The sequence below is a fragment of the Chinchilla lanigera genome, unplaced genomic scaffold (genome assembly GCF_000276665.1).
Source record: "Chinchilla lanigera isolate Chin_1 unplaced genomic scaffold, ChiLan1.0 scaffold00022, whole genome shotgun sequence".
In the NCBI taxonomy this organism is placed as follows: domain Eukaryota; kingdom Metazoa; phylum Chordata; class Mammalia; order Rodentia; family Chinchillidae; genus Chinchilla; species Chinchilla lanigera.
In genome coordinates this window covers 1,567,694-1,635,743 of record NW_004955423.1, presented here as the reverse complement: position 1 = coordinate 1,635,743, position 68,050 = coordinate 1,567,694, and the positions used below count along the sequence as shown (strand labels likewise).

At 39.5% G+C, this 68,050-nt stretch overlaps 1 protein-coding gene across 1 annotated transcript; it reads left to right on the top strand.

Annotated features, from left to right (window-relative positions):
• The first annotated feature begins 24,222 nt into the window (after positions 1 to 24,222).
• On the top strand, positions 24,223 to 38,513 carry LOC102020261. The gene is made up of 4 exons (XM_005385350.1): positions 24,223 to 24,448; positions 28,544 to 28,655; positions 36,221 to 36,353; positions 38,055 to 38,513. The coding sequence occupies exons 1-4, from the start codon at positions 24,223 to 24,225 to the stop codon at positions 38,274 to 38,276; spliced, it is 693 nt and encodes a 230-aa protein (XP_005385407.1). The 3' UTR covers positions 38,277 to 38,513.
• The last annotated feature ends 29,537 nt before the right edge of the window (positions 38,514 to 68,050 follow it).

Genomic DNA, 68,050 nt, shown 5'->3' with positions numbered 1-68,050 from the left:
TTAGCTCAGCGGCAAAAGCGCCTGCCTGGCAAGCGCAAGGTCGTGAGTTCGGTTCCCGGTACCGGAGAAAAACCAAAAAAAAAAAAAAAGAACAGTACAAGTAAAAGGTTTGAGGAAAAAAGATCAGGAATTCAGTTTTCTAAATTACATTTGAGAGGTTTATTAGAAACTGAAGTAAAGATCTGGGTGTGGTGCTGCAGGCCTGTAATCCCAGCCCTTGAGAAGCAGAGGCAGGAGAATTGCAGCGAGTTTGAGGCCAGCCTGGGCTACATAGCGAGTTCAAGGACAGGCGGAACTGCTTAGCAAAACCCTGTCTCAAAAAACAGAAAACAAACCAAAAAATATATATGGAGATCTTGAATAGACAGATTTATATATGAGATGGAGTTAAGGACAATGGTCCAAGCTAGAGCTATATGAGCGATATCAGCATTTCGATAGTATTTAAAGCCATAAGATTGGATAAGATCACCAAAGAAGGGAGTGTAAGTAAAAGGAAGGAAACCAAAGATTAAGCCCCCGGGGATAATGCAAATTTAAGGGAGAAATAGCCTAGCCCGCAGAGGACACTGAGAAGCAGCAGCTATGAAGTAGAACAAGGGGTTGAGGAGGTAGTGCAGGGCTGAGGCATTTGCCTGGCATGCTGAGGCCTTGGGTATAATTCCAAGAACTGCAGTTCCCTGCAAAGGGAAGCCCTAAGATGGGACAATAACTAGCAGTTGATGTGGAGTGAAAAGTAGATTGAAAAAAAAAAATGATATTCTTGCTGAGAGTCATTAAGGACCCACTTGAGTTCACGGACTTTCGTTTAAGTAGGACAAGACAATGTGACTATATTTTTTCTCCAGCAATAATCAGTTGCTAGGATGCAGACACAGAGTAGCTGAGAATTTTATTTAATCAAATTTAACCAAGGGAATAAGAGTAAGGAGAGGGGAGCAAGACATAAGCAAGGGAGTAATTGCTATTCCCTATAGAACTTACGGTAAATGAAGAGTGGCTGTGATGAGGTTCGGGACAATGAAAAGTTGGCAGGATCAATAAACTGAAAGTTTGTATGGGCAGGAGGGGTTATAGGAGTACAGGGACAAGAGGAAATGACCTGGAAAGAAGAGGCGCATAATAAAGAGCCTGGCTGTTTGTTTTATTTGCTGACGGTTTTCACCCACTACCACTCACTTCCTTTTGTGTCCCACAGCTGGACGAGGTGGTAAGGAAACCCAGGTGCCTTCGGTGCAAGCAGGAAGTTCCATCCCCCAGACACCGTGAAACCCTAAAATGGTTTCCTTTCTGTGCCCCTTAAACTATTTATGGACCAGTTGGAGACCTGCTATCCCCAGAGAGCTTCATGATCTGCGTAATAAACCTTTTCTGTCTGGGTGCATGGGTAGTGTCATCAGCCTTGACATCCAAGCTGAAACTGACATGGAGGAGTCCATCCCACTTTTGCAGAATGGCCACAGTGTCATTAGAGTGGAATGCATGAAATTGAAATCTTAAAAGAGTGACTAAACTCTAGGTTGGGGTGGCAGTGAGTGATGGAGGATACGGAACACAGGATCACGGGAAGAAAGCCAAGGTCAGGATTATAAATTTATATATGAAAATCAGGACAAGAGAACTGCTGGGAAGGATGCCAGTAGCAAAAGCTAAAGTCACTGAGAAATAAGACACAGTGATCTCTGTGCATGATCAGGTGACTACAATAAGGAATGTGGGTGACAATATTAGAGAACCTGAGCTAAACAAGAAATATCAGGCAGGGGAGGAAGTAGGGAGGAGCAGCCTGGGGGAGAAGCAATGCAGGGCAAGGAGGAGCCCTGTCCCACCCCCAGGCCTCGGGGTAAGAAGCTCTCTGGGAAGCCTGAAGGGACATCAGCACCCACAGAGCTGGGTCAGGTTGGCGTTAGAACGAGAAGGTAAAGGAAATATTCAAAGAGATTGCCCGATGCTATACTGAGGGCACCATAGAAGAGTCTCACAAGTTGGGGATGGTGAGGGAAAGGCTTCACAATAGATGATGTGAAGGGTCTTGAGACCTGGGAGCCTGTGATTTCTCGTAGTGATGGATGTAAGTTAGAATAACAAGGACAAAGATTGAACCAAATGAGAAGAATGGTTATTCAGTTTACGTTTAGAATCAATAAAGACTAAATACAGGACCGGGGATGTAGCTCAGCAGTAGAATGCTTGCCTGGCACGTGCAAGGAGGCCTTGGGTTCCATTCCCAGAATACACACCAACTAAATGTAATTAATACTTTATCTGAAAGGAGAAAATAGCTTATATCATTTTTATTTTACTTTAGGGTTCACTCCCTTGTCTTCACATGCCCCAGGATCCTGAGAGAGACCCTGGGGCTAGAGCAGCACCCCATGGTGGATACTTTGTACCTAGATACGTATGATGAGCCCTTGTACCCCTGAGTTGCACTTTAGCTTTAAATCTAGGTACCTGGAGGAGTCCTGAGATAGATCCAAGCAGATTGGCTTGTAGCAAATTTGGATAGGACATTTTCTGCCTCTGGTTTTGCTAACCTCTGCACTACTTTTGCAGTGGACTTGTCAGTCTTCATGGCATACACCAGACCTACTGGATTTACCTGTTCCTGTACCCATTCTTCCGAAAACTAAAAGTTTCTACTTTTCTAAAGAAAAGACAATTCATCCAAAACTAATTCATATGATTATATTCAGAGGTGCTAATTTATGGTATCTTGGTCACCATGTGCAATGTTACTTTGGCCTGACACAGATAGCAGTACTTATACTGGTTTCAAACATAAGAAAGTCAAGATCAGTGATCTTGTCCCATTTCTTTCATCATGCACCAAAATAAAATAAAAATAGATCAGACCTAGATAGTAGAACCAAAACAGTCTTCTAGAAGATGAAATTAAATTCTTGGAAGCATAAGCATAGGCAAGGATGGAAACTCTTGAAGACAGAAGCATAGGCAAGGGTTTTCTGAACAGAAGATCAGTTGCCCAAGAAATAACACAAAGAATCGACAAATGGGATTATATATTGAATAAAGAAGGTTTTTTTTTGTTGTGTTTTTTTCCACTACCAGGAATTGAACTCACGACCTTGCACTTGCCAGGCAGGCGCTGTGCTGCTGAGCTAAATCCCCAGCCCCCTGAATAAAGAAGTTTTTATACAGCAAAAGAAACAAGCAACAGTGTGAAGAGACAACTCACAGAATGGGAAAAATTTTTTGCTAGCTACTTCTCAGATAGGAATAATGTTTAGAATATATAAATAACTCAAAAAAGTTAGACCCCTCAAAGATAAAAGATATAACGAAGAAATGGGCAAGTGAAATGAATAATCACTTCACAGAAGAAATACAAGTGGATAATAAATACATGAAGAAATACTCAACATGGCTGGCCATTTGACAAATGCAAAGTAAAACAATGATAAGATTTCGTCTTACTCTAGAAAGAATGATTGTCATCAAGAACTCAAAAACACAGATGTTGGCAAACAACTGTTGGCATGGGGAGGGGAAGAACCCTTCTACATTGTTGGTGGGAGTGTAAACTTGTACAACCACTATAGAAATTAGTGTCGAGATTCCTCAAAAAATTAAAAACAAAAGTTCCATCCCACTCAGGTATTCTCCTTCTATATATCTTTCCAAAACAGTTAAAGACACCATATTACAGTGATATATAAATACTCATCTTTCTAGCAGTACAACTTACGGTAGCTAAATCTTGGAAACAGCCTATATTTCCATCAACAGATCAATGGATAATGAAAATGTGATATTTACACAAAATGGAGTGCTACTCTGCCATAAAAAATGATAAAATTAAATCATCTATAGCAACATAGATGCACTCTGAGACCATAATGTCAAATGAAATAAATTAAACACACGAGGTAAAATATCACATGATTTCTTTTATATGAGAAACCCAAAGTATAAATAATTTAAATAATTAATTAAAAGATAGATATTAGGAGACAGACCTATAGCAAATGGGAAGGAGGTGTAGAGATGGAGCAGCAGAGTAGGAAGGAAAAAGAAGGTAAAGTAAAAAGAAATAAGATGTGATTAGACAATAAGAAATAAGATGTGCTTTAAAATTAAAAAAAAAAAAAAAAAGAAATAAGATGTGATTAGGCAATAAGAAAGAAGATGTGATGAGGTTCTGTTCCTTCTGTTCATTACCCATGCATTCATTATGTATCACAAATGTGTGCTTATTTATTTATTTATTTATTTATTTATACCAGGAATTAAACTCAGGACCTTGCACTTACCAGGAAGGTACTGTGTCACTGAACTATATCTCCAGCCCCATGTGCTAATTTTAAAAATCTTTGGTCTTTTTTATTTGCACATCCCAAAGGAATTTTGAAAAATACATGCATCCATTTCCCAGTATTTTATATAGACATTTAAATTTTTTTCATAAAATCAAACAGTTGTAAAAGGAACTAATTTCCAGCTTTGTGCTATGAATATTGGCATCTAAAATTAAAGCTGTCAGCCAAGTGTGGTGGCACATGGCTATAACCCCAATTCACTAGGAGGAGAAAGCAGGAAGATCACAAGTTCAAGCCCAGCCTAGACAATATAGTAACTTAGTGAACACTGTCTCAAAAAATTAAAAAAGGGCTGAGGATGTAGCTCCATGCAAAGTCCCTGAGTTTGGTTCCCAGTACCAGAACTAAAACAAAAATAAAATGCACACACACATGCATAAACTGTTGCACATCTTTCAACTTTTTTATTTTGTACTGGGAATCAAAACATCTAACTATGTTATATTCTAATGGAATCTAACTATGTTATCTTCTAACAGAATATGAACACTATGGCAATTTGATACCATTTAAAGTGCATCATTCATTTAAAAAGCAATAACAAAATTATTTCTTTAGCTATCAGAAATGTAATATTTTCCCTTTTTCTTGAGCTTTTATAATTCTACTATCCTCATCAAATTTTATGCTATTAGTCGGGTGTGGTGGCGCACGCCTGTTATCCTAGCATTTGGGAGGCTGAGGCAAGAGGATCGTTGCGAGTTCGAGACCAGCCTGGGCTACAAAGTGAGCTCAAGGCCAGCCTGAACTGCATAGGGACACCCTGTCTCAAAAAGACCAAGAAAAAAAGAAGTGTTATTCCCTCATCCATGTCTTTTGAGTTTGTCCCATCCCTCTAAAGGTAATCACTTTTATTAATTTGGCCAGTGTTTCCTTATACAAACAAAAGCAAAATTGAATATATATTTACAACAGTTGAACATATATTTTCTTAATATTTTTCTTAACTGTTTATTAATTTAGGGCCAGTGTTTCTTTATATAAATAAAAGCAAAATTGAATATATATTTACAACAGTTGAACATATATTTTCTTCCCCTTTACATAAAGATGAATTACCTTTTTTATTTTAAATATAAAAGAACAAAAACATATCAACAGACATGAATAAAACAACACAAAAACAATAAAAGCAATACAGAATTTCAGACAAGGTGATAAGAAGTTAACAATGGTTGCTGTATTACATATTGTTATCTTCAAATTGGTTACTCAGTTAAGCAAATATAGGCATGTAAGATTGATCAAACAATTAAACATTAGCTATTCCTTTCCCTAAAACAACAGAAATTAGTAGTGCATCTTGTGTATACATATACACATATTTTCCCCTTCTTTCTTTCTTTTCTCTTTTCCCTCATCCCAGTTGTTCTATCCTTTTGAGCAGTTTCTCTCCCTTTCACAGTATCTATTATACCTTTGAGATTTTATTTACTCTTTCAGGTTCTTACACTAGTGAGACAATATGGTATTTACACATGTGGGTCTGATTTATTTCACTTCTGAGTATGGTCTGTAGTTGCATCCATTTACCTATAAAAGCCTCAAGTTTAAAAGATGAATTACTTTATTGTACTTTTAAAACTGCAGAATGAAAATCTAAGTAATGAAAATGTACTAATTAGACCAATATTATATCACATTCTCCATAAGAACCTCTCCTTCCCCTTTTCCTTTGACAGCAGGATTAACTCACAGAGCACAACTTGCATTCTTCAAGAATATTTCAGAAACACATGGTGCTCTTAGTTCTTGAATTTAGTAACCGCACAGGTTGTTGCTAATAGCAAGCCTGGGCAGATATGTTTTGTCTGGCTAGTACAACAATTACAAATTGGGACATTTTACATAAACATCAGATTTCTGGCTCTTTTAAAAGCTAGACCCCTTACCGGAGAAAAAAACAAAAAATAAATAAATAAATAAAAATAAAAACTAGACCTGATACCGGAAAGAAACCAAAACCAAAGTAAAACAAAACGAAACAAATCTAGAAGCTTGGCTGATCAAGCTTTTCCTTCACACACCAAACAAGCAGTAGGTACATCCTCTGTGTGGCACCTGTGCTCTGCGGTTTGTCACAGTCCCTCTCATCCATGGTGTTGCTGTTTCAGCTCCCAACATTTATTTTTCTGTGCTGTCTGTTCTCTGCAGACGCTTGGCTTTGTGACCCCCAAGTTGAAGTTTTAGCAAGTGATTTGGGAAAGTGGACTCCAACAGAAGCTTCTTGGAATCTTCAGATTAGGAAACAAGAAAGGGACTAGTTAAAAGGAGGAAAGTAAGTTCTGAAGCAATGATTCCATTAAAAGAGACACAAAGGAGTAGGAGTGTTGCTCAGTGGCAGAGCACGTACCTAGCAAGACCAAGGCTCTCAGTTGTATGCCAGTACCACAATAAACAAACACACAAAATTAAAACCCTTTAACGGAAATAATTCCCCAGGTAACAGAATCAACAAATGAATACTTTTTTTTGAGATAGGGTTTGAGATATAATTCAGGCTGTCCTTGAATTCACGTTGTATCCCAGTCTGGCCTTGAACTCATGGTGGTCCTCCTGCCTCAGCCCCCAAAGTGCTCACATTACATGTGTGTACCACCATACCCAGATTAAACGAATCCTTTCAGTATGTTGTGAAGCCTATAGTTTAGTGCAGGGGATTTGTAAGGTGAGGTAGTCATTGAGTTTGCACCCAAGGAGAGGTAAGATCTATTGTGATTTAGTCATGAGAATCTAGACTGAAATGAGAGACAGGGCTCTTTAAAAGTCTTCTGTGGAAAGGTACATTGGAACAAAAAATACAATGGCTCTAATTTTCCACTGACAGCACTACTAAATATTACAAATCTTTTGCATCCAAAATTTTATAAAATGCTGTTCCAAATGTGGAATACAAGATATTTATCATGAAATAGGGCAAATACTTTATGTATCTGGTTTCAATATGGAATGTGGTGCTTTAAGAAGTCATTAGAATGTGAAGGCAAATTCTAATTCATTGTCATGTCCCTAGTACCTAGCATAGCACCTGGCATATAAAGGACAATCTGAAACATGTATTGAAAGAATGAAAGAATAAATGAATAAATGAGTTTGCCAGGAGAATAAACAGTATAAAAATAAAATAGGTTTTAAAGATTTTATTTATTTATTTATTTTGAGATGGAATCCTGCCAGTTTAGACTCACTTTGAACTCATTGTGCAGTGCAATCTGGCCTTGAACTCAAGGGACCCTCCTGCCCCAGCCTCCTGAGTGCTGGGATTTCAGGCGTGCAGCACTGTAGTGGATTAACAACAGGTGATCAACTTGTGACACTCAGCTAAACTGGGTAAGCATGGTGCAGGGTGTGGGAGGCCCACCTGAAGACTGTTGCCAGCAGCATAAGAGGCAAAACTGGAGAAGAAGTTGAGGCTGTTGGGAGCTGGGAGAAGCTGTAAGGGGCTGTTGGCTCTCTTGAAGGGGCTCGTCATGCTGGCTTTCCTGATGAACTGTTGTTCTCATTGTCCGAGGAGCTCGGGACCTTGTTGTTGCTGAGAATGGCCTCCGTTCACTTTGGGGGAGCTCCGGTCCTCACTTTGAGCGTCGCTTCCTGACTCCAGAGGGGAAGATGTTGCACTGCTCAGTGTACTGGAGAAGCTTGTTGGTTGGCTTTCCTGATGGGAACTCGGCCATCCTCATCATCGGAGGAGCTCGGGACCTCACTGTTGCTGAGGATGGCTGTGGTACTTTTCAGGGGTGCTCTGGTTCTTACTTTGAGTGTCACGTCCTGGCTCCAGTGCAGATCCCTCAGCCTACTAGTGCAGATCCTTCATCCCGCTAGCATAGAATTTCTAGCTTCCACCACTGACCTCTGGACCTTCCCAGCCCAGATCCATGAAACAGGCCTGCGTGAGACATTATCCTGGGCTCAAGGCCTCCAGCTGGACTCATGGGAGGCATTGTTATGGGCTCTAGGTCTTCAGCTGGACTCATGCAAGACATTATCATGGGATCCAGGCACTCAGCTGGATTCTTTGGTCTTTAGTGTGTGGACAGATTTCCTGCACTCTCTTGTGTATGATTCTTTGGGTGACTATTACAAATAATATAAAATATGTGTCCTGTATTATTGCTTCTCCTTGCAGTAATCTGAAGCTCTGACAAGCACCATGCCTGGCCTCAAAGATGTTTTAAACTTGAAACTAACATTTAAAATGTGAAACAGAATCATGAATGTTAATCTTTCTTTCTTTTGTTTGTTTGGTTTTTAAAATGGGATCTTGGTATATTTCCCAGGCTGGCCTTAAACAATCAATCCTCCTGCCTTAGCCTTCTGAGTAGCTGGCATTATAAGCACAGGACACCATGCCTGGTTTGTCCATTCTTTTTATTGGGGCATTCTCTGGAAAATGCTGGGATTTCTTGGAATAGTTTTCTAAGAAATTTCAGCCTATAATAATTTGGTACTTGAATATTGTCTGACTTGAAGCATAACAATAGAAATCAAATTTCCCTAATCAAAATATTGCACCAGAGGACTTGTATTGAGAATTCACAATGACTAAGGCAAGTGCATCAGAAACAAATAGCACATGAAACCTGCCACGTTGAAGTTACTGAAAGGATGACCTTATTATGGAACGTTATCATCTTTAGAAGGATATGAACCTATCCTGAGACGGAATACTTTCTGCGTCTGGCAATAGTTTCAGGGTGTTTGTGAGGAATGTCAGTGTCACACTAGTAAAACAGCACCTCACAGTGTGGTCTCCCTAGTCTTTTAACTTTGTATATCAAGACCTGCCAGTTTCTCTCCAGAAAAAAAATTGCATAGACACAGAAGGCAGTGAGAGATGACCTGGTAGCACTGTTAGAACACTGGTTTGGGTGATTTGTAGTATTTTCTTCCTTAGGACCACTCTAAGCACTTTTTTAATTCTCTTTCACAAAGGAATAGCCATCCAAAGCCAGGAAACATCCAGTTCTCTCAGATGACAGCCAAGATCTTAGAGGACCCAGATGTTTCCTTGTTGATTGCTTCCAGGAAAATCCAGGGAGAGCCAACCAAGTCAGAAAATGTAGTAAGGGTTCCAGACGTCTTGTGGGGCAGGTTCCTCGGCTTTTCTTGAGTATTTTCTGTTCCTTTTTGCATGTAGTGATTAGAGCTTTAGATGAAACCACTGAAGATAGAGACTCTACATTCTGCCATGTGCTAGCTGTGTGACCTTAAAATCTCTATGCCTCAGTTTTATTTTCAGTAATGGCTTAGTTAATCTGTGTGCGGATTAAATGAATTTATAAATTATAAGGCACCTAGCAGAATGCATAGCACAGAGTAAGCACTGAACACAAATGGATGTCTAAAATGCCATAGTAAGTCCACATATAATTATTATGGTTATTGAAGAAATTCATGATGAGTCAGCATTTTAATAATAGCTTCTCCCTGAGTGTGATGGTGTGTGCTTATAATCCCAGACCTCAAGAGGCTGAGGCAGGAGGATCGCTCTGAGTTTGGGGCCAGCCTGGGCTATAAAGTGAGTTCAACCCCAGACTGAATTGCATAGTAAAGCCCTGTCTCAAAAAAACAAAAATAAAGTAAAGTAAAATAAAATAAAATAAAATAAATAAAATCTTCCCACAGGAACCAAGAGACATGGGAGTGGGAGGGAAGGGAGGGAAAGAAGAGAAAAAAAGAATTTGTACAGATATCAGCTCCATACAGTGAATGTAATCATTATGTGCTGCAAACATGTACTAATTAAAAAAAAAAAAAAAGCAGGGCTGGGCATGGTGGTGCATGCGTGTAATCCCAGCACTCAGGAGGCTGAGGCAGGAGGATCGTTGCCAATTCGAGACCAGCCTGGGCTACAAAGTGAGTTCAAAGCCAGCCTGAACTGTATAGCAAGAGCCTGTCTCAAAAAGACAAAAAAAAAAAGCTAAAACTATTCTTCCCAAAAGCTTTAGGTAGAAGCTCATTTTCTTGTGAAGGGGAATGAACTTTTCCACATAAATTAATGTTCCTTTTTAAGTATTTATTTTCTTTTTTTCTCCCCCCCACCCCAGTACCAGGAATTGAACTCATGACCTTGCACTTGCCAGGCAGGTGGTGTGCTGCTGAGCTAAATCCCCAGTCCCAAGTATTTATTTTCTGATTAGACTTTGTTTTAATGAATATCTCAAGAGTCCATGACAGATTTTTGGTCATTAAAAAGTTCTAGCCAGGCATAGTGGCACATGCTTGCAGTCCCAGCTACTTGGATGGCTGAGGCAGGAGAAACAGCACAAATTTATGACCATCTGGGCAACATAGCAGGATTGTTTCCAGAAAAAAAAAGATAAAGCACTGATTATGAAAAACTAATACTTTAAAACTGCCACATATTTTTAAAAAGTTATGAAACGTTCTTTCCTTTTGAAATTTTATGATACATTGTAATCATTAATCAGCCTTCTAGTATTAAACTTAAATAGCCAATTGAAACAAATAGTTCCAAGACCATTCTTCACCACTGATTAAGACTGGGTTGGCAGTTGGGCATGGTGGTGCCCACCTGCAATACCTGTACTTGGGAGGCTGAGGCAGGAGAATCACTGCAAGTTCAAGTCCACCCTAGGTTACATAGTGAGTTCAAGGCCAGCCTGAACTACATAGAAAGACTCTAAGAAAAAAAAAAAAAAAAGATAAGGACAGAGACAACAGGGATAATATTCATTTAACCTTCTGATCTGTCTGGGAAGTCTTGGTAACCTTGCCAGCTTCAGGAACTTCCTTATCCGCAGCTTTTATGTTTGTCTTACGTCATGAATAGCAAGGTGATCCAGAGGAGGTGTCTCAGGTACTTTCCCGTTGCTGGGATGAAACACTCAGCACTCACAGTTTGAAGGAGGAAATATTTATTTTCACAGGCTTCCTTCTTGTTCCCCTTTCTATTCCATCCGGGCCACAAGCTTCTTGGTTGGAGCCACCCACACCCAGGGTAGGTCTTCTGTCTTCAGTAAATCCATCATCCACACCCAGAACTGTGCTAAACCAATCAGTGGACTGATCCAGTACTACATACTCATGATCTGGTCATTCCTCAAAGCTCTACTTATGAGCACATGAGGCTCTAGGGGGGATATCTAGATATGAATCATATTAGAAGGGTACTCAGGGAAGCCTGAATTTAAGGCCATTTCTCTCCCCCCCCCCGTTCCCCCCTCCCTCCTCCTCCTCTCCCCATCTCTTCTTCCTCTCCCTTTCTCTTCTCTCTCTCTCTCCTGGAGAATGAACTCAGGGCCTTCACAGTAAGCTAAACTTCTAGCCTTTAAATTTTTTATTTTTATTTTGCGACAGGGTCTTGCTAAGTCACTAAGTTGCTCAAAGTGGACTGGAACTTGTGACCCTCTGCCTCAACCTTCCAGAGTGCTGAGCTCACAGGTGTGCACTATGTCTGCCAAGGCATTTCCATCTTTATGGATGATTGCATCCTTGAACCAAAGCACGTTGGCACTTGGCTCCAGCTTGTTGTCACCGTTCCAACCAGAAATTGCCACAAATGTTACTGTGCCAGGATTACAGCCATTTTTCTTAATGTTAGTGGTGATTTCCTTAATAATTCCCTTGCATCTCTCCCAGCTGAAGGTGGCTCAGTGGAATCCATTGTGGTCACACCAAAAATTAGTTGTTTCACTCCCAGTGTGTAAATCAGAAGTACATACTCACGGGTCTGCTATTCTTGGAAAGATTAGCTTCACATTCATCAATAATGATAGTAACAATCAGGGGAGCACAATCAGTCTGAGATATGCTAGTAATTATGTATTTTTTAAAATAAAGTCTCTGTGTCCTGGCGCATTGGTGATAGTCACATATTTGCTGATGGCGAATTTCCGCAGGAACATGTTAATAGCGATATCAACTCATTCACAAAGAACTACTTCCTTCTCAAATTTTTCAGTGGTTGCTTTGGCTGATTCCACCGCATCTGTAGATCAGACGGGTTGTAGTGGCAGACTTCTTCAAATCTACAATGATGTGGAGGTATCTTTTCTTTCCCATTTTGACTTTGATTTAGTGATGGTTTTCATGACATCTATGTTCTGGCAGCAAACTCTGTGAAAAGTTATTAATTTTCCTATTAAACAAAACTTGATCCGTTAGGTACCAAGTCTTATAAAACTGTTGGCCATTGTTACATTAATATTTTGCATGTCTGTGTGTATGAGTATCCCAAGAGGAACTGAACTAAAGGCCTCACACATGCTCTACAACTGAGCAACAGCTCCATGATTAAAAACAGATCTTATTGAACTGTATCACCCATGCCCATCTTATTAAGCAGATCACAGTGAAAATAATCTAATAATTTCTTGATGCTATAGGATCATACATTACAAAATCACACATCTGACATCTTGGGAGTACACTGAGCACAGCTTGCTAATACCAGAGAGTGGACGAGAACTAGTCCTGAACACACCCACTGGAATAATGTGAATGTGCTGACATACCAGCACGTGTGTCAGAATATTTCAGGATATCAGGCTATGGTTCATGAAGCAGTTGCCAGTGGGTGGCACAAGGGGAATAGGGGACAAAGTCAGGCTTACACAGAAGCAAGTATTCAGAGAAAAATGCTACCCTGGAATTCAGCAGGTTGGAGATGGTAACTGGATGCCTGTTTAAAACTTGTCAGGGTCTGTAACCACCACCTGTGTGCAAGGCAGGCTCAGGATCTGGAGATCAACTGTGATATGCAGGCAACTGGAAGTGAAATTTTGGAGCAGAGACCAACACAAAGTTGTAGTTATAGGGACAGGGACTCGTGGAGAGAGCTGGAGGCTAGAATCTCATCTAGGTAAAACCAGTACCAAAGATGACTTGACCTTGTGTCATGGACTGTGAGGGCTAATATTGACTAAAAGTCTTTCTCAGATAGGAAAAGGTTGGACAATTTGCCCAGGGGCAGGCTGTCAAGGTGCACAACCAGGATTCTACCACAGGATGCCTAACTATATATTTCTGCTTCCTTGCTCTAGTTAGTTTAAAATAAAACAAATGTTATACTATTCTGGAAAATATAGAAATGAATATATCTAAATTTCTGATACCAAGGAAAATTCCAACTGTGTAATTCTAGTATGATACAATTTGTAACTTTTTTTGTTTTGTTTTGGTTTGGGTTTTTGAGACAGAGTCAAAGTTCAGATTGGCCTTGAACTCACTAGTTAGCCCAGGGTGGCCTCGAACTTGTAGTGATCCTCCTTCTTCAGCCTCCCGACTGCTGGGACTGCAAGTGTGTGCCACCATGCCTGGCTGATTTGTAACTTTTGAAGGGACAGGGATGAATTACATATTTATAAAACGTGTTGTCAGTATGAAACTGCTTGCTATATGTGTACCTTAAAATTAACTGTCATAAATTCCTACTACCTAAAATTGAGCTTTTCAGAAGAAGCCAGTGTATTCCTATGAAAATAATACAATTCAATTAGATTATAAATTAAACACTGGTCTCAAATTATTATTAGTGTTTGTGAATGTTAAATTATTTTACCCACTTCAAAAAAATCTAAATTCAGGAAAAAAAAAAAATCTAAGCTCAGGGATGGGACTGGTTATAACTTCCTGGTAGCATACTTGTCTAGCTTGGGTACAGCCCTGCATTCAATCCCCAGCACTGCAATTAATAATAATGAGCACTTAAAATCCAAATTTATATATTCAAAACTTGATAGTAAGCACAAGACATTTAGTTCAAAGGCAATACATTTTCATGATATGAAAACTGAAATGCTAATAAGAATCAATGACCTACCAGGGTTCTTAATTTAAACTCTTTTTGATGACTATAATTTTATTACCTGTATTACCTACAAAAAAAGCTTTCTATGTGAATTTACATTTTTTCTTTTGTATTTTCTAATATTGCTTTCCTGAGATTCACCTCTAAAGAAGGCTAAACTGTATTTTCTCTTTCCAAAAAAGCATTTCCTCCTAATTGCTCCCTGTTAAGCTCTAAATATATATATATATATATATCAGTCCTGGGATTTTGAACAATGGTGATGCTTTGCAAAGACAAGTAATACAGATGAAAGAAAAAAAATGGAAATAAAGTATTGGTTAGGCAGTGGGCCAGGATGGAAAAACAGGAATGAAGAAGTACAGATGAGGGCTGGGGATGTGACTTAGTAGTACAGCACTTACCTAGTATGCATGAGGCCTGGGCTCAATTCCCAGCAGGAAAGGAAGAAAGGAGAGGAGGGAGAGAGGAGGAGGAAGGAAAGAAGGAAGGAAGGATGGAAGGAAGGGATGGATGGAAAGGAGGAAGGGAGGAAGGGAGGGAGGTAGGGAGGAAAGAAGGGAGGGAGGGAGGGAGAGAGGAGAAGGAGAAACAGAAAGAGAAAAGAAAAAAAGGAAGAGAAAGAGAAAGAACACTAGAACCAAGGACAAGAAAAATCACTGATCCAGAAGCCAAAGACAGGCAGAATTCAGAGTGTGTTCGAAATTATGCATGCAGATGGCAACCAAAGAAACCCGAAATCTCAAAGGAGTGCTCTAGGAGATCAGGCGTGCCAAAAGCCAGGCGAATGATTAGGAACCCAGTGAGAAAAAGGGTGGTCAGAGCTAAGAGCACAGACTCGGCAGGGTTTGGGCAGCAAAGGTCAAACATCCAAGGAAGAAGTCTACTAGGAGCATTGATTCTCAGGTCGAAGGATATCCAGTTTAACCCTGGCAGAAGTAGCAACAGACACCTAGCTTTCTCCCCCAGAGAAGTGGAGCTGGGTGGACCAGGCAGCCTGGCTTTTTCCTACTGTTAACAAATAATCTCACTCCACAAGCAGACAGTTACCCAGTGTACTTCATTTTTGGGCACTCAGATGCTCTCCTCCTAGGTAAGATCTTAATCGGTATCCACAGATGCTGTGCTGATTCAATTTGGCAAGAGACTTAGAGTGTCCGGGGACAAGCTGAGGACTGAAAATAGATTCTGCTCATTGACTGAAGGAAATTGAAAGGCTTTCTTCTTTTTTCTCCTTCTCCTTCTCCTTCTCCTTCTCCTTCTCCTTCTCTTTCTCCTTCTCCTTCTCCTCCTCCTCCTCCCCCTCCTCCTCTTCCTCCTCCTCCTCCTCTTCCCCTCCCAGCTCTTCCCCTCCTCCTTCCCCTCCCTGTCTTTCCTTCCTTTTCTTCTTCTTCTTTTTTAGCACTTACTTCTTAATTCCACACCAAATTAGAACTTGTCATGTCTAGGACATTCTATTCCATCCCAGTTCCTATTGTGGGTCTGATTTTGTTCCAAAGGTGGCTTTCATATTAAAACAGAAGTATTGACAGCTGGTACAATGTTCTATTTTCCCTCTTTGCAGACTTTAACAAAGTTCTACAGATATACATATCGGGTGACATTTCCCTTCTCTTTATGAAGTACAGATCTCAAAGAACCTATCTCCTATCAAGGCCATCTGGGGAAACAGATCTTATCTCTCTAGGTAGAAGAATGTATGGTTCATTTTCTTCTTTGAAGCTGGGAACCTTTTAATTTTAGCCATCAAGGAATCTACAATTATTTGGTAGGTAAGTTGCTTTCTGTCCCTGACTTACGTGACTGAGTTAGTAGCAGAAATCATGTTAACCCATCTTTTTTTTTTTTTTTAAAGTGGTTCTAGCCAATACAGCTAAAACAGGTAGAAGGAAAAGATTTCCTTCCTCCACCACAATAATATTGTCTATAACCATAACATTGGAAAAGTTAGTTTTCTTTTTTTAATCTTAAAAATTAAAAAAACTAACAAAACAACAATGAAGACAAAATCAAAACAACACAAAAACAACAAAAATGATACATGACCTCAAAACAAAATGGTAGGAATTAACAATGGTTGCTACATTACATACTGTTGTCTTCAGCAAAGTTGCTCAGTCCACCAGACATAAGAATGTAAGATTGATCAAACAATCAAAGACAATAACAAGTAATAATAATAAAAAAACAACATTGGAAATGATGCAGAGCTTCACCATACAAGATGGGAGAAGTTCAGCAATGGTGCATATTGTGGTTTTAAGGTTAGTTTTCTGAGGGGGATCTGTTCCTCTTTTAATGTATGGGCACTGTGAATCTTGTAAGAGTTTTGTTTTTCCCTGTCCAGTGGGAAACTGAATTCTTAGGTGATGAGATTCTGTTACCTGGGGTCATGAATGAGCATCGGTGGATCTAGTCTCTCATCACCACCACTCCCATGCCTACAGTCAGGACAGGATCTGACAGGCATTTCGGGGCCACACTCAGTCTTCTTGAGATCCCTCTCATGAGGGCTATTTCTATGGATTTATATAAGGCTACCTAAATTTGAATCCCAGCTCTATAATTTCCTGGCTGTATCACCTTGGGTAAGTTACCTAATTTCTCTGATCTTTACTATTCTGGCCTCTAAAATAGTAGACAACAACAACAACAAAACAGAAAACAAAACAAAACTGCATTTACATCCCAAGTTTGTTGTATGGATTAAAGAAAATAATATACAGTATCTGAAAGTGTCTTACAGGCTGTGGATTTAGCTCAGTGGTAGGGCGCTTGCTTAGCATGCACAAGGCCCTGGGTTTAATCCTCAGCACAGCAAAGGAAAAGGAAAAAAAATGCATCTCACATATCATAAGTACTCTGTGGATGCTACCTAGCCAAACTGGCCCCCCAAAATCCATCCCTGAACTCCTATATACACAGTAAGAAGAACACAATCAACTCAAAGTTTCCTAGTAGACAGGGAAAAACAAAACTCTTATAAGATTCACGGTGCCCATATAATAAAAGATGACTCCCCCACACAAAAAACTACTCTTTCCAGTGTTATGGCTATACACATATTATTGTAGTGGAGGAAAAAAATCTTTTCCTTCTACCTATTTTAGCTTTATTGGCTAGAACCACTGTAAAAAAAAAAAGGGTTAATAAGAGAAAAACATACCTATTTATTTAATACAAGTTTCACATAACATGAGTCTTCATAAGGAAATGAGGATCTGAAGGTGCCGTTAAATCGGAGGGGTTTTGTGCTAAGTTTGATGAAGTGTAGAAGAAATGTGCTAAGACAAGCAGAAGTACGAACTAAGAGTAATAAACTGAGCAATGAGGCCTGTTTGCCTGGATTCCTTTTGGTATCTCGGTGTCTGTGGAGATAAGGAGTTCCTTCCTGGGATGGAGAGAGTGCAAAGCTCACGTAATGGTCTCATCACCTGTTTCAGGAGAAGGCCAGAAAAATCTGTCCTACATAGGCTGTTTCTCAGATTTCTTCAGTTTAAAATACTTTTCTGTCATATCTTAGAGTAGTATGTCCTGAACCCCCATTATTTTCAACAATAAACGTACACTATGCACAATAGTGAATGTATGACCTTCCTTAAAACATTCCTTTGTGTAGATTCAAAGCAAAAGGCTAAATGGAAATCAGAAAAAAGGCTATGGGTGAGAAAGGCATTGAGACCATGTGGTCCAAAAAATACCTTCAAGTATCTGTCTCCAAACCTGACAAAATTTGCGATGACTAGAGAATAGATCCATTCCCATCAGGCAGTTCTTGTTCTACTGAATTAGCTTTTTTTGTGTGTCTTTTTGAGACAAGGTCTCCCTATGTAGTTCAGGATGGCCATGAGCTCACTTTGTAATTCAGGCTGTCCTCGAATTCCCAACGATCCTCCTGAATGCTGAGATTACAGGCATGCGCTACCATGCCCAGCTCTGAACATGCTTTTTACAACTAAACTTTTGCTGATAATTCAATACTAAGTAATTCAAGATGATATTTTCTGAGAAGTACTTGAAATGAGGAAGTTCTATGGTCTAATTAAGCACAATTAACCCAGACTTGATACCCTTCATGAAAGAAAAGTGCCTAAACAAATGCATATTTAAATAGCTACCAAAATTTTCCAGGGGGTGGGCTGGGAAAAGCAAGGTCAAGATTTTCCTTGGATTATATTTTTGGGTTTACTCCAACATACACACAATGGGCACAGAGCATAAATTCTCAGCAGGAAAGATTTTAATTGTGAGAAATAATAAACATTTGGGAAATATTCAGATTGCACAGGAAGCTTTCCTGTCCCCATATTTCCTAGTCTTTCTACCTGTGAGTAACCACCAAGGGTGATTTCTTGGGTCTTCTTCCAGACCTTTGTCTACGTACATATTTAAGGAACTTCCCTGGCAAGGAGGCCTGATATCACTAATACTGTTTTTTTGTTTTGTTTTGTTTTGTTTTCCCTGGTACCAGGAATTGAACTCACAACCTTGCGCTTGCCAGGCAGGCGCTATGCCGCTGAGCTAAATCCTCAGCCCCGATCCCTAATACTGGTAAGTGACGGTTCTCTTTTTTTCATGGGGAACGGATGAGGTGAGCCAGCTGTAACTATAGTCTGTTAGTCTTAGGCAGAGTACACCAAGATCTCTATGGTGTTTCCAAGGAGCTAGGACTCTTATCTGCAATAAAGGAGAATTTCTGAAGCTTCATAAATATCCTACTTTAAGTTTCTTAGTATAGGAAGCAAGGTTTGCTTTTTATGTTTTTACAAAAGACTGGGGAGTCTTTTGTTTGTCCTCCCTGGTTCCAAAATGAAGTAAGCCAAGGCTGGTCATCTCCATGGGGTCACAGTTTATACCCCTAGGAAACTAATAGGCACCAGGAAAGCGTCTTGCTTAGGAACATTTGCCTGTTCTGTTTGGCAGTTGAGAAGTACAGGATATCCCTCTGTTGTTATCACCAATTGCCTCTCAAGCACAACCCGCTGTGGGGCCTGACACCCCCGAGGTCATTGAGCAGTTCACTTATAGGCGGAGGGGCAAGGGTAGTGTGGTTGTTACCAAGCCATTGGTTGCCTGGTTGAACTACAAACCAATTTGTCTTTCACTTCAGAGAGATTATTGTAAGATGAGTCTACCACTGCACTCCTAAAAACTTCACCAAAGCGGTTCCCTGAATCTTCCTGGAGTTCATTTTGCAATTCCATCCACATCTACGTGACCAATATGATGTGAGCTGCTCATCTAAACAGAGAGCTCCCTGAGGCACACCACCATCAGTGTGGGGAGCCTGGAGCATCCCAACGTCACTGGGAAGTGGCATGCACAGAGTCAGGTTTAATGAGCTTTTGAGAGTGCTGTGGATGTAGCTCAGAGTTAGAGCATTTGCCTAACATGTGCAAGGTCCTGGTTTAATCCCTAGGAATGGAAAAGAAGAAGGACTAGGAGGGAGAAGAGAAGAAGGGAAAGCTTCTGAAGATCTAAGTAGGTCCATGAGCAGGTGGTGCTCACTTTCAGTATGCTTACTCCTTTCACCTTCAATCCATAGCTGTGGAAATTTTTCTATGACTAGGTGACAAAAGAAGAAATTTAAGCCAAGGTTACAGATGACTCCACAATATGACATGATCAGTAAAAATGAACTGTAACAGTCATCTAATTTAGTGGTCTCCTGAAATACAGTGAAGATGGAAAGTTTCCAACTGAACATAACTTTGATTAGTACATCTCATGGTACATTTGAAAAAAAAAGGTGGGCTTGAGCTGCAGATCATACAATTTCAAGGGCAAGAGCTAAGCGTATAGTTGTTTTTTTGTCTGTTTTTGTTTTTTTTTTTCCAGTACTGGGAATCGAACTCACGACCCCGTGCTTGCCAGGCAGGCGCTGTGCCGCTGAGCTAAATCCCCAGCCCTTAAGTGTATAGTTGTATGTTTAAAAACTTGGAAGCAAGAACAGAACTCTAAGGAAATGGTAGCTGGAGATCTAGGGAGAAATATATAAATGTAGATGAATAAGTATCTTGAAACGATCCCAGAAGATGAGAATTTTAGCGTCCCTTGTGAATGAGTATCAAATAGCCTTTGATATTGAGATATTTTGAATAAGTAGTGGACACGATTATCCATCTTAGAACTCCCTGATTTCCCCAAATGCTTTAGTACTTGCAGTTATTCATAAACTTAACACGAGCTTGCCCTCTTCAAAACTGATCTGGCTACTGCTAATGCTGAATGACACCTTGACCTTGAGTAGTCAAGTACACAGGCCTTGTACCCTAATTCGGGACTATATACTCAGCAAGAAAAGACTGCCACCTCGTGGCAGTTGGTTACATTGCCCTTTTCTATTACCGTCACTATGGCAAGAGCAACTCAGTAATTTGTCCTCACTGGAATAAAAATTTATTCCAGATAATCTTCCATTCTACCAGAAATGTATCGTTGGAATTACTCATTGATAATAAGTCTTCATTCACCAGCACGGTGTACTATAAGGCATTTCTTCTGCTTAAGGAATTTATTTTACAGTAAAAGAAGTAAGGCTGTATTTATAAGAAGTCCGTGGTCTTAACACGCATTTCACACACACCCCGAAACTCTAAGCAAAGCACTGTCATTCAAGTAACCTGTTCAAAATTTAGGGCTTTAGAGGGAATGGGGATCCAGCTCTTAGGAAAGTGGGTGGCAGGAATGAGTTGAGAAAGCAGGACATGGCTCTATGTGAGCCTCAAGATGGACCTTCTGCAGTGGGCCAAGCAAGGACAGCAGAAGAGAAGGACCCAGCTTCGAGTTCAGAGTAGCCTTGTAGCATGTAGAATCACTCTCAGCTGGGAGAGCTAAACCAGCTTTGTCATATGCCTGTCCCATTGACAAGCCTTTTAATGCAAGGACTGTGTGCCTTTTCTTACACTATTTCTGGAGGCCCTTTTCCATTTATTTGACTGCTACTCAAGCCGGACATGTTCAGGGTGTCTTACTTTACTCACCACATTAACCCTCACGCTGCAGCACTTTCTGTCTGTATCATTTTTTTGGCATTTACCATTCATTCCTCAGTGACACATGGCTATATCTTGTCTTCCCCAGTTGATTCCCAGGAGCAGTTTTATAGACTACAGAGCAGGAGCACAGTAACTGACACGGTTAGATATCTACAAAAGCATATTGAATGATTGATTGTCTGAAGTAACCAAGTATGACAAGGAGAAAGTCCCATGGGCATCTGTGGAAGGAAATCATAGCACAGTGCGGAGCGGGCACTCAATCATCATTTGAATGGATACGTGAAGGATTAAATTGAAGAATGGGTTGGGAAGAAGGGGGAGGTTGAATGAAGGAGATAGGGTTTCACTTTGCTTAAGGGCAGAGAGAGTGTGTTTGGAGAAAACGAGGTTAAGACCGAGAGATTCACTGAGTAGAGCATCTCCTTTCTCAGCTGTCTCCTGCTGCGCGTCTGTCTCCTACAATCTCCATGTCCCCATCACTACTCTATGGTTAATACTGCTCAGTAAGAAGAAATTAAGAAATTTCAGATTAAACAAGCTACGGAATATACAGGAAAGTAAACTACATTGTTACTAATATAGCCTCCCCTGCCTTTGGTCTCCAGTACCATGACAAAGCCAAATACTCTGGCGGGTGGTGCCCAAACCCAGGATTTGGTATTAGGCCAGTCCCAGTGGCACAATCACAACTTGGACAGCCTGTGGACTCTACTATCATCTGGACCATGCCACTTTTGACCCCTTTCTTAACTCCATGGCACTCTGGGAGGTTAGGCCAGGTCCACAGACAATGATACCGTGGGTTAAAATCAGTTCAGGTGGAATGAAAGCTTGAGACAAACCAAAGTCCGTGACCCTCTATGAGGCAATCTTAAGTAAACACACGTTTTGCAGAATTTCTTGACCCTGCCTTATTGGGAGCTGGCTAAAGTTCTATATCCTTTATTTAGCTATTTGTTATGTCTCAGGAATAAAGGTTAGGATTTCTGTGGAAGGGAGGAGGTGCATACTGGCTTAATTATTCCAAGTCTCAGAAACTGGAAGGATCTGGATGGATGTTAACAAACTTAGCCGAGTGACTCCTAGATCCTCTGCCTGAAATAAAATCATTGCATAAAAGCCTCAGAGATGCCAGGCTGTGGCAATCACAAGTGACAGGTACCTGTTTTATATCACTCGCCTCTCTGCTCTCCTCCGTCTGTCACCCAGCATATCTCTCTGTATATCAGCTCCATTGCTTCTAAATCACTGAGTGTTTTCCTGCCTCAGGACTCTTTTGTGTGGGCTACATATTTCCTTTAATATTAACCCATTAACTATTTTCATTATTTATTATTAATTCTTTGCCTGGGTCTGCCTCCTTTCCTTCCTTATCTTTCTTTTTTCTTTTTTCTTTTTTTTCAATACTTCTGAGCTACGTCCCCAGCCCTAGGCTTTCTTTATTTCTTTTTTTTTACTTTGCATATCTGAATTAGATTTATTCTAATTAGTTATTTGTGATTCTGCTGCTGTCACCCTCATTGTATTAATAACAACCCCCAAAATTAAGCCCTCCTCCTTTTCCTTCGTTTCTTTGAGACAGGCTCTCACCAGGTAGTTCAGGCTAGCCCCTCTGAGACTAGTCAAGGCTGGCCTCAGACTCATGACAATCCTCTGCTTCAGCCACCTACATGCTGGGTTGCAGATGCATGCTGCTGCGCCTGGTGCCACCACACCCGGCTCTTCTCCCACTTCTTTTTTAAAGGGGCATAGTCTCACTATGTTGGCCAAGCTGGTCTCAGGCTCTTGGATTCATGTGATTCTTCTGCCTCAGCCTCCCAGTTAGCTGGCACTATAAGCTCACACCACAGTGCTCAGCTAAAAATTACTTCTTTAGAGGAACATTATGCCAACCTACACTGTTGTTTCCTTTTTAGAATTCTTTTTCTCTTATGAAAGAGTTTTTTAAAATTTATTTTTCTTTTATATCACCTACTTTCTTTTTTATTTTATGGAAAAAAAAAGGTCACATAAAATTTCATAACAAAAATTTTTAATGAATTTATTTCATCAGTGAGTGTTAATTTGGCTTACTATTTATAAACTTGGGTACTAATTCAGGGTTTTCTTCCTTTCATCCAAGTCCCTTTCTAAAAATTAGGCCATGACAATTTGCCAAGTGAAAAAAGAAAAGGGCTACTGCAAAAAAGTCACTACTGAGATTTCACTGAAAAGTTCCAATAGTATTGAATAACACCACCGATACTGCAGATACCACTGCTTTTCTTAAGATTCTTAATCTTGGGACTGAGCCATTAGAAGACTCATCTATGGTCAGGTTCTTGAGTTATTAGATGCCTCATAAGCCCAGAGAATCCCATTTCTCTTCTTGCGTGGATAATAAACAGAACTTCATACATCTATTTTGTCACATCTTCTACCCTCACTCTTCTCCTATGGGGTGGTTTTAGAAAGAAAACAGAATGAAAAACACCTGCTCGGCCAAGTGTTACGCTGTCCCTGAGTGAAACCTCAAGTCATCCTCACAATGACCTCATTCCCTGCATTTGATAAATGGGATAACCGAGGCTCAGGGTAGTTAGATAATAACTAAAATCACTGACAAACTGATTAGGTGGTAAGTTGGCAGAATGGGCTCCTATTTTAGATCTGGCTAACTTAAAAGGCCGGGGCTATTCTACTAGGTGCACTGCTCAGGAAAACAAAGGGTTCCTTATCTAAGCTGGCAAAGAGTCAACAGCAAATGTTTTTGCCCATACGGATTGGAGCCAATGTAAAACAAGGAATCATAAATTAATTATAAACTAGACCAACAGAAGCCGCAGTGATGTAGATTTCGTAGGTCAGGTCCTAATCTAAGCCAATTTGGGGCATAGAGGTGGAGTTTGCACAGGCCAGAGAGGAGAGTATGGACGAAGAGGGCCTACGGAGATACAGTCCATCTGCCGCTTTCAAGTGGGTGGTGCCTGCCTGTGCAAGACCTTGCAGGGAAAGTGTGTGAACATCTCTGAGGCACTGATTTTGTGAAATCCACCCCGTCACCTTCTGCAGCTCCATTCATTTTCAGTACCCAAACCTCCCTCCTCTCACTCCATCCGGCTTGGCCAGCATGGAGCCCCTTTCGCCCTTTGGTCCGGATGCACTTCACTGGTTCGGACAGGATGTCAGTTTTGGACACAGTTCTAGAGTTCGCCCTCTAGTTGCTTCTGGGCGTGTGAAGAGATATCTATGCCTCTGCCTCTGCTATCCATTTACCAAGCCCGTCTCCTGCTCGGGAGGGGAGTCTGACCCAAATCTGATGGAGATAACAGAAGTCCAGAAATCAGACAAGGAGTGTGAGCTGGAAAAGCTTGTTGCAAAAGCAGCTCCAAAGGCAGATAAACAGTTCAATACCATCCCAGAGTCCCAATATTATGATTAACCCTGGGGAAAAGTTTTTGAGGAGTCATGTGGATTTTGAAACCATATTATTTTACTGTTATATTAGTTTTAATCTAAAAATTGTTTTGTGGTTGTTTTGTTTTGTTTTGTTTTGAGACAGGGTCTCCCAGTGTAGTCTAGGCTGGCCTAGATCTTGCAATCTTCCTGCCTCAGGTTCCTAAGTAATGGGATTGTAGGTATGTGTTACCATACCCAGCCCAAAAATTGGTTTTAGAAGAACTTTTTCCCTACAGCTTGCCTGATTTGCTTTGCGGTGGGAGGAACTAATATGTATATTGAGATTTCCAGAGAGAGATTTTCTCTGATTCCTAATAGAAGTTTAAGGCTAAACAAAGGAAAAGAATACTCAAACCTTTTCTGCTGCGGCCATCTCTGACACATGGCATAAAATAAAGTTAGCTGTGGTCTGTGTAATCCAGTGGGACCCACTGGCCCCTTGTATGTATGGCCCTGACAAATTCTTGAAAGACATATACCCAGGGGATGAAGTCAGGTCAAATAGCCCTGGCTTTGGTCCAGAATGTAATCCCAAATCTACTTGATCTCGTACTCTAATGAGCTGCTCTAGAAATCAGGAAACCACAAACATTCTTTGTTCTCCTGCTGTAAAAGGAGAGCAAGCCCCAGTCCGCTCCCTGTAGGGCTCCTCTTCACCGGGCCTTACCTCACCCTTGCGCCACCACTCTGACCCTCTCTTTACTCCTGGGCTTCCCAGTGGCAGAGGAACCCAAATGGCTCCTAGGCCAATCATTTACCTCACCGCCTAGAGTTCTGAAAAAACATCCCAGGAGTGGAAAACTTCCTGCAAGGTAGCCACAGACCAAACTGAGTTCCTTTGCTCTTCCAAATGACATGGACATTCCCACAGAAATCTGCAGAGGCCAGAATTTGGGATTTATTCCTGAGTACGTATGAAATGCTCCCTAGAGACTTGTGTGGAGTTGGGAGGGAGAACATTGCAGGAAGGTGAAGTCATGAATGGTCAAGGATCATGAGCTCACAAAATGTGCATAAAAATACAGTGATATGATTTCATTTGCACTTACAGGCTAGAGGCCTTGGGCTATTCAGATTTCATGAGGGATGCTGAAAATATTTTCAGGCTCTTCAACTTTTTGACATTGATTTCACATATGGAAGGACAGGGGGACTCTTTTGGTTTAATTTTGTCAAATCCACAGTATAATTCCACATGTGAAGCTTTTTGAAAAGTAAAAATTTTAAAATATCATGTCTATACCTCATGTGACAATATTCCATAATCTTGAAGTGGAGATGTCAAACCACAAAACTTGACCTATTTCTTGATAATTTGATGTAACCCTCCATGCTTTTCACATCAGGAAGAGCTTTTCTAATTTAAAATAATAAAAGTTGGGGCTGGGTGTAGTAGCTCATGCCTATAATCCCAGCACTCGGGAGCCTGAAGCAGGAAGATCCTTGGAGTTTAAGACCAGCCTGGGCTACAAAGTAAGCTCGAGACCAGCCTAAACTGCATAGAGAGACCCCGTCTCAAAAAAAATTAAAAAAAAAAAAAATTGGGCTGGGAACAGTGCCTGCCCGGCAAGTATGAGGTCGTGAATTTGATTCCCGAATTCCCGATACAAAAAAAAAAAAGGAAAAAGAAGAAAGTAAATGCTGGGGATCTAGCTCAGTGGTGTAAGCACCTGCCTGGCAAGCATAAGATCCTGTGTTCGATTCCGGGTACCAAAAAAAAAAATAATAATAATAATAATAATAATAATAATAATGGAGGATTTTGTAAGTGTTTAGTCATCTAAATTCTAGGTAGAAACTTCTTAAAGCAAAAACAAAAACAAAACAAAACAGGAACCAAGCATGATTACAGCACATGTCTATAATCCCAGTTATTTGGAAGGCTGAGGCAGGGGGATTGCAGGTTCAAGACCAACTTGGGAAATTTAGCCAGATCTTATTTCAAAATTTAAAAAAAGAGCTGAGGGTGTATCTCTGTGGTAGATCATATTTTTAGCATGTGTGAGGTCCTGGGTTCAACCCCCAGCACCAAAATAAATAAATTCCAATGATATTTACCAGTATTTCTTAATCTAAAGGATTGTACTTTCAAAAGAATCACAATATGTTACTACTAATAGGAATACATTAGATCTATGCTTCTCAGGAATCTAACAATCGTTGAGATTATTTTTAAAGTTTCTCTTTCCCCTTCCTTGTTTTCCTTTCTTTTGCCATTATCTTGCTTTCCCTTGAATGATTATGCTTAGAACAGAATCTTTAAAAATAATTTTTATTTTTGTTAAATAAAATTTTTTTGTTTTCTACTTTCTTTTTTTTTTTTTTTTTTTTTTTTTTGGTCTTTTTCAGATAGGGTCTTGCTATGGAGTTCAGACTGGGCTTGAGCTCACTTTGTAGCCCAGGCTGGTCCTGCACTCTCAATGATCTTCCTGTCTCAGCCTCCCAAATGCTGGGATTACAGTCGTGCATCACCACAACCGGCTCTAATCTTAATTTTGAAAACTAGTCATTAATTTGCTTTTAGCTTTGCTTCTAAAGCTTTTGAGTGAAAGTTCTTTGTTGCTATTAAAGTTTGATAGAGTATTCCAAAGCCAAGCTTTCCCACATTCTGCATACAGCCTTCCCCTCCTTCTCCTCTGTTTTTTCACCTTTCTCAAGGGGAGAACTGTTCTGTGGAGCTAGAGCAGCAGGATTAAGGAAAAAGAGGAGTAGCACTCTACCTTCTTTGTGTCCAACTCACAACCTGCTAGTGATCTCTCCACACTTCTGATCTATCCCAAGACAATATTTGATCATCAACTTTTTTTTTTTAAAGAGCAGAATGTATTGATTGAGGGAAAGAAAGCTTCTGTCCAAGAGAGGGACAGAAGGGGGCCTGAATGGGTTGCCCAATCATCAACTTTCTAAGTAGAGAAAAAGTACTTGATTTCTTTTAACTTGGAGTCTCAGTTAAAAGCAAGATTCTACTTAAGAAAGATTGACATTTATACTGACTTGAAAATGCTGTGACATTTTTGGGAATTGCTGGGCTCAAATGGCTTTCTGGAGTTAGGAAACCGAAAGAACCTGCCAGATGACATTTTTGCTTAAGTGAAGGAGGTATAGAGACGAGAGGAAATCCAGATTCTCAGCTGAATGTCTGGCTTAGACATTAAGCCTGTCTGGCTGAGAATGTGCTTTCTTGCTCCTGTTTTTGGTGCAGTGCCAAGGGAGCTGTCAGACCACAAGTAATCATTAACTTGTGGTGGAAACCAGGGCCATTAAGACAAATATTAAAAGCCTGTTTCAGGATCATAACATTTTAGAGCAAAGAAATAAGATACCCATCTAACCTGTCTTACTAGGTCACAAATGGAAAGTGCTGGCTAGCTGAATTTTAAGCAAGAACAACAATTGTCCTGTATTATTTCTCATGGACCTTAAAGAGACAATGTGCCTAGAAAACTACAGTTAGTGTGTGCTGGATACTGGGGAAGAAAGAGGCAGAAAGTCTGGGAAAGTCAGAGTCGTGATACAGCAGAATAATCTTGTCATCTGGCCAACATTCCCTGTCCCGATGTGGTTAAGCTCCAGGGAGTTGCCTTGGCTGTCTTCACAGAAAACACCCCACATTCGTGCAGGCTGCTGACTGAACTCCTTTGAATTTCTGTGCAAAATCTTTTCTTCTCAAAAATATGCTTTAGAAAATTTTGCTAGAAGTTTGGCAAGAGCGTTAGATTTCAAAATGTTTATTTTCATTTCCAACTAAATCTCCTGAGTAACAGATAAGGATAAGTAAAGGACTCACAAGGAAAAATGATAAACATGTGATGTGATAGATATGTTAACCAGCTTGGTTTAACCATATACATATATTTGATTTGTCAGATATACCTTAATTTTTTAAAAAAAAGTAATGGTGGGGTGGAGGGACTTTTTTCAATAGATGAGAACATCCTCCTGCTTTCATTTTATTTCCAAATTAAAGTGTTTGAAACCTTACTCCCATGCAGACCACCGAACATTTTTACCCTTCTACCGCTTCTTCCCTGTGAATTCCTTGATCAAGGATTACGGCTTCTTTCAGCGTGGTCTTTTCCACCGGACCATTTCCTTCTGGGTCTGGTAACTGCTCCCTCCCCTCATCACTTCTCCTTAGAGTGCAGGGTTATCCTTTGTGGTTCTTTTACACTGAACCAGATTTTTATAAGCAACTCTTTGTAAATAAGTCCATTTAGAATTATTCCAAGCTAAGCATGTTATCTGGTTCCTGCTAGTTGCTCTGCAAGTTTTGTCACAGGCCTCTAAGGATATTCTAGGACACTAAGAATAGGAAGCAAGGAACTGACAAGTTACACCGCCCTGGGATCTAATGTAATGTCCCAGTGCGTGGCTGAATGCCATCTACCAAGGTCGACTTGCAGTGCTTGATCTCAGAGCTTCTCTCTCTGTTCCCCTAGCTGGCCAATCACCATATGTCTTTATTTCCACTGCCGCTTCTCTGGCCCCAACCACCCCCATCTGCAGCTCTCTTGTGGGCCCTGCAGCCCATCCACTAGTCCTCCACACTGGTCTTGCTCCTTCTCACCTGCATCCCATGCTGTGAAGTACTCTTTCTAAACTGTGCATCTGGTCTTGTCATGGAGATATTACTTTCTAAACGTGTTGAATGAGGGAACAAGCTTGCTCAAGATCCACACTTACAATCCCTCCATGATTTTTCGACTGTTCGACCCAGCTCTCTCACAAGGCTCACAGAGCTTACAAGAGCCTATGAGATCTGGCTTCTGCTGAATTCTCCAGCATGCTCATCTCTTATAACCCCTCCTCGTGCTCTCTGCCGCAGCCACACTGGCCTCCTTTTAGGTCCTGGAATGAGATGTGCTTTTCCTGGCCTCAAAGCAGCTCCCCTGCTGTCTTTCTCTCCCTCCCTTCCTCCTTCTCTTTCTCTGTCTCACAGAACATTTAAACATAGGTCTACCCTTTTAAGAAAATGTTCAATATACAATACACTATCGCAGTACTCTCCCCAGCCCTGGTAACTGCTATTCTAGTCTTGCTTCAATGAGTTTGACAACTTTTAATTCCTACTTCAAACTTAATACATACTGCCTCTCACTTCCCTAGTGGGCATATAACCCAAGTCTGACAAGTCTAGTCTTCCATCCCCTGGTGTTTTATTATGCATATAAGTAGTCTCCTACCCAGAAAGAAGTGAGCCAAATCTTAAATTAAGCAATAATCAAGGGTTTTCCTTTCTTTCCTTTTCTCCTCCTACTCCTTCCTCCTCTCCCCTTCCTCTTTCAAGTCTATGACTTCACATGAGCTAGGTAAGGTTCTACCACGAGCTACATCCCCAGCACAAGAACTTCTTCAGTGCTGCAAACCCATTTCTTTATTTAAAAAAAATTCATTGAGAACTTTCTATGCTACATGCCTATTGTGCTAGGAATGAGGGAAACACAGCAACTGACTCAACAGACAAAAAAGTTTCTGTCCTAGACAGTTGTGCGGCTCAGCCATCGCCAGCTATTGTGATTGTTAAAATTTCAAGCGCTAAGAAAGGAGCGTAGGGGCTGGAGATGTAACCCAGTGGGAGAGTGCGTGTTTGATCCCCAGCAACATAGCACAAAAACAAACTCTAAAAAGGAGTACAGAGCATTTACTAGAACCATTAAAGACTTTTATGATCAAGTAAGTTTTACCATAGATTTCAGGGAATATACTCTACGAAGCATATTAAAATGCAAGACATTAATAGAAACAGATATTAAAATTGTATTCTTCCAAAAAGCAGAATCACTGCTGATTAGAGATAATGTGCTATCTGTTCTGAATCTAAAATGACTACAGGAAATGGAGATGTGGCACAAGGTCATGCTCACATCTTTGCTCTCCAGAGATGTTCAGAATATCCGTACTCTATTAAAAGAAAATGGTCTAAAAAAGAGAAAGAGGAATTCTGGGTTTGGTGTGGCAGGAAGAAAAATGGTTAAGCTATTCGTCAATTTAGTACAACAAAACCCTTCTTAACAATAGTTTAAATATTCCATTTTTATGATTTTGTTTTCACATTGTATTTCATTTAGTGAAAGAGCATTAAAAAGTAAGAGAATAAAGAGGAAAGTAATTGGTCATATCCCTACCACCCCAAATTAACTAGTAATATTTTTGAATATTTGATTCCAGTCTTTTTCATGTTCATACTATTTTTACAAAAAAAATCAGTGTTTCACTGTCTCTGTCTCTCCACCTATCTATCCTTCTTTTAAAAATAGTAAAACATTAACCTAATGCTAAATTCCCTTTTGAACCTTATTCTTCTTCGTTCCCGAGGATGACCACTATTTCAAACATGATTGTCCTTCTATTTTATGTACATACTTTTATGTACATATACAGATAAAATGGAGTCTTTGGTCACTTATTCAAAGCTGATCTTGATCATGGAAAGATCCACATGTCCATCTTGATGTCTGAATTACAGTTTAAATCAGACTGAAAGCCCCACTAAAAGTAGATGTATACAGCCATTTTTCTGCAAGAAAATATTCCTTTCTCATAAGGTGAAATTAAATATATTATTACCCCTGGTATTTCACCCCGAATGAGTATGAGAACCACTGTTCTAGCGGAGAGGCTGAGAAACCCTTTTTCTGTCATGTTATGTGACAGATGTTGCCTTACACGTTGTGCTTAGCAATAAACGAACTCCTTGCCTTCATGGAGCCTGTATTCTATTGGGATATAGACAGTAAACAGAGACCAGTAGTGTCTTAGTTACTTTTCTCATTGCCAGGACAAAATAACTGGTCCCCAAAGTTAAAGGAGGAAAGATTTATTTCAGCTCTCAGTTTGCGGAGGTTTCAGTCCATAGTTGGTTGGCTCCAAGACAGGGCGGCATGGCAGAGGGGCATCGGAGAGAAACATTTCATGGCATGACAGACACAAAGCATTTAGCAGCAAGCTGCAAGCATGGCTTTTTTCTGTCCCTTTATATTTCACCCAAACTACAAGTCTATTTATTGTTGCCATCCATACCAGGGTAAGGCTTCCATTATCCACACCCTTAATCCCAGTATCAAAACCTTTATCCACATTCACAAACTTTAAATCCAATCACTTCTGAAATGCCCCTCCTATGAGTACATGAAGCTTTGGAGGGACATCCAGATACAAGCATAATAAGTAGATATCTGGTGATGAAATATGTGAAAAAGAAAAAGGAAATCCCAAGCGAGAATGAGGGTGAGGATGTGTGGGTGGGTGAGGGAGACCTATCTGAGAAGATGATCTTTGGGGCTGGGGATTTAGCTCAGTGGCAAAAGTGCCTGCCTGGCAAGTGCAAGGTCATGAGTTCGATTCCTGGTACTGGGAGAAAAACAAAAAAACAAATAAACAAACAAAAAGAGAGAAGATGATTTTTGATGTAAACACACTAAATACTATGAACTCAGTGCAGGAAGGAGCTAGAAAAGATCACAGGGACACAGCAAGTTGGTGCAATGTGATATTTTATATGATGTACCACTTCAGGACCTTGTGGTTCATGTTATGACCTAATCCTCTGGGGAGGAAATACTGATGGACAAAATTAGATGCATTTCCTTCCCCATCTATCTGAATAATAGAAGTTAAGAGGCCTCTAGGGAAGACGGCTCAGTAAATACATGGTTTGCGATATCAGAAACATAAATATATTTGTCACTTTCCAGTTGCTGGGTAAAACAGCCCAACACCCACAACTTAAAGGAGAAGGGGTTTATTTTGACACCCAACCCATGTGTGGTTAGCAGGCTCCAACACAGAAACGGCACGGTGGAAAGGCCTAGTAGGGGAAAGCTGCCCACCGCATGGCGGCTAGGAAGCAGAGGACCCTGGGACAGGATTGCATCCTTCCCCATCAGCCCCAGTGACCCAACTCTGACCAGGCCCCACTTCCTAACAGCACATTTAGTACTGAATCATCGATGGATGAATCCACTGGTGAGTATAGGTCTCCATGGTCCAATCACCTTCCAAATACACGAGACTTTTGGGGATCTCTTAGATCCAAGCACAGCCACACACCATGGGTGATGGGGTGGGACAAGTTTGCTGTACAGGGATGTCCGGACTTCTAGAGCCCAGAAACCAACTGCAACTATTAGGAGTTTATCTTTTCTACATTGAAAACTCTCTCTGAACCTTCTTCCCTTCCCCTAAATTCAGTGTTGTCACTGCCCAACGTTGTGACAGCCTATGTAGAGCTTGTCTCCCATTTCCAGGGAACGTGCTTTCTTTCTAGAGCATGCTATTTTTCCCACTACAATCATGTGGTTCAAAAGAAGTTTCCAAATTACTCCAAATCCTGTTCTTTAGTCACAGTTGACCAATTTGAGTATTTCCTACACTGACCACAGTGTGTTTCATAGCCTGATCAAGGTTAGGTCAAATCATAAGCCAAGTTAACGAGCATCTAGCTCCAGGAATGTTTGAGTTGGAGCTTAGGAAAACCCTGTCTAGTGGCAAAGCTATAAGAGTTGAGGCAGGAAGCTGTAGATAGTCCTGCTCCTTGCTATGAAGAAGCTGTGCTGAGAGAAGCAGAGATGATAAAGAGGTTTGATTTTGTTGGCTCTCCTGGTTCCAGATATTCTTGAGTTCCAGCTATACCCTTGCTGAAGTTATGAGAAGTTGCCAAACAAGTCCTCCTTTTTGCAAATCTAATTGTGGAGTTTCCGTTGCAAGAAGAGTTCTAGTACTAATACTTTCCACTACATTGCTCCAAGTTCTTTAGAACTTTATGCTCCTTATCTCCTGATCCCTTACTAAATAAATTTCTTCTGACAAGCTAGGTAATCTGATTGTCTATTTGAAGTAATTTACACTGAGATACGGATAACTCAAAAGCTTCCCTATGTTCCCGGAAGTGGTGGCGCACGCCTGTAATCCCAGCACTCGGGAGGCTGAGGCAGGAGGATCTTGTGAGTTCAAGACCAGCCCGGGCTATAAAGTGAGCTCAAGGCCTGCCTGAACTGCACAGTGAGACCCTGTCTCAAAAAGACAAAAAACAAAAGCAAACAAACAAACAGAAAACTTCCCTATGTTGATAATTGGGGAAGCTATGCATGTGAAGGAGTAGTGGGTATATGGAAAAGCTCTATATCTTCCAAATTTTGCTGTAAACTGAAAATTGTTCTAAAACGGGAAAAGGGTTTAGTTCAGTTGTGGAGTGCTTGGCTGGAAGTACAAGGCTCTAGGTTCCATATGAAGTGCCACATAAAAAATTAAAAGTTAAAAATTTTAAACTCCTCTTTAAAAATAGAGCCTATTAAAAGAAAAACTTCCTTAGACCCTTGGCCTTAAGACCGATTCATTTTATGATCAAGCAAGTCTATTTCTGGCTATAACCAAGATAATTAAATATATACACAATTTTTACACACTTACACAAATGTTCATAGTAGCATTATTTGTAATAGCCACATGCGAAAACAAATCAAATGTCTGTTACTGTGGTTTGGATATGGTTTGAGCATATCCCCCAAAGATTCGTAATTGGAAGCTTGGTTACCAGTATGGTGATGTTAAGAGGTGGTGTGGAACTTTGAAGAGATGGAAGCCAGTAGGTCTTAGGTCACAGGGGCACTACTCACAGAAGGGATTAAATGGTTATGTGGGAGTTCGGTTAGTTTCCTCAAGAGGGTTGGTATAAAATAGTAAGCATGGGCCTTGAATTACTCTCTGGCTTTCTGTTTCAACATGTGACTACCTCTCTCTCTCTCTCTCTCTCTCTCTCACTCGCTCTCGCTCTCCCTCCCTCCCTTCTTCCTTCCCCTGCTACATTTCCCTCTGTGATGTTATTCATCATGATATGATGTGACTAAAGGGACCCTCACTAAAGCAAAGACAACTTGGCATCATACCCCTAAACTTTCAGAACTGTGAGCTAATAAAACTCTTTTCTTTACACATTACTCACCCTCATGCATTTCGTAGCAATGGGAAAGAGAATGCCATATCCATCAACAGATGAGTGCTATGCCCGGTGCTGTGTTTTGATGCAACGAAAAGGCCCTTCCTTAGTAGATGCCCGCACCGTGTTCTTGGACTTCCCAGCCTCCAGAACCATGAGCCAAAAGAAACTTCTTTCCTTTATATACTGCTCATTCTGTGGTATTCTGTTATTGCAACATAAAATGGACCAAGACACCCAGTTTGGAGGTTATGAACAGAACTGCCATTAGACAAAGTTAGGACGCAGGTGAAGTTTGCCTTAAGAGCCTTGCCACCTTCTCTTTCTACTTTTTTTTCACTTGGGAGCTCAGCACTGTCTCATGTATCCCTCATCTCCTTAGGATACCGGGATCCCTTGCTATTGGTGACTCACACTTGAAACTAGTTTATTATTGTCCCCATTTTAAAACTTAACTCTGCTAGAAATACTCACCCTAAGTAAACAAATGCACACAAATATAAGGACGTTCACTATCATTTTAATAATAATTTTCAGCTTGGAATGGTGGTGCACACCTATAATCCCAGCACTCTGGGTGGCTGAGGCCAGAGGATTCAAAGTTCAAACCCACCCTGGTCAATTTAGTGACTTAACGAGATCCTGTCTCAAAATTTAAAAGAAATAAATAAAAAGATTTGGAAGTATGGCCCAGTGCAGAAGCCCTGGGCTCAGTCTCCTGTACAGTAATAATAATAATAATAGTAGTCATTTCTGATCAAAAACAATCTAGATCATTGCCAGTGGGAGAAATAGTGTGATCAATTAAAAAAAGAAAAGTCAATGCAACCAAAAAGATCTTCCCATGGAGGGTTTTACGTTCTAGAGCTCACTGAGGGAGAAATCCACTTCCAAAGCGATGTCTACAGGGAGTGGTTATGGACTGGGCTTCGGGTCGCGGAGAGAAAAACCACGTGGAGGCTGATGAGATACACGCTTATTTGGTGCTGAGTATTTGCTTAGGGTTTTTCTTTCCGTGGAACTAGGCACCCCAACTGCCCTCAGGCCCACATCTGACCTTTGAAAGGACTGTGCACAACTTCAATATTATATCTCTCCAAAGCCTCTTCTCAGTATATGTCTCTCTTCTGCACTGAGCTAAGGACTTGTTGGTCTCATTAATTTTTGAATCTCCAGCATTTAGCAGACTAGCAATATAGCAGAGTGGCAATATTTTTAAGCAAAATAATGAATGACTGAAATCACTTTTCAATTGAAACCACTTTTTAAAACAATACTAATTATTCCATTCCCTGTGAACCCATAAGACTTTGCTTATATATGTTTTATGGTGTTATGGCTTTCTAACTTTTATTGTGATTTGTCTGTGTGACTGCTTCCCCCTGGAATGAAAGCCTTCAATGGGCAGGAACCAAACAATAAGCATAGTGCTCTGCAAACAGTTAGCATGCCATTAACATTTAGTGCAGCTGGGCAAAATTTTTTTTGAGAGACAAAATTATCTATTATGATTTAATTAATATGAGAAATACATGTATGTATGCTAATAGATACAGAACATAAATAGATCTTTGCTTCCACAGTACTGTCACTGCAGAGCTGAGAGGGATATTCTGAGGTTTAGACTTGATGATTTATGTGCACAAGGCTTGGGAGCCAGAGCAGCTCAATCAACTTGCTTTCCTTTTTTTCCCTCAGGCCTCCCCTTCAGCTAATGGTAATTTTGACTTATAAGCTATAAGAAAAACGATGCCTGCAAAAATCAGAGGGTTACTCCAGTTCAGACAGCAGCCCAACTGCAGAATCCAGAACACAAGTCTCCTCTCAGCTCTCTCTGGCATGGGTCTCTGCCCAAGCCCCAGCCTTGGGTATGTGGGGGTGATTCCTGCACTAGGACTCAGCTGGCACACATAGAAAGGGCAGCTGCATGTCAATGCCACTGCCCTCTCCATGTTCAGAAAGGGAGCTTCTCTATCTGACACCTCAAGTCTGCACTGTACATCTATTTTATATCCAAGACTCATCCTGTTGGCTTGCGAACTTTTTACCCTTTGAAAGGCTACAATTATCTTCACGTTGTGGGAGGAACTCTGGGGAACAAGCTTTTCAATATTCACAGAGCAATTTGCAGGTACTCAGTTTAGTCATGAAGTCTGCTCAATGATGCTGATCATAAAAGTCTGGATGGTCTCTTTCCAAGCTGTTATCCAGGCTGGCTCAATGATCCATTTTACTTCTGGCCTGAACTCCAAGAAGTGTTGGAATTTGGGTCCACACCATATGGCTACAGTCAGCTAGACTAGGGTTTCTTTGCCTCAGCACTACCAACTCTTGGTCAGGTAATTTTTGCTGCAGGGTTTCTCGCATGCATGGTAGGGTGTTTAGCAACATCCTTAGCCTCTGCATACTGTTTGATCACAGCACCACTCATCTTTCAACCAGTTGTGGCAACTTAAATGTCTCCAGATAGCATCCGTGTCCCTTGAGGCACAGAACTGATCCTATTTGAGAACCACTGACCAGGTGAGCTGCTGGTTCATTATCATCTCAACCAGAAATGGATGTTCCCCAACTCTTCTGACTTCTGGTTCCCCACTGTAAGTAGTATCTTGTTCCTTTCAGCCTTACCCTGGACCATTCATACCTTACATGCTTAACAACTGCTGGTCTCCTGGTTGCTTGAGCAGCTTGATTTCACTTCCCCCTGGCCTTGGGTTACCTCACTGTTATCCTGCTTTAGCCCATGAACTTTTGGATCAATAAAAATAATGTACATTCTCAAAGCCCAAACTTATTCAATAAAAATTTATGACTATATATTCTGCTAGAATATACTAATAGATATCCTAAGATATGTTGGAAATTGTGAGATTTATTGGTTAGAATTATGTTTTGTTGCAAGCAACAGTGGCTTCAACAAGGTATAAATTTTTTTGTTTGTTAGTTTGTTTGTTTTTCTGGTACCCAGAATCGAACTCATGACCTCCTGCTTGCTTGGCAGGCACTCTGCCACTGAGCTAAATCCCCAGACCCAACAAGGTATAAATTTATTTTTCATAAAAGTTCAAAAGACCACAAAATGTGGTGATTGTGTTTTATGAAATTGGTCTGCTATGCCAGGCCTCTCTTCTAAGATCACTTCATGGTCCAAGATAGCTTCTCACCTCTAGCCATCAAATCCACTGTCCATTCATCAGGAAGAAGAAAAAGATGGAAAGGAAAACTAAATTAAGAAACATTTCTGATGGAAACATGGATGCTTTTTATATTACCTGCTTTATGCCCTTATAGATTTAATGAACCAAATGAAAACTGAATCCTCAGCCGGGCATGGTGGCGCATACTTATAATCCCAGCACTAGGGAGGCTGAGGCAGGAGGATCATTGTGAGTTTGAGACCAGCCTGGGCTACAAAGTGAGCTCAAGGCCAGCCTGAACTGCACAGTGAGATTCTGTCTCAAAAAAAAAAAAAAAAAAAAGACAAAAGAAAACCCCCAAAAACAGAAAACTGAATCCTCATTCCACATCCTATTTCTTTATTTCTGATAAAATCTGTTCTTGTTTTCAAGGAGTTCCAGGAAGATGCAGTGGTGAAGTACAAAGAAACAGCCTCTCTGAGATTTGGTGACCAGACATTGGAATATAGCAATGTGAAGAAAAGAAGGAGAGAAATGGGTCCCTGGGATCCAGAAGGATCTGAAGTGAGAATTGAAGCCCATAGGGAGAGCAAAGAGGAAGACCTCAATGCGGAAGAAGGAGGTGGCAAAGAGCACTTTTCCCCTGAGCCCTGACTCACTGTGTGGGAGGGGTGGCTTGAAACTTCAGACTCACGGGGACTACTGGTGACCCCAAAGGCCTCCACAGAATAAAGCACCGTTGGGATGGCGCAGTGGACTGCAGTACTTAGTGACTTACTTGGGTTCAGATGTCCCTCTGGACAGTGCAGTTGGCTGGTAGCCATCTCGGAGAGAGGCCAACTGAGGTCAGAACAAGGAGCAACTCCGTCTAGCATCTCCCAGTCTCAGGGTGAGAAGGAACCAAGTTCAGATCAGCAGGATGTCAAGGAGCCAACCTCAAGCTGGCAGGGGGCACACAGAGTGCTGCAGGCTGAATGAACAAATTGGGTTCCAGCTTCACAGCTAGAAACCAGCCTGAACTTCAGTGGAACTAAAGGTGCAGCTTGCTGGGATTATCCACTACCCCTGCATAAATTTATGCCTAGCTTGCTGGGATTAGTCGACACGGTTCTGGCCTCTCTCTGACCACTCTGTCTACTAATGACAGCAGGGACGCACCCCAAAGTGAACATTTTTTCTTCATTTTTCTTTCTCTGTTTTTTGGTTTCATTTCTGGTTTTGTTTCCTTTTTTCTTTATTCTTGATTGTTTGCTCATGTTTTTATATGAGTATGAACATTATTTCTAGTTTTCTTCTTGTTGTTTCCCAAAAGTTTGCATACTCTTCCTTGGTCTTCCAGCCTTGCTTCTAATCTCTTCCTCTTCTTCAATTTCTCTATATTTTCCTCTGACCCCTTTTGAGTTTTCTCCCCTGAGGGTCAAATAGCCATACTGAGGTCATACATACTATATACAGTTTTCTAGTTTGTTTTAGATTTTGTTACATAATCACAAATCTAGTTGCTACTGTTAAAGAGGGCAAATTAATAGTGACACAGTTTGTCATTTTCGAGGCTGTGTTTGAAGCTATTGTTCTTGTTCATTGTACTTCTTTACTCAAAGTGATATAATTGTTCTAGTCAGTCATTCTTCCTGGTATGCCAAGACTGAGATTGCCTAAGTGACATAAAAAACACTATAGGCCAGTGCCAAAGAACAAGGGGTTAGGCCGCATAGCCAGCAACTTCTCAACCCCAATAAGCTGAAGAGGTAGGATCTTGCAACAGACTCAAAACCCAAAAGCCAGCTACACCTGAAAACATGTCTGAGAAGTAGTCATTTACTAAGGGTTCTAAATACTAGTAATAAAGTTACCTGTCATAAACAATTTACAAGAATCAACCCAGGAATTAAACTAAATAAAAAATAATAAAAATAAAAAATAAAAATAAAAATAAAATATTAAAAATAAAGAATAAAAATAAAAATAATAAAAAACTAAATAAAAATGGAAAATGAGAAGACACTTCAGCAAGATGCATCCCTAGACTTCCAGCACACCAAAGGCAAACCCAGGGAGCAATGAGGTAGAACAATCCAAAAACCATCCACCAGGACTCTTTGAAGTGATAACAGTGCAAGAAATAAAGCAGATGAATGAGGCTCTAGAAAAAATTAAAACAAAAATAATGTCTCACACAACTACAGAGATGGTGACCATAATGAAAGACATAGTTAATGACTTTAGAGCACATACAGATTTTAAAAAAAGGAGGAGCTTAGGAAAATAATGGAAATCATGAACATAGGAAAGAAATGGAATACATGAAACAGATTCAAACAGATACCAAGGAGATTAACAATTCCATTGCAAGTATACACAGCAGAATGAGCCATTGTGAAGACAGAATATCAGGTCTAGAACACAGGATTGCAGTTAATGATCATGAAAAGAAAGATTTCTTAAAAATAGCAAGATTGAAAAATCAATCCAACAGCTGCTAGATGTGCAAAGAAGAATAACATAAGATTGACCAGAGTAATGAAAAAGCAGAAGATAGTGCAAATGACACTAAAAAAAACCTGTTTACAAAAGTAATGGCAGAAAATTTTCCAAGCAAGGAAAAAGAATTTGATATACAGTAAATGAGGCATATAGAACTCCAATTAGCCATTTTAAAACAAAACCACTATTACACACAATAGTCAAGATTCCAGAAATTTAACACAGGGCTGGGGATATAGCTCAGTGGCACAAATGCCTGCCTGGCAAGTACAAGGTCCTGAGTTCGATTCCCAGTACCAAAAAAAAAAAAAAAGCATAAATTCAACACAAGACCAGAATATTAAAAGCTGTTAGAGGAAAAAAAAACATATCACATACAAAAGAAAGCCCATCAGAATCACAGCAGACTTCTCAACACAAACCTTCAAGTTAAGGAGAACATGGATGAAGCATTTCAAGCCATAAATGAAAATCTCCTCCAACTCAGAGTGGTGTACTCCACAAAATTATCTTTCAAAATTGATAGAGAAATAAGATACTTCCTGACAAAGAACACCTAAAGAAATTCATGGTCACAAAATCAGCACTCCAAAATATTATAAAGGACATTCTAGAAAGAGATAACTGGAACTACAACTCCATGAACCCCAACATAATGAATCCAACAAGCAAGGCAAACAATTAAACAGAAGGGGAGAAAAGGGAATGGACAACAGAAAAATAACATGGCAAGGATAAGTTAATACATATCAGTTTTAACGATCAGTATAAATTATTTCAATTCATCAATCAAAAGAAACAGACTGGCAGGATGGATCAAGAAGCAAGCAATTACTTGCTGCGTACAAGAAATATGTTTTCTGTTGTTGTTGTTTGTGTTTTTTTTTTCTGGAACCAGGAATCAAACTCATGACCTCACGCTTGCCAGGCAGGCACTGTGCCACTGGGCTAAATCCCCAGCCCCTACAAGAAATATGTTTAATTAAAAAAAAAAAAATCAGGGCTAGGGATTTAGCTCAGCAGCAAACTGCCTGCCTGGCAAGTGCAAGGTCATGAGTTCAATTCCTGGTACCAGAAGAAAAACAATATTAAATAAATAAAGTAAAAAAAAATCCTAGACTGAAAGTTAAAGGATGTAAAACAATATTCCATGAGACAGAAATTCAGAAAAAAGCAGTGGTAGCAATTCTGTTTGCAGACAAAGTAAAGTTCAAGCTAAGACTGATCAAGAGAGACAAAGAAGATCACTACATCCTTTTAAAGGGAGCAATCCAAGAGGAAGAGATAACAAGCATAAATGTATGTGCACCAAATGCTAGATACCCAATGCATAAAACAGATATTTATAGACATGAAAAATCAAATAAGCACTAATGTAATTTTAATGGGAGACCTCATTACCCCACTGTCACAAATATACAGATCAACTAGACAAAAAAGTCAATAAATATCACAACTGAGCTAAATTTTGAACAAAGGTGCTAGAAAAAGAAGAGTAAGTCTAGCCCAAAGCTAATACAAGGGAGATTATTATAAAGATTGGAGCAGAAATTAGTGCAGTGGAGACCAAGAACACAATGCAAAGAATCAATGAATTGAAGAGTCAGTTTTTTGAAAGATTAAATAAAATTGGCAAACCTTTAGCAAACCTTATCAAAAAATTAAAGAAAAGACTCAAATCCATGCAATTAGGAATAAAAACGGTGAAATCACAATGAACCTTGCAGAAATCCAGATCATTAATATCCACTTCAAGAACCTGTATTCTAATAAGATGGAAAACACAGAAGAAATGGACAGATACCTAGATATACCTGAATTACCAAAGCTGAATCATGAAAATATAAAAATTCTAAATAATACATTATCAGTTAATAAAATCAAAGACATAATAAAAAACCTACCAACTAACAAAAGCCCAGGCACTGACGGATTCACTACTGAATTCTACAGAAAATTTAAGCTGGATGTGATGGCTCATACCTGTAATCCCAGCACTCAGTAGGCGGAGGCAGGAGAATCATTGTGAGTTTGAGACAAGCCTGGGCTACAAAGTGAGCTCAAGTCCAGCCTGAACTGCATAGAGAGACCCTGTCTCAAAAAGACCAAAAAAAAAAAAAAAATTTAGAGAAAACTTAATGCTGCTACTTCTCAAACTCTTTAATGAAATTGAAAGGGACAGTGAAAGGAGTCACTGGTGAGGAGGTAATATGCTATTTTTGACAACCCTTAGGCTGTAACTCCTTAATAGGTCCCTCTTGCATATCTCTGTCTTCCTGAGAAACCACTCTGAAGATACCACCACGTATTGCAGCAGCCATTGATATTTTCCTACTAATCTATCCATAACTGTGTAAAGTTTGTAATGTTCCTATCCTATTTCATAAATGGATGTATGTTTATTATTATGTGTTTCCTACAACAACCATTGAGAAGAGTTAATGATTTTTCAGTAGGTCACTCATGTATAGCTCTATTTATTTTCTTTAGAAGCCACTTTGAAGATACCAAAGTATAGTACAACAACTCTTGATAATCTCCTACCTCTTTTGTCTGTAACTCACTATTATTTGTCTATTTGTTTTCCTGAGAAACTATTTTGTAGACAATAATATGTAAAATGATAACCATTGATAATTTCCTACCATTTTGTCTGTAATTTCCTAAGTCCCCCCTATTATTATGTTATCCTTCCCTTATTCTTTAAAAGAAAAAAAAAAAAAGAAATTGAAAGGGAAGCAATACTCCCAAATTCATTCCTAGAAACAAGCATTATCCTGATACCAAAAACAGAGAAAGATCCAACCAAGAAAGAGAACTATAGGCCAATCTCTCTAATGAACATAGATTCAAAAATCCTCAATAAGATACTGGCAAACAGAATGTGGAAAATCATCAAGATTATACATCATTACCAAGTAGGATTCAAGAATGATTCAACATATGCAAATCTACAGTGTAATACACCATATTAATAGAAATAAGGACAAAAATCACATGATCATCTCAACAGATGCAGAAAAAGCATTTTACAATGCCCAACACCCATTCATGATAAAAACCCTACAGAAAATTGGAATAGATGGTCTTTATCTCAAACTGATAAAAGCCATCTATGACAAAACATCAGCCAACATCATACTAAATGGACAAAAACTGGAAGTTTTCACTCCAAAATCAGGAACAAGACAAGGATTCTACTATCACCACTCTTATTCAATATTGTTCTGGAAAAAACATTAACCAGAGCAATTAGAAAATAGAAAGAAATGAGAGGAATAAAGATAAGAATGGAAGAAGTTAAATTATCATTATTTGTAGATGACATGATAGGCTACATAGAAGACTCCAAAACTCCACCAAAAGACTTCTAGATTTAATAACCAAATTCAGTAGCATAACTGGATACAAAATCAACACTCATGTCGTCTTCCTGTACACAAATAAAATACTCATTGAGAGAGAAATTAGGGAAATAATACCGTTCACAACAGCAGTCAAAAATGAAATACCTAGGAATCAGTTTAATGAAGGAAGTAAAACACCTTTACATGAAAAACTACAGTTCTCTGAAAAAAGGATATCAAAGAAGATATCAGAAATGGAACTGTATCCCTTATTGTTGGGTAGGAAGAACCAATATAGTGAAAATGCCCATACTTCTGAAATTGTTATACAGATTTAATAGAATCCTGATCAAAACACCTAAAGGATATCTCACAGAATCCTAAAATTCATCTGGAACCAGAAGAGAACTAGAATAGCAAAAGCAATCCTGGGTGACAAAGGCAAGGCAGGGGGCATCACAATCCCTTACTTGAAATTATACTATAAGTCTACTGTGATAAAAATAGCAAGGTACTGTCAAAAAAACAGACCTGAGGATCAATAGAACAGATTAAAAGGTGCAGAAACAACTCCAAACGTACTCAGCCACCTTATCTTTGACAAAGGAGCCAAACATCTTCACTAGAAGAAAGATAGCCTCTTTAATAAAGAGCTGAAAAACTGGCTTCCCACATGCCGAAGATTAAAACTAGACACATCTTTCACTGTGCACTAAACTAAAATTGAAATGGATCAAAGATCTATGTATTAAAGCAGAAATAGGGGCTGGGGATTTAGCTCAGTGGCAAAAGCGCCTGCCTGGCATGCGCAAGGTCGTGAGTTCGGTTCCCGGTACCGGAGAAAAACAAACAAACAAAAAAAAAGCAGAAATACTAAATATGCTGAAAGATAGAATAAATAGAACTCTTGAAGACATTGGTGTACACAAAGACTTTATGAACAAAACTCCAATCACATAAAGGAAATATCACAAAGAATCAACAACTGGGATCTCATCTTACTAAAAAGGTTTTGCACAGCAAAAGAAACCACCGATAAAGTGAAGAGACAACCCACAGAGTGGGAAAAAGTTTTTGCCAGGTGTTTCTCTGGCAAAAGACTAATACCTGGAATATATAAAGAACTCAAAAAACATCAGATTCTCCAGATTTAAAGACCCAATTAAAAAATAGGATTTGAAATGAATAGATACTTCGCAGATGAAGAAGTTGATATGGCAAGTTCATATATGAAAAAAAGTTCAACATCATGGGTCATTCGAGAGACGCATATTAAAACACTGAGATTTCATCTCACCCCAGAAAGAATGGCTATCATAAAGAAATCAACTAATAACAAATGCTGGAGGGGCTGTGGGGAAAAAGGAACCCTTCTCCATGGTTGGTGGGAGTGTAGACTGGTGCAACCCCTGTGGAAATCAGTTTGTAGATTCCTCAAGGGTGTGAATTTTTTTATACAATTGAGTACTACTCTGCCACAAAGTGGGATAAGCTTGAGACATTTCAGCTAAATGGATGCACCTTGAGACCATAGTTTTAAGTGAAATACTCAGACACACATGTGTACATACCGCATGGTTTCTCTGGTGTCAGAAACCGAAAGTGTAAGGACCAAAATGCATAATAGATTCTGGGAAATGGGAAAAAAATATTCAGATGAGAAGAGTAACAAGGGAGAGGGAGGGGGAAAGGAAGAGAAAGAAGAAAGGAGACTAGTAAGATAAAAATGGAAACAAACTTTTGTAAATAAAAGGGATACTCTGAAAAAAGGGATTGAAGAGGATTTCAGAAAATGGAAAGATATTCCTTGCTCATGGATAGGCAGAACCAACATTGTGAAAATGGCCATACTCCCAAAATTGTTGTACAGATTCAAAGCAATCCCAATTAAAATACCATTAGTATACCTCACAGATCTACAGAAAACATTCCTAAAATTCATCTGGAGCCAGAAGAGACTCAGAATAGCAAAAGCAATCCTGGGAAGTAAAAGAAAGGTAGGAGGCATCACAATCCCTGACTTGAAATTATACTACAAAGCTACTGTGCTAAAATCAGCATGATACTGGCAAAAAAACAGACCTGAAGATCAATGGAATAGGTTAGAAGATGCAGACACAGCTACAGACACACTCAGCCACCTTATTTTTGACAAAGGGGCCAAACATGTTCACTGGAAGAAAAATAGCCTCTTTAACAAATGGTGTTCGAAAAACTGGCTTTCCACATGTTGAAGACTAAAACTAGACCCATATCTATCACCATGCACTAAACTAAACTCAAAATGGATCAAAGATCTAAATACCAAAACAGAAACACTAAATCTACTGGAAGAGAAAGTAGGTAAAACTCTCCAAGACATAGGGGTAGGCAGAGAGTTCATGAACAAAAATCAAACTGCACAGTAAATACTTCAAAGAATCAACAACTGGGATCTCATCTTATTGAAAAGTTTCTGCACATCAAAAGAAATCACCCACAAAGTAAAAAGAAAACCCACGAATTGGGAAAAAAGTTTAGCCAACAGTCCCTCAAAGGACTCCTATCTAAAACATATAAAGAATTTTTAAAAATCAGGCCCCAACTTTCAAAGACCCAATCCAAAAATAGGCATCTGAGATGAATACACACTTCTTAGATGAAGAAATATTAAGGGCAAATAAATATATGAAAAAATGTTCAACATCTTTGGTCACTTGAGAAATGCAAATTAAAACAACACTGAGATTTCATCTCATCTAGCAAAGAATGGCTATCATTAAGAAATCATACAGTGACAAACGCTGGAGAGGCTGTGGGGAAAAAGGAACGTGTCTCCACTGCTGGTGGGAGTGTTGATTGGTGAAACCACTGTGGCAATCAGTCTGGAGATTCCTCACAAAACTAGGATTAGAAGTCACACTTAACCCAGCTATCCTCCTTCTGGGTATCTCCCCAGAAGAATTAAAAACATCATACCACGGTGATATATGTGCACCCATGTTTATAGCAGTGCAGTTTGTCATAGCTAAATCTTGGAAACAAACCAAATGCCCATTAACTGAGGAATGGATAAAAAAGATGTGGTATTTCTATGCAATAGAGGAGCTGGGCATGGTGGAGCACGCCTGTAATCCCAGCACTCAGGAGGCTGAGGCAGGAGGATCGTTGCAAGTTCGAGACCAGCCTGGGCTACAAAGTGAGCTCAAGGCCAGCCTGAACTGCTTAGCAAGACCTTGTCTCAAAAAGACAAAACAAAAACAAAAACAAAAAAACCAACGGAGTATTACTCAGCTATAAAAAAATAAACTCGAGGCTTTTATAGGTAAATGGATGTAACTACAGACCATACTCATATGTGAAATAAATCGGACCCACATGTGTAAACATCACATTGTCTCTCTGGTGTAAAACATGAAAGAGTAAATATAACCCAAAATGTACAATAGATAAAAAGAAAAGGAAAGAAATTGCTCAAAGGAAGGAACAACTGGGATGAGCAAAAGAAGAAAAAGAAAGTACTAAGGCATTATATATACATATATATGGATCGGTGGCATAACTGTACTGTTGGTGTCTGATGGTTTGCTGAGGGGAACAGTTAATGATTAAAAGTTTTGGGGTTTTTTAAACATTTTGACCAATTTTGCATGCTTGTATCTGGTAATCTGAGCAATTTATGTGATGACAACAATTTGCAGTATAATATCCATTACAGAATTCCTACAATCCTGCCTAGTGACACTACTTCTTTTAAATTATTATTTTCGGTGCTGGGGATTTAGCTCAGTGGCACAGTGCCTGCCTGGCAAGTGCGAGGTTGTGAGTTTGATTCCCGGTACTGGAAAAAAAACTTAAAAAAAATTTTTTTCTTATTCCCTTTAATGATTTGATCAATCTTTTATTCTTACATCTGGTAATCTGAGCAACTTCATTGAAGATAACAATATGTAATATAACAACCACTTTTAATCTCTATCATTTGGTTTGAAACCCTGTATCATTTTTAATGTCCTTGCTTTGAGATGTTTGTATTTTGCTATTGTTCTTTTTGTACTATTTTCTTTAAAATACAAAAAATAAGAGGGCTAGAGGGGTTGAAGGGAGAGGAGGAGAGGGGGAAAAAAGAATTGAGATGTATCATGCACAGTTACAAATTCCCAGTGATGAAAGTTGTCACTGTGTATATCTAAAATGTACCAATAAAAAAGAGAGGGAAAAAAGGGAAACATTTCTAAAAACTGCTAAGTAACACCATACTTACAAATCATTTGCCTGAACTTAGTACAAGGCCATGTCTATCTGTAAAGCAGGCTAGGGAAATGTGGCTTTTTTGAGTGGCTATATAAGCCATATGAAAATTGAGGGGCTAGCACTGTGAACTGGTAGAGGACAAGTTAAAGCTTCTGCTGCACGGAGGCTACAAGGAGACTTGAAACACATGCCTGCCCTCAAGAAGCTTCAGTTTAGTAACAAAACTGGTCATATACATATCCACTTCTAGTTTAACTTGTCCAAAATAACTTTTTTTCCAAAAGGGAAATGTGTGATTACAATAACAATAAAATTGTAAGAACCAAAACTAAATACTAACTCACTAAGGATAAGGACACATGTTTATATTTGTGCAATTGTGACTTTCTATACTTTTTCAGATTCTGAAATTTTATTCCAAAAGAAATTTTAATTTAATGTTTGGGACCATTTGCATCTTAGGAAGTGAATTTAGGAAACTCAATTACCAGTATTTGAAATGGTGGAAATAATAATTATGAGTCACTTGGTGATTCTATTTCTGATATCAAGTAGTGGGTGTCAAATTTTCTGCCGCTTATTTTTAGCTATGTGATGTGTCACTCAGTACACATTCCCTGGCAGATTGCATTGGCTGAAATGTGAAAAAGCTCTGCAGAGTCAATAGAGTTGCCAAGTCTTCAGCAAAGATTATAACAAACTAGTAATTTATCTTTTAGTAAAATTGGCATGTCATCTTCCAGTTCCAAAAGTCACGATGCCTGAACAAAGTTGGATCTCAGGCAACTCCTACTTTCTAGTTTCCACATTCTTTCTTATGCCCCTCTCCCCTAGAGATTTTATTCCATGACAGCGCTGCTCTGATGGCCTCTGCAGAGTGTTGGCCCAATCCCCAGGCCTTGCCACGTATTACAGTGTCAGCGTAGGGGAGAAAATTCAGTATTGAACATTCAGGGCAGGAAAGTAGACCACCTAAGTGCAAATTAACAGAATTGCTTTGACTTTCTTTAGGAAATTTACACAGCACAGAGTCAAAAAAAAAGTTAAGTTTGTTTTATAAATGGAAACCTCAGTGTATTCCAAGTCTGATCCCAGCTCCTATCATCACTCACTTAAAGACATGGAGGAAGTTTAAATGCATATTAGTAAGTGAAAGAAGCAGGATAAGGCCGGGTGTGATGGTGCACACCTGTAATCCCAGCACTTGGGAGGCTGAGGCAGGAGGATCATTGTGAGTTCGAGACCAGCCTGGGCTACAAAGTGAGCTCAAGGCCAGTCTGAACTGCATAGTGAGACCCTGTCTCAAAAGGACAAAAAAAAAAAAAAAAGAAGCAGGATAGGAAATTGTTACAACACTCTATGATTACAACTATATGACATTCTAGAAAGGCAAAATTGTAGAATCAAGAGAAACTTGAGAGTTTGCTGAGGGTTCAGTTGGAGAGCAGAGAGGAGAGATGAACCACAGGGAACATTTGGGCAAGTGGAATTATTCTGCATGATACCTTAATGGTGGATACATCAAACATGTCTGCTAAAACCTGCAGAACTGTAGAACATGAAGACTGAGACATGGGCTGGGATTTAGCTCAGTAGCAAAGTGCCTGCCTGGCAAGTGCAAGGTTGTGAGTTTGACTCCTGGTACCGGAAGAAAAAAAAAAAACAAAACAAAACAAAAAAAGGAGTGAGACTTAGTGTATGCAAACTAAAATAGAATGATTTAGGAGGTAGGAGAGTTCCAGGAAGGAAAGTAGACCATGACAGTAAAATTTAGCTGCATTAAAAATATATGAAACAACCCCACTGACAGAAGTAGGGGGACAGGTGCTGACCTTAAGTAACTTTGGAAATGAATGATATCTGCAAGACTAAAGAGAATGTATGTTTATTATTATGTGTTTCCTACAACAACCATTGAGAATAGTTAATGATTTTTCAATAGGTCACTCATGTATAGCTCTATTTATTTTCTTTAGAAGCCACTTTGAAGATACCAAAGTATAGCACAACAACTCTTGATAATCTCCTACCTCTTTTGTCTCTAACTCACTATTATTTGTCTATTTGTTTTCCTGAGAAACTATTTTGTAGATAATAATATGTATAACAATAACCATTGATAATTTCCTACCATTTTGTCTGTAATTTGCTAAGTCCCCCCATTATTATGTTATCCTTCTTTTACTCTTTAAAACAAAAACAAAAACAAAAACAAAAAAAAACGACTAAAGACAAAACCAATTGCCCATGGGAATTCATGTTAGTTGAGAAATCTTTTTCACTTGGAAACATAGGTTAACGATTCTCATACTGCTCTGTGTGAATATTGGAGCTGAAAAGCCATTGAATGGCAAATGGTAGAGCCAGTTTTCCCACTGTTGGAGTGAGAATTTATAGATAAGCAAGGTAGAAGGCTAGAAGATTTATGAAGAAACTAAAGCTGAAGGTGTGTGACAAGTCATGTTGGGCTTCATATGGATACAAATGGTTACATATGGAAATATTTATAGATATGTATGTACACTGCTTTGATTTGTTTGCCAAGAGCTACTAATAGATCTAGCATGTTCTTTAGCGTAGACATAGACATAGACATCTTGTACCTAGATCTTGGTTTCTAATATTATTCTCCAATAAAAGGAATTGAAGGCTTTTTAGAGAAATGATTGATTCTAGGTTGGGGTAAGAAATACATAAGATGAGTCTAGAGCATGTTGTAGTGCGAGCAAGTAGCGAAATGCTAGCTACATCTGTATAGATATTTAATTGTGGTTGTGTCAGACAGGCAGGAGCGCCAATTGAGTTTCCAATTACTAAAGGCAGAAAAACTAGAGTAAAATAAGTAAAGAAAAGAAATATTAGATTATAACCCAAAGTGTAAAATAAATGTCTGAGTCAATATTGATATAAATAAATGATTTAATAGGCTAATGAGTGGGGGGAGAAGAGACAAATTGCAGAATTCCAAATAATTCATGTAAAAATTTTGTCCTCAAGACAGGAGGGCATAAATCTCCACTCTAAGTATCAGGATGCAGAGTGACTTCTCTCTAAAAGTAATGAAAATCAAGGGGCTGGGGATACAGCTCAGTGGCACAGAGCCTGCCTGGCAAGCATAAGGTCCTGAGTTCAATTCCTGGTACCAAAAACAAGGAAAAAGAGGAACTTTACAGTGAAAAAAATGGACAAAAATGACCTCAGCCAGGTAAGCAAGGTCAACATCAATTTGTAAAAATCATGGTGATGGTGTAGAGCCTTGATATAATTTGATAAAAATAGTATTTTACCTTTCTAATCTTCTTTCCCAAATCCCATATCCCCAACCTAATATGAGAAAAATATCAAATTCAAATTGAGGGACAAGCCGGGCTTGGTGGCACATGCCTGTAATCCCAGCACCCGGAAGGCTGAGGCAGGAGGATCGTTGCCAGTTCGAGACCAGCCTGGGCTGCAAAGTGAGCTCAAGGCCAGCCTGAACTGCATAGCAAGGTCCTGTCTCAAAAAGACAGGAAAAAAATAAAATAAAACAAAACAAAACAAATTGAGGCACATTTTACAAAACACTTGACCAGTACTCCTTGAAACTTGGGCTGTAAAGTGAGCTCAAGACCAGCTTGAACTAATGGTGAGACTTGTCTCAAAAAGATCAAAAAAACAAAAACAAAAACAAACAAACAAACAAAACAAAGAAACTGTCAGGGTTCATCAAAAGCAAGGAAGGTCTGAGAATTATCACAGCTAAGGAAAGCAGACTGTTAAATATTTTATGATATGCTGGGTGAGATCTTAAAACAATGAAAGGACGTTAGGTGAAGTCAGTCAAATCTGAATATTAGTCCAGTATTAACTATGGTCTGTACTTAACACAGGTATTAAAATTGGCTCACGCTTTATCACAAATTACAGTACTAATAGAAAATAGTAACAACAGGAAAAACTGGATTCACAGAATATGGAAACTCTGCCATCTTACCAATGTTCCTACAAACCTAAAATTATTTTAGACAATGAAATCTATTTTTTAAAAAATTCCTGACACATGATTAATTATCATTAAATAACCTAAGAAGCCTAGAGAAGTTAAATAATTTTCCCAAGTTAGCAAAAATGTAAGTTATTATCAGTATAATTTAAACATAAGGATGATCTTTACTGCGTTCTTATTTATTTAGCAAATTCTTATATTATGCTCACACTGTGATAGGCACTATTCTAAGTGTCCTACATATACTAGCTCAGTTAATGCTCGTCATTAGGTCCCAAGGAGGATACTGCTATTTTACTCCCTTTTTACATACAGAGAACTGAGACACAGAATGGTTAAGCAACACTTGCCCAATTGAAGCAACCACCAAATGTCAAAGCTGGTGTTTGGATTGAGACAGTCTTCTTCCAGAGATTATATACTTACCCACTACACAGCCTGTCTTATTTAAAGAGAACTTTGAACAGTAGTTGTAAATTAAACTTTTCTCCAATGCTTTTGCATTTAAAAAGACGCAAACAGCTGTCATGAAGATGGATTGTATTTTTATTATTTGTAGTCACTAGGCGGCGTCAGAACTCTTACAAACCTGCCTAAGGACTGTATGCAGACTTTAAATAGGAGTAAAAAAACCAGTTTCTCATACCCACCCCCCCATGCAACCCAAATGAGTTGTTCCTTCATTTGCTAAGGCCATGAATAAAGAGCAAAGCACATAAATAAAATTTGTTCAGAGATATTTAAATTCTACAAAGTGTTTTACTTGTCTTTTTCCACTATTATACATGCCCTACACATTTTCTAAGATTTAACACTTCATTATCTACTATTTTATTTTCAAGTTCTTTTGTTTGTGTTATATGCACAACTACCTAATATGCCAGCTTCTTGTCTTCAGGGAATGCAGTTTATATTGTAATTATCATTTCTGAAAATTGTAGAGTACCTGGCATAGTGTTGGGTACTTTATAAATCCTTGCTAGCCGGGCTTGGTGGCACATGCCTGTAATCCCAGCACTCGGGAGGCTGAGGCAGGAGGATCGTTGCGAGTTCGAGACCAGCCTGGGCTACAAAGTGAGGTCAAGATCAGCCTGAACTGCATAGTGGGACCCTGTCTCAAAAAGACCAAAAAACAAACAAACAAACAAACTTGCTAATCGGTTTGACTGCATAAATAATTTACATAATGAATGTGTTCTCAAGGCTGGCATAAGCAAACTAAAAAATTCACTAGATACATATTTAAGGAAATCCAGTAGTGAATCCTTTTTAATTAAGTCAAGAAGCACTCTGTAATTTAGCCTAGTGTAAATCTCTATTTTCACATGTGGTTTGGCTTAAAGCAGAAAGCACATGCATATCAGAATCAAAATCAATTTATGTATCTTCTACAAAGTTTAAAAAGGGCTTATATGAGCTGGTGTGGAGGCACACACCTGTAATCCCAACACTCTGAAAGGCTGAGGCAGGAAAATTCCAAGTTTGGAGCCAGCCTGGACAACTTAGTGATTTAGTGAGATCCTTTCTCAAAATAAAAAATAGAAAGGGCTGGGAATACATCTTGGTGTGACGGCCCTGGGTTTAACCCCAGTAGTAAAAAGAAAACAGAGAAAAGGCTTATTTGTATCTTATCTTTTGTCCTTGTTTTTGTTGATGGCACAAACTGAGGGAAAGAGAAGCTGTGAGGTAAAGTCGTCAAGATGCTGCATGAAGAGGCAAGGACCTAAGACTCTAGTCCTGCCCCCATCACTCACTGGTGGGAGCCCCTTGAACTTCCTGGGACCTGATGTTCCCATGCATAAAAGGATGGAGTTAAATGAGATGAGCTCTTTCAAAACCAATGTTCAATTTCCCAGGTAGCGTTCAGGTAGACGATAAAAAGAGCCTTACCAGATCTGCTGTCTAGACCACAATGTTTACAGTGTATCTATATTCTTTTTTGAGGGTGGAGGTTACCTTGTGTTGCCCAGACTGGTCTCAAACTTGTGATCCTTCTGCCTCAGCTGGCCAAGCGGCTGGGATTACTGTCTGTACTCTTCACCTTACACGCCATTGAAATTGGCATTGTGATGACATCGTTACTGTCCAGAGTAGTCAGTATTTCCTTTAACCTCTTGGTCATCCTGAACACTACAAATACAAGGACAGGTGCCATCACTGCCTTTCAGTTCCGAGGAGCAGTTATGTTCATGGACTAGTAGAAGACCTGACAGTTGAGTCTAACCTTTTATTTCTCTGCAAAACCGATTCAAAGAAAACTCTCCAATGTTATCTTTTCTAACAAATAATTATAAACATTCAGAAGAGTATAAGATTATTTATATATTTCGTTTCCTACCAAGGGACACTATGGTTCATTTAGTTTTAGAATTTATCATAGGCAAAGAGATTTGGGGGCCATCTGAGAGGAGTTTATGATCTGTAAATTGAGTGCACTGAGAGCAATTAAGCATTTAAATTAGAGCAATGTATAAATTTAACAGCTGGTAAGTATTGTCAGTTGCAAGCTACAGACCACCTGCTTTGCAGAATCTGCATACAAACTGAAGAAAACAGAAGGAATGGTGGAGAGTAGAATATGAATTTTGTAATTTGGAGCATATATTCAGATTGCACATCCAGCTGGAGAATCTTTAAGATTAATCTAGAAGTATTGCATCTCTTCTAGGACTGCTTTACTGTGATTTGTTCTTATTTATTTAGCAAATTCTTATATTATGCTCACACTGTGATAGGCACTAGTCTAAGTGCCCTACAAATACTAGCTCAGTTAATGCTCATCATAAGGTCCCAAGGAGGGTACTGCTATTATTATTCCCTTTTTACAGACAGAAAACTAAGACATGGAAAGAACAGATTTGTTAAACTGTTTAAAATGTGCCTAAATTACAATTTAATTACTCTCACAGTTAATAGCTTGGAACTCTTTCAAAAGACTCTGACCTTGAAGACTGGTGTGTATTTATCTATCATAATCATTTTTTGGTAGTAAAATGAATAGCTGTAATGAACACCTACAGGCTTATATTTACCTATATGGTATTTACAGAATTTATTAAAACAACATTACTTTTAATCAGTGTTTCCACTGATTATAAGGATCCCCCTTATAATGGCCATGAGGGGAAAAAAGGGAGTTCCTAAGACATTGGTCTTCCAACCTTTTATCGTTGACCACCTCCCCAGTTAAATATATTTTAAATCCTCTGCAATAAAGTACTGATAATTGTTGAGTGGGAAAAAATAAACAGATTTAGATTTTCCCTTAGTTTGACCTGTACAAATTACTCCTTCATATCAAAACTGACCCACCAAGATGTTTCTCTGTGGTTGTGTTTTTTTGTTTTTTTTCTGTTACCGAGAATTGAACTCATGACCTTGCGCTTGCCAGGCAGGCGATGTGCCACTGAGATAAATCTCCAGCCCCTGTTTCTCTGTGTTTTAAGGTAGCACATTTGGTAGTTTCTGATGAATGAATAGACATAAATCACAGAAGGAAGCCTCATTTGTTTCATGAATTAAAAAGGGGAATGCTTTCCAAAGAGATTTTTTTAGAGAGGTGTGATAGTTTCCTTATTTTCTGTTCTTATTCTTATTACCTTAGTCTTAGAATAGATGAGATCCCCAAAACATATTCTTGTCTCTTAGATGTGCATGAGCTTATTCAACCAACAATAGAATAAAGATAAATAAGACTGTTCCAAAAAAAAAAAAAAAGACTGTTCCTAGCCTTCAAGGAGCTACCATGGTCAAGTAGAAGAGATAGAAACAGAAAGACTTTTTAGTATAACAATAATGGTCCCAATATTTTGAATATTTAATATCAGATGCTTTAGAAAAGTTGTATAAGCTATCTTATTTAATCCTACCAGCATCCCTAAAAAGGAGACACACTACACACCTTTCCATTTGCAGATAGGGAGATTCAGGATTAGGAATTTACCTTGCCTTTCTTTCACTCTTTTTTTTTTTTTGGTACCAGGAATCAAACTAAGGACCTCACACTTGCCAGGCAGGTGCTGTTCCCCTGAGCTGTATCCCTGGCACCACTTTTTTTCACTCTTGAAGAGTAATACATTTGGCTCTGTATGGAAGGTAGTATTTGAGTTGGATCTTGAAAAATACACAGTAGGGCTGGGGATTTAGCTCAGCGGCACAGCGCCTGCCTGGCAAGTGCGAAGTTGTGAGTTCAATTCCCGGTTGGGGGGGACCACACACACACACACACACACACACAGTAGCTGGGAATATAGCTCAGTGGAATCGCACCTGCCTGGCAAGCACGAGGCCTCCAGTTCGATTCCCGGTACCAAAAAAAAAAAAAAAAAAAGAAACAGAAAAACACACAGCAGTAACTTGTCAAGTTGAGAAATACCTATGGCCTCTTGCTTGAGAAACATATCACTATAACATGAGAGAGCAAGGAGCACTCGATTTACACAGAGGAGCAGATAACACCATATTGATGAAGCATTGGTTGAAAGGGGAGCGTGATTATAGATGGAATTAGGTCTTGGGTACACTAGCATGTGAGGAACCTCATATGTCATTTCCAGAAAAGTTTAGGCACTGGAAAGCCACTGACGGTCTCTAAATAGGGAAGTTACCCACACCTAGGGTGGGTCTCCCCTGTTCAGTAAATCCATCGCCCACACAAACCAACCAGTGGGCTTACCCAGTATCACACATCCAGGATCCATTCATTTCAAAAAGCCCCACCTATAGGCAAAAGAGGCTTTGGGAGGACATCTAGATACAAGCAATAATAAGCAGTAAATTCTCTCCTTTTTATGTATGTGGGTCAAAGGATGTGTACATTTTATTTAATAGATATTGCCTGATTCTATTCCATAACAATTGTATTAATCCATACTCCTGTGGCCGTGTATATATGCAGTTTCCTCCTATCGTCACCTAACCAGTATATTATCAATCTTTCACATCTTGCTGATCAAGTAGATTCTCATGGTTCTTACAAGTATTTTTTGTAGTGACTTCATGTCAACATGAAATAACCAACATTTTTCTTTTCAAAGCAGTGTTGAAATACTTCTGGTCAAATTAGTAAATAATAATAATAATATAATAATATAATTATTATTGGAATTTTTTTTTGAGTCAGGGTTTCACTATGTAGCCCAGGTTGGCCTTGAACTCGAGGTTATCCTCCTGTTTTAGCCTCCAAAGTGCTGGGATTACAGGTAAGTGCCACCGTGCCAGGCTTCAGGTTAGTAAAGTGTGATGAACTCACAACTTCGCACTTCCTATATAGCTGTGGGATCTAGCACATAAAGTTTCACCTGAAAATATGTCTTGTGTTTTTAAGTAAAAGAAACAAAATGCATTTGATGTTCACTTTTCCCTTTCACAGTTCCAACTGTTACTCCACAGCTGGCGTTCTGGCGGCCACACCTGGGGCATCACAAAACTGCAAACAGGTGGGTGGGCTCTCAAGAGAAGCAGCACGGCAGGCTCAGTCAGAGAAACCCTGGGAGCGCCACAGGGTGAAGACTGCATTTTAACCACAAGCTGCCAAATTTGATCAAAGGACGCCCCCAGCTGGGAAGGGGGGGCAGAAGGAGATAAGAGAGGGAGATAGGAGAGGGGACTGTGGACAGAAAGCACCCCGCTATATGGATGGCATAGTTGGGGGTTTAGGGTATGACGCGTGAGACCATTGTTATTCTTATTCCTTTCGTCCCTCTGCACCGCCAGCGCATGGTTCCTGTAACATTCATGCTTGTATATAAGGCCACACACCACAGCAGTTAAAAGTTTGGGCTTGGAAATCCAGAAGCCTGGTGCCCAGACTCAGTACATTATTTGTCACTGTGTGGTCATGAATAATTAACTAAACAGTTTTTGACCTTTAATTTCTTTATGTTAAAAGGAGCTAACAAGGAATTCTTATAGAAAGATCTGGCGGTGATTCTATGAGCTAAGAGACTGTAGAACTCTTACACAATGCTGGTACGTAGTGTGTGCCAATAAAATTTAGTCAGTATTATTAACTTTGGTCAGAATTTCTCTAACTTAGTTTTGGAATGATCGAGAGTTGTGTGAGAGTGCTTTTGTTCACAACCCCCAACACTCCTTTACCAGAGCCATTTAATTTTTATCCATTTTATATATTTATTGTCTATGAAGATTTTGCTTGAGTGAAGTTATGATTTAAAAAATAATCCTCAGGTGGCTCCATAGCTCAGGGGTTAGAACACTGGTCTTATAAAAAAAATCTTCAGAAACATGATCTAGGTCACTGATAAAAGTCTTGATGGGGTAAGTCTAAGAACTTACCTAGGACCGTTTATTAGCAAACTACCTCCAGTTTGGAAGATACCTTTCTGGTATGGTGTCTCGTGAACTGTGGACCCGTCTGTGATGCCGCCATCCTGCTTGCACTTTCACATCGGATCCACAAGGAGACAACTGGAAATTCTTGTCAAATTCCCTGCTCTAATAAGGAAACATTACGTGCATAGCATTTCTTCCACCCTGTCAGTCTGGTTGATAAAAAGAAATGACACTGTTTCTCTTTAGCTTTGCTGTTTGACTTTGTTGTTTCCAACGCAGTTTCCCAGTTCCTTGATGATCAATGCTGGGATTGATTATTTATAGATTGTTAAACTACTAACATAGAGTTACTTCTCATAGATAAAGCATACATTAATAGTACCCACAATAAAGCTTTGCCTTGAACACAAAGTCCATTCCCATGGGAATTCATACAAATTAAATAATGGAAATGGGAGAGTTGATGAAAGAAAATCTTTGATTTCTACAATGTTATACCGAGGAAGGTTAATTGACAGATAATATGAAAAATATTTTTCCTGGCCTCAAGTTGTTTTCTCACAAAACAATCAAGTTGGATGCACCATTTTTTTTTTTTAAATTAAGTCAATGTATCTTTTTAGGCACTAAGTATTGTTAATGTAGAAAAAGGTCCCAGTTGGACTCTCTGATTATTCTGTGCTTAGACAATGAGGTGAAAATTGCTCTGAGATTGTATTTCCCATGCTTCCACCCCTTTACCAATCAGTAGCATATCAACCATCGGCACAGGGATAGAATTCACAATTGCAGGTTTCAAAAGTGTGTGTTGTTTTACTCTCAAGGCTTACGACACAAGAAGACAACAAAAGTTAATTTTATATAAGTACAAAAGAAGAGGGGCCTAGAAAAGTAAAAAAAAGTGCATTAATTTAATAACAATTAAAATATTTTTTTGAAAAAGCAGGAATATGGTTTTAATGGTATATAGATAAATTTGGGAATTTAATGATGAATCGATAGAGAAATTTGGAAATCTTAATCTAGAAGCTAAGTAAATGAAATCTTAGCATATTGGATCTATACAATTGGTCAGAGAGTAGGAAATATTCATGTTCAACACCGTATGTACACTACAAATAAAATATTCTGGAAATTAAAATTCAAAATGCTGAAATATGATACCATGAGACAGACAGACCTGTGCACACTTGCTGTGAAGCTTTTTGTGTGCTTCTTAGCACATACAGTACTGTACAGTATTATTTAATCCACTATGGCTCCAAAGAAAGTGCAGAGCAAGCACGGTGGTAAAAAGAAAGTGCAGAGCGATAATGAGGGTGACCAGAATACACAGAGCAGTAGTGAAGAAAACCAGAGTGTGCGGAGCAATAATGAAGGTAACAAGAACGTGCAGAGCAAGAAGGGTAAGAAGAAGGTTCTGAAGAAAATAACTATTGAGTTGAAGAAAGAAATTGTACCAGCTGTCATGGTGGCACATGCCTGTAATCCCAGCACGCAGGAGGCTGAGGCAGGAGGATCATTGTGAGTTCTGTGAGTTCGAGGCCAGCCTGGGCTACAAAGTGAGCTCAAGCCCAGCCCAAACTGCATAGTGAAACCCTGTCTCAAAAAGAAAAAAAAAAAAGAAAAAAAAAAAAGAAAAAGAAAAAGAAAGAAATTGTAGAAAAGCATGAGCATGGTGTTCGTGTGACTGACCTGGTCTCATAGCACAAGATGGTGAAGTCAATAATCACGACTGTTTTGAAGAATAAAGATACCATCAAAGGAGCTGATGTGGCAAAAGGAGTAACGATGTTAACACAAGCGCTGGGAGAAGTCCTGGGAAAAACTTCAGTGTGGTCGAATAAGAAACAGCTGGTGGGGGATAGTGTTAGTGAGGCTATGAGCTGTGAAAAAGCCAGGAAATTACACAGTGATTTACTGCAAGATAACACCTCTACAAGGGCAATAAGTGATGAATTTAAAGCCAGTACAGGGTGGTTTGATAAATTCTGCAAGAGAAGGGCAGTGTGATAAGACCTGGTGAGGCTTCCAGGTCTGACAAGGCTGCTGTAGGAGCCTACAAGAAAGAATTCATGGAATTCATGAAGGCAGATGAATTTGTTGCTCAACAAGTGTTCAGCTGCAATAAAACAGGCCTGAATAGAACCTCTAAAATGCAGGAGGAAAAAAATAAAATAAAATAAAATAAAATGCAGGAGGAAAAGGCACTGCTGGGGCACAAGCCCATGAAAGGCTGATGACCATTTTGCTGTGTGTGAACACAAGCACAGATTTGAAAATTAAGCCACCAATGGTGTGCCATTCTCAGACCCCTCGTGCATTCAAGAAACAGAATGTGACTGCCTGTCAGGTGGATGGCTATTGTGAAACCTTGGATCACAAGGCAGTTGTTCATGGAATGGCTGCAGAAATGTGTTCACACCCACCACTAAGAAATATCTTTCTAGCTACTTGTGGTGGCGCATGCCTGTAATCCCAACATTTGGGAGGCTGAGGCAGAAAGATCACTGCAAATTAGAAGCCAGCCTGGGCTATGTAGTGAATTTAAGGCCACCCTCAACTATACAGTGAGACCCTGTCTCAAAAGAGAGAAAGAAGGAAGGAAAGGAAGGAAGGAAGGAAGGAAGGAAGGAAGGAAGGAAGGAAGGAAGGAAAGAAAAGAAAAGAAAAGAAAAGAAAAAGAAAGAAAGAGAAAAAATATCTTTCTGACAACCAACTATCTGACAGGTACCCTCCAGCCTTGGTGGATGATATGGATGCTGAATACAACTTCATAAAGGTCAAATTCCTACCCAACACAACACCTCTTCTGCAGCCCATTGTCTAGCAAGTGATCTGCAACTTCAAGAAGCTGTACACAAAGGTACTTTCCACCAGGTGTTTTAATGTCACTGAAGAGACATCCTTGACCCTCAAAGAGTTCTGGAAGAAACATTTCAATGTCCTCCACTGCAGCTAAGAGACAAAGAAAATAGGAAACCCCTGATGGAGATCTCCTTGATGTTCTTTTGGAGGGGGACTCTCCCTCCAGATAATAACCTCCTCCTAACCCCCCTCCTTGTCCTTCATGCCAGAAGTCATCTCAAACAAGATTAGTATTTCTCTTCATACTGTACTATACATTGTTTCATATTTTTGTGGTTACAAAAAATACATGTAGTTCAGAGTGGATTAACCTTATTTACATTGAACCTTATGGGGAAATTTGATTCAGTTCATAACCAATTTGGATTGTGACCAGAATTGAGGAATGAATTAAGTTTGTGAACTAAGGTAGTCAAATTTACTATAGTTGAATTTACTGTATTCAGTTACATCTAGTCATCTGTTAGCCCAGTTTTTCTTCAAAATTAGACTCTTTTATTTTGTTCTATATTTAATAAATGTTTTTGAGCTCCTCTTATAATGATAGCTATAAAATAACTTAGAAATTGCCCGTGCTTTAGCAACATGAAACTTATAAAAGTATTTTCCTGGTTAAATAGTATTTAAATAACTTCTTATTTAAAAGTTTCTCTCAGCCGAGCTGTGTAGATAACCTTTATTCATTAAGACCACTAAGTTAGATGTGGATAAAAAGCAATATGTAAAATACCATTATTGAACATCTGCAATTTTAGTTTACAAAGTCTCTTTTTCATCACTTATTTTGATGATATGCTGTGCTTCTGAGGGGGGCTGGGAGGCAGAGCAGCTTTGCCCTAGATCTCTCACGGTTTACCTGATGCATATCTGGATCAGACGCAGCCTGTGATGGTTAAAGTAGTCTGTCAATTTAATTGGCTTTGAGATCTGCCCGAGGGATTAGTGGAGCACACTCTGGGTGTACCTGGGTGGGTCACGAAAGCATGACCCTAGGGTCTCTATCTGGGCCCTCATCCTTTTCGCTGTGGAACTGTTTCCAAACTGCTTCATGAACTGAACAGCTCAGCTCCACTATGCCTTTTTGCCATGATGCTTCTGGTTTGGGTGTCACCAACTATGGCCCCAAACCTGTGAGCCGAATTAACTTCCTGTCCTTTAAATTGTGGGTTTCAGGTGTTTGTCTTAGTGACAGGAACCTGATTAATACAAAAATTGGTACTGGAGAAATGGAGTTGCTGTAACCTTTTTTTTTTTTTTTTTTTGTCTTTTTGAGACAGGGTTTCATTATGCCGTTCAGGCTGACCTTAAACTTACTTTGGAACCTAGGCTAGCCTTGAACTTGTAGTGATCCTCCTGCCTCAGCCTTCCCAGTGCTGGGATTACAGGCATGTGCCACCATGCCTGGCCTGCTGCACCTGTTTAAACACGTGGTTCAGAAGTCTTTGGAAATAGTGTATGGAAGGAGTTTGGGAAGGTTTGGAGGTTTCTCTAGGCCTTTGGAAAGGTTTTGAAGGTTTCTCTAGGCCTTCTGTAAAGAAACTTTAGAATGCTGCAAACAAAATTGGGCGTGGTGGCATAGGCCTGTAATCCCAGCACTGGGGAGGCTGAGGCAGGAGGATCATTGTGAGTTCAAGACCAGCCTGGACTACAAAGTGAGCTCAAGGCCAGCCTAAACTGCACAGCAAGACCCTGTCTCAAAAATGAAAAAAAAAAAAAAATAGAATGCTGCAAACAAAGCCTGATAGGTAATTCTGGTCAGAGCTGGTCTGATAGACATGAAGACAGTAAAGGCCAGGCTCAGGTTTCAGTTGGGAATAACTGTTTCAATGGTAAATGGGGTAGAGGCCATGTGTGTTATACTCTGGTAGAAAATTTATCTATATTTTGCACATGTCCCAAGATTTTTTTGGAGATTGAGATTAAGGACAGTGGGGCTGGGGATTTAGCTCAGCAGCACAGCACCTGCCTGGCAAGCGCAAGGTTGTGAGTTTGATTCCCGGTACCAGAAAACAAACAAACAAACAAAAAAGAGATTAAGGACAGTGGAGCAATTGATTTGGTGAGGAAACTCTAAGGCAACCCAACTTCAGGTGATGGCATGGGTACTGCTGGCTGCTTTTAGCCAGAGTTATGCATAGTGAGACTTGGATGCACAAAGAAGAGTAGAAAAATGTGAAAAACTTAATTTTTAACCAAGAAAGAACTAAAGTTGGGGTCAAAGGAGTTGTGGCTGCTGACAAAATCAGTGTCATTAAAGAGAAACCAAGCACTTTGTAGAGGGACAAAAAGAAAGATGGCTTGAGAGTGTTTCAGAAATCAGAGAGACCCGATGCATAGAAGGCTCAGGGTACAAAAGTATCAGTCTCTCATATGAGAAGAGAGTCCCTGGAAGCTTTGCTAGAGAAGAGCCTTGTGGGTAACTGGTTCTCTAGGATTCATTTTACTGTACTTAGCCATCTAGGGGCTCAGAGGCCACTACAGCCATGGTCCAGGAGAGGCTGGCCACCACTTACACTGGCAGACTGTGGCATCATCCACGTGATGCTGGCATGTAGAATGCAAGCGTTGTGGGGTCAAGGAGCCTTACACAAGACCAGGCAAGGAGCCTCTGAGAAGCAGCATGTGAAGCTGTGGGGATAAAGCTGAAGGTGTAGCAGTGAACCCAGGAAATCAGGGATGACAGGAACATGGAGCATCTGCCAAGGAAAGCTGTAGGGGAGCCATGAGGGGAGCTAGTCCAAGAGAGAAGTCATGTGGGTTGTAACCAGCAAGGGCATAGAATTGAGGCTTGCCAAGACTTTTGGAACTCACATCTCATCACCAAGTGCCTAAATGCCAGATGTGGTGTTAGAGTACTTAACGTTTGCCCTTCTGGAGTTTGGTCTTGCTTTGGTTCAATTCTTTTCTATCTACCTATTCCTTCCATGCAGAATGGGGATGTTTACCCTGTGCCATTGTACCTTGGATTACATAACTTATTTCTTATTTTTACTGATATTCACAGCTAAGAGTTGTCTTGAGTATCAGTGGAGACTTGGGCTTTTTATTTTATTTTATTTATTTATTATTTTTTTTTCTGGTACCAGGAATCGAACTCACTACCTCACACTTGCCAGGCAGGTGCTGTGCCACTGAGCTAAATCCCAGGCCCAAGACTTGGACTTTTTAGTAATGCTAGGACTACTGAGACTTTGAGAGGAGATTATTAGGCTTCAATTGTATGGAGGATAGTTGTATCATGTTAGGTGGAATTGTGACCTTGTGTTTATTTGGTGAGTAAGTATGGCTTAAGGAAATACATTTGGGTATCAAATTGACAAAGGTAGAATATGACAGTTGCGATGGAGTGTAAGCTTGGGTTTTGGGATCTGCACAGGGGATTGATCAAACATACCTCTGGATGTGTTTGGCTGGGTCACGGAGGCATGAATTTAGGATCTACATAGTCCCTCACCCCTTCTGCTCTGGTACCATTACCTGTTCTGCTTCTCGCTGGTCATGAACTGAGTAGTTTTGTTCCACCATGCCCTTTCACCGTTGCACTTTGCCTTGGAGGAAGCTTATCGTGGACTGGCTGTCCTGAAACCATGATCCAAATTAAACCTCTCCTTTAAGTTGTGGGTGTTGGCGAGTGTGTCCCAGTGAAAGGAAAGCTGATTGATATACAGTCTTACTGAACTACAGCCCTGGTTCCGGCAACACCTGTGCAACCCCTCTCCATTCTCTTCAGTCAACTGTATTAAGGACTTAAGATCTTTTCAGCAGGGCCGTCTATTAACTAGCACATGAACTGAGCAAGATGACTCAGTAATTTGCTCTCTGAGTACTCTTTTCTTGGTGTGGGGGGGTGTCGGGACTGGATAAAAGAGAGATGGAACATTCAATTCAGCTCCCAGAGACTGCCGGACAATATATGATGTGCTCAGTTGAGGAAAAAAATTAGAACTCAAGAAATGTTGTGTCCTCAAAGGCATTGCATGTCAAAAGACAGATCTACAGTGATTTAGAAATTAAGTATTTTAATCAGAAATGGCCTCATGATTGTTCAACCTGTGCAATCACTCAGGGCCAGTGCTCAGAAGGACTCTACACTGGTTGGTCTGCTCTTTCCAATTTGAAATTCTTAATAATTTTGGCTAATTATATTACAAACATATGTCAATAAAAAGTTTTAAAAACTAAGGCTGGGCGTGGTGGGGCACTCCTGTAATCCCAGCACTTGGGAGGCTGAGGCAGGAGAATTATTGTGAGTTTGAGGCCAGCCTGGGTTACAAAGTGAGGTCAAGGCCAGCCTGAACTGCATAGCGAGACCCTGTCTCAAAGAGACCAAAAAAAAAAAAAAGGTTGAACCCTTTAGCTATGATTCCCTCACCCATAGAAACCCATTTAACCTCATTTATTCCTAAGCCGCAATGAATCTATTTCACGTCTCTATAGATTTCTCTGTTATGGATATTTCATATGAAAAGAATCACATATGAATTTTGGGGACTAGCATTTTTCACTTAGCATAATGATTTAAAGACTGATCTCTGTTGTAGCTGGTATGTTATTCGGACCTTTATATGGGTATTATGCCATTATATTGATACATCATATTTTGTTTATCCATTTGCCAGTTGATGGAAATTTGGGTTGCTTCCACTTTCCAGGACATTGTGAATAATGCTGCCATAAATTATATTTCAGTACTTTATTGTCATGATAATCATTTGAGTACTGAAATATGAAGCCAGTCATGACAGTGCATGTGTCTAATCTGGGTGCAAAAGTTAATAGTATGTGAGATGACTAACAGCAGCAGTGAGTTCAGAGGAAACAAAGGCTAAGTAGACACCTGAGCTAAACTGGTTACTTCTTCACACAATTTTGTTCTTACTTACATTTATATAGCATTGAACTTGTAATTGTTTATTTACATTTTTCTTCACTTAACAAAGAAGGTAGATCTACAAAGGCTTTTTTATTTTTGTATTTCAGCTTCTAGTACTGTACCCTAGCACTAAAATAACCATTGTTAGAGGAAAGGAGGAAGGGAGAGAGGGATTTGTTTGCTCTTGATCATATTCTATTTCTGTATCTGGTGCTACTCTTGATACTCTGCTTCAGCCCTCCTTCATTTCATGTTTAGTAATAGGTTTTATAGTCTATGTAACATTACCCATCCCTAAGTATGCTAGTTAACTCTGATAATTCAAATATTTATGCCCTTGTAGTCCAGGTTATAAATATATGTAGGTGATTGTGCAGCATACACAGTTTTATTTATGTCTTACTGACCAAAAACTCAGGGCATGATGGAAATCCTGCTCTTGTAAAAACAAAAAACAAAACAACTCCTGTTGTAATATTCTTGACTTAAAAGTTCTAGATAAACACTAATGAAATTTTAGTCTCCACTTTTACTTCAGGATATATATATATATATATATTTTTTTTGAGACAGGGTCTCTTTATGTAGTTCAGCTTGGCCTTGAATTCACTACGTAGCCCAGGCTGGCTTCAAATTCACAGCAATCTTCCTGCCTCAGCCTCCTGAGTGCTGGAATTGCAGGCATATGCTACCACATCCAGCCTAATTCTGGATATTTTGAGACAAACTTTTTTGTTGATATCTCAAAAATTATATTTCCAAACTTTATGCATTTCAAATGGCTTTTAAAGTATAATTTCATACTTACAAATGTTTTATGTTTCTGCTGTGCTAGGGTTCAAACTCTAAGGCCTCATGCATACTAGGAAGTGCTCTAGGGATACATTCACAAATGTAATTGCATATATTATTTTGTTTTTGTTTTGGAGACAGCCTCTTTCTATGTAGTTAAAGCTGGCCTTGAACTTACTATGTAGTCCAGGCTGATCTTGAATTTGTAGTGACCTTCCTGCCTCAGCCTCCCTAGTGCTAGGATTACAGGCATGCACCACCACACTTCACTCAAAATCATATTTTAGGGGCCGGGGATGTAGTTCAGTGGCACAGTGCTTGCCTGGCAAGTGTGAGGTTGTAAGTTTGATTCCCAGTACCAAAAAAGATCATATTTTAAATTGGATGCTTATTGATGACATAGCAGGAAATATATTACTCAACACTGAAAGTTCATTAACATTAAATTATAATATTTAATATTTCCAAAATGTTTCTCACAAACACATCAATCTCATCCATGTTTCAATTCAATTTAGCACACATTCTGTGAAAAATAGAGTAAGTTGGGTTTTGCTCAAAGTGTGCTTACTATGAATTGAAGCATTTATTATCTTTTATGCTCCTAGGACTATACTTGGTGTTAGCACAATTCAAAGTTGAGTAATACATATTTTCTCCCTCCTAGAAAGGCAGAATATTTTAGTGGAAGAAATAAACAAAATATATAACTAATGATGATTAATTATAAGCTAGACTGTGACTTGTTTTGTTTTCTGGTTTTTTTTTTTTCCTTTTTAAGAGTTCCAATTATAATTATAAGCAAATGCTAAATTAATGCAAGAGATGTGTCAGGAATGTCCTTACCAAACCGGTATCATTTACTGCAGCCCTTGGAGGGTGAGTTAGATATACTCGTAAGATGCACTGGAAGCAAGGCCTTCCCAGACAGAGGGAAGAGCAAGAAGAAAGGAAGAGGGCTAGGGGCTGGGGATTTAGCTCAGTGGCACAGCGCCTGCCTGGCAAGCGTGAGGTTGTGAGTTCGATTCCCGGTACAGGAAAAAAAAAGGCAGAGGGCTAAGTAAAAATACAGCATAGTCATCTGAAATCCCTCAAGTGGAAAGCTAAAGTGTGTACAGATGGTAGGGAGGCAACCAAGATAGGAACAGTGGGAGAGTAGATATTTTTAGGAAAATAAGAAGAGGAAACAATGAACAGGTGATATGAAATATGAAACTAGATGACCTACTTTAGGAAGAGTAGATTAGTGAATGAAAAGTAAAAGGACTGGGGAAAGGAAATTGTAATTATTATTTAAGGACTCAGCAGAGGAAGAGAAATCAGTAAATACTTAAGCAGAAAACCCTAAAGAAAAGTACTGAGGTCTGAAGTTTTAATTTATTGTCCTTCTTGATGCTCTTCCTCTCTTGGGAGATATATCATTTTCTGTTTTCTATTTGTTTGTTTGGTTTTGGTTTTTTTGCAGACAGTCTTGCTATGTTGCCTAGGCTGGTTTTAACTCATGGACCCAAGTACTCATCCCACCTTAGCTTCCTAGGTAGCTATGACCATA

What these genes read in the sequence shown, in the direction of transcription:
- LOC102020261 (XM_005385350.1), top strand. Translation starts at nt 24,223, where the DNA reads ATGGAGCCCCTTTCGCCCTTTGGTCCGGATGCACTTCACTGGTTCGGA. An exon ending in CCAGAAATCAGACAAGGAGT is followed by an intron (nt 24,449 to 28,543) that starts GTGAGCTGGAAA and finishes ACTCCCATGCAG; the next exon opens with ACCACCGAACATTTTTACCC. An exon ending in TGCCCAAGCCCCAGCCTTGG is followed by an intron (nt 36,354 to 38,054) that starts GTATGTGGGGGT and finishes CTTGTTTTCAAG; the next exon opens with GAGTTCCAGGAAGATGCAGT.